General features: G+C 44.2%; 1 protein-coding gene across 1 annotated transcript; it reads left to right on the top strand.

Moving 5' to 3' along the window:
- Positions 1-48,678: 48,678 nt before the first annotated feature.
- OLFML1 (olfactomedin like 1) lies at positions 48,679-68,441 on the top strand. The gene is made up of 3 exons (XM_056528417.1): positions 48,679-49,009; positions 60,997-61,285; positions 67,186-68,441. Exons 1-3 carry the CDS (start codon positions 48,890-48,892, stop codon positions 67,968-67,970), a joined length of 1,194 nt encoding a protein of 397 aa, XP_056384392.1. The 5' UTR covers positions 48,679-48,889; the 3' UTR covers positions 67,971-68,441.
- The last annotated feature ends 3,648 nt before the right edge of the window (positions 68,442-72,089 follow it).

Here is a 72,089-nt window from a genome sequence, read left to right as displayed (position 1 = left end):
TTGAATTTATTTTTTGTCTTGTCCACAGTGCTCTCTGCTGACACCTCTGTCCGTGTCAAGAACTGTCCAAAGTAGCATAGGTTTGCTATCATGATTTTCTTCTGCTCTGGACAGTTCCTGATACGGGCATCAGGTGTCAGCAGAGAGCACTGTGGACAGGATAAAAAAAAGAAATTCAAAAAGAAAAGAATTTCCTCTGTAGCATACAGCTGCTAAAAAGTACTGGAAGGATACATATTTTTTAATAGAAGTAATTTACAAATCTGTTTGACTTTCTGGCACCAGTTGATTTAAAAAAAAAAAAAATGTTTTCCACCGGAGTACCCCTTTAAAGATATCAATGGCATCAGTTAAGGATGTTTCCGGCTGGGAAAATAAAGAAACATATCATCAGCATACAGTCCAATGCGATCTTTTCTAAGGCCAATATACAGTAAATGCTCTGGTACAGAGGATCTTGCCTATAATGTACCACTGTGAAGACAGAACTTAGAAGATATGTCGCCATTAAATATAACAGAACTAATGGGAGTTTTATAAAAGACTTATCCAAGACTTAAAGACTGGACCCAAATCTTTTTCAACAAGTTACAAAAAAACATTCTGGTGAATCAACTGCGATTGTTGTGTCTAAAAAGACTATTGCCCAATACATGGTCTCTCAATGCAGAATGATACATAATGTAGATAATAAAATTATATGTATATTTGTAATATACATTGATTAAAAAATGTGTACATATTTGGGATAACAAATGCTGTCTTGTCCATTCAGCTATTGCCTGTGTGTCTTTGTGTTGAGCCAAAATACAGGAAGTGTGGGTAGGACAAGCAGGGCTCTGTACACTGAGGACAAGCAGGGCTCTGTACACTGAGGACAAGCAGGGCTCTGTACACTGAGGACAAGCAGGGCTCTGCGCACTGAGGACAAGCAGGGCTCTGCACACTGAGGACAAGCAGGGTTCTGTACACTGAGGACAAGCAGGGCTCTGTACACTGAGGACAAGCAGGGCTCTGTACACTGAGGACAAGCAGGGCTCTGTGCACTGAGGACAAGCAGGGCTCTGTGCACTAAGGCTCTATGACATTCTCCCGGCTCACACAACAGGCTGATTGACCAGCCAGTAGCTTGCACAGGGCCCTTCCTCCAGTGAGAGGGACACTTTTTGTAGCTGCTTTCCCATCTGGCCAATCAACGGAGCTCTTATTAACTTAGAAGATGCCTAATGGGGTATTTTAGGATAGGTTTACTAAACCAGACAACCCATTTAATAACTTCTAAAACAAATCATTCTGCCCATTTTTGGCAGAGATGTTTTAAGCCCTCACTTTGAATTATTTTTACTTTCACTAATTATAGGAGTTCATTAAGATGGGATTCATTTTAGAAGAAAAGCCTTCTTTCATTTAGTATTCATGGCATTTACTGGCTATTCCAATGCAAATTTTTTGTATTCTCCAGATGAATACAGCCAAACAGAGGAGGAATAAACAGTTTTTTGTGGATTTTAGCCAGAATGTTTATGGACTTTTATAACAACTGTGGAATAAAAATTAAAATAATTATTCTGTACAATGAGAGAGGAAAAAAAAACATCTACAAAATTGTTATTAGATTACAGATTCAAAGAAAATAGCCTGGGATCAAGTATGTCTGTCAAGTCAGATTAAGGCAACAGCCAAAGTTTGCAAAAAAAAAAGATGCACGCTGCTGTGGTAAAATAATGGAGGCTCTTAGCGTAATTTTTGATCATAACGTGTCCCCTCTACACCAGGCGGAGGTGGCCTCACTTCGGATGGGACCCAAACACGCTCATTCTACTGACCTCTGTTGGGCATATAGGGCAATTAAAAAACTTCCTGTGAAGAGGGAGGGGTGCACAGCTAAAGACGGAGCCACTTGCATAGCAAAAAAAACTGTTTGGTAATTACATCACTTTTACTTACAGTGGCATTAAAGTTGGCATATGTGGTGGCTGCAAGATCAGTGCCTTTCACATAGGTTTAACCCCTTAAGGACTCAGCGTTTTTCAGTTTTTGCATTTACGTTTTTCCTCCTTACCTTTTAAAAATCATAACTCTTTAAATTTTCCACCTAAAAATCCAAATGACGGCTTATTTTTTGCACCACCAATTCTACTTTGTAATGACGTCAGTCATTTTACCCAAAAATCTACAGCGAAACAAAAAAAAATCATTGTGCGACAAAATAAAAAAATAAAAAAACGCCATTTTGTAACTTTTGGGGTCTTCCATTTCTACGCAGTGAATTTTTCGGTAAAAATGACACGTTATCATTATTCTGTAGGTCCATACGATTAAAATGATACTCTACTGATATAGGTTTGATTTTGTCGTACTTCTGGAAAAAATCATAACTACATGCAGGAAAATGTATACTTATACTTAATGTATATTTAAAAATGTCCTTTTCTGACCCCTATAACTTATTTTATTTTCGGCATACGGAGATGTTTGAGGGTTAATTTTTTGCGCTGTGATCTGTAGTTTTTATTGGTATCATTTTTGTTTTAATAAGACTTTTTGATTGCTTTTTATTCATTTTTATATGGTATAAAAAGTGGCCAAATATACGCTATTTTGGACTTTTTTTTATTTTTTTACGTGTACGCCATTGACCATGAGGTTTAATTAATTATATGTTTTTATAGTTCGGACATTTATGCATGCGGCGATACCTCATATGTTTATATTTATTTTTATTTACACTGTTTTTTTTTATGGGAAAAGGGGAGTGATTCAGACTTTTATTCGGGAAGGGGTTAAATCACATTTATTAACACTTTATTTTCATGCTTCTTTTTTTGCAATGTTTTAGCCCCCATAAGGGACTATAACATTACACACACTGAATTCCTACACTGATCACTGCCATGCAGTGATCACTGCACTGCTACCACGGTGGTCCCAATCAGCCTGACAGAGCTGCCGGGAAGGTTTCACTTTCACTTCAGACGTGGCAATCAACTTTGATCACTGCATCTGAAGGGTTAATACCGGGCATCACGGCGATCGGTGATGTCCGGTATTAACCGCAGGTTCCGGCAGCTGACGGTTGCTGGGACCGACCCCATATGACACGGGGTTACATAAATGGAGGGGCTGTAGTGTGACGTCACGAGGGGCATGGCCGTGACAACACGACCACTGCTGCCGGAATCCGGCATTTTAAGCAAACTTCAGGAGATCGTGGGGGTCAAGGTAAGGGGGTCTCCGCTCGCGTCCTAGCTGATCGGGACATCGCAATTTTATCACGATGTCCCAATCAGACCGACTGAGCTGCCGAGAGGGTTTACTTTCACTTTCAGACGCAGCAGTCAACTTTAATAGAGCGCAGCACAACGATCGGTGCCGCGCGCTGTTAGCCCAGGGTCTCGGCTATGATTAGCAGCCGGGACCGACCCGGTGTGATGCGGGGTCACAGCGTGACCCCGTTTTAAACATCGGGACCGGGCTCAGGGCGTACAGGTACGCCCTGAGTCCTTAAGAGGTTAAGGGGTTAAGTTCAGTTCCCAAGACTATCCCTTTAAGATATGAAAGTTGCGCTGTGATTGGTTGCTATGGGAAAGCCAGACAGTTTGGTTTTAGGCAGACAATTACAGCCGCTGGCTGTCCGGGCATGCTGGGAGTTGAAGTTTTGCAACATCTGGAGGGCCACAGTTTGAGACCCCTGATCTAGACCATTGTACAACTGCATGCATATGTTCTTATGCAATATACTGTATATCATCTGAAAGCAGCACAAAATTGCTATAAAAAGGTCAGATTAGAAAATAGAACAACTTGTATTTTTTCCCAGTCCATCGATAATACAACCTCCTGTATGGCCGTTTCTAGGGATGTTCACATAATCACTTTAACCTTTTTTTCTATCAGAAATTTAAATATTCATTTGCTTGGGGAAAAGAAAAGTGTGTCAGGACCAGCAGATTGCTGGTTACATAAGGGGAACATTTATAGGAAAGATGTGCAATGCATTTTTCAGAGTCTTGCATGTGTGTCCTTAATCTCACATCAGCCACCTGACTTGTGCCCCATATAACACACCCTCAGAGGATGAATAATGCATCACTGTTAGAACATGTGTAATGTTGCTCTACATTCAGTAACTATGAATCTATTTACACATACAAATATAGAAACCTTAAAGGGGTATTCCGGTGCTTAAACATCTTATCCCCTATCCAAAGCATAGGGGATAAGATGCCTGATCGCGGGAGTCCCGCAGCTGGGGACCCCCGGGATCATGCACGCGGCACCCCGTTTGTAATCAAACCCGGAGCGTGTTCGCTCTGGGTCTGATTATGGTCAATCGCAGGGCGGGCGGCGTGTGACGTCACGCCTCCGCCCCCGTGTGACGTCACGCTCTGCCCCTCAATGCAAGCCTACGGGAGGGGGCGTGATAGCTGATTACAAACGGGGTGCCGCGTGCATGATCCTATGGGGTCCCCAGCTGCGGGACTCCCGCAATCAGGCATCTTATCCCCTATGCTTTGGATAGGGGATAAGATGTTTAAGCACCGGAGTACCCCTTTAAGTGAATGCACAGTGGAAATGTATAAAGTCTAGTCTGCCAAGGAAATATAGAGCTAGGAGATAGACCGTAAAAATAGGAGATGTCGGCGCTGGATGAAGGAGCCAGGAGATATTGTAGCATAAAAGCGAGGTGGGTTTATTAGATGCAACGTGTTTCTCTGCGCATGCGCAGCTTCCTCAGGCGTTGCATCTAATAAACCCACCTCGATTTTATGCTACAACATCTCCTGGCTCCTTCATCCAGCGCCGACATCTCCTATTTCTACGGTCTATCTCCTAGCTATTTCGTTCCAAGGAGGGCTGCGGATGAGTGCACACATTTCTTCTGGCGCTTCACGTTGTTGTGTGTGTTCACACAACCAACTCTGGTAAGCGGCGTGGGATAGAACCTGCCCCCCCCCCCCCCCCCCTATGGGCCTGACCTGCTGATTCTGCACATGGAGCGCCTTCTGCTTTGCTTTTAGATTACAAGGAAATATAGAGTCTGTGTTTTTAATGTACAGTGATCCCTCAACTTACAATGGCCTCAACATACAATAGTTTTAACATACAATGGTCTTTTCTGGACCATTGTAACTTGAAACCAGACTCCACATACAATGCTACAGACAGTCCAGATCTGTGAAACATGTCAATGGCCGGAAGAACTGACCAATCAGAATGGGCAATTTACTGGTAAAACACCTGTATTACTGAAGCGTATGCACTGACTGATGTCTGGTAGCGCCCCCTTCAGTACAGGGAGGTATTAAATGTTCTGTACTCTTTCACTGTACCAGGGTTAGCTGCTCCTTTGGACACCAGGTGAGGGCGGCTCCATGTTACTTTTTTAGGACATTGCCTGTACTGTACAGGACCCCGAAGAAGCTCCTGTCCTCTCTCTCATTCAAAAGACTTGTTATTGCATGTCGTTCAAGTGTATGTAGGGCAAAACTGCAATACTAGTCACAGCCTATGGATAAGAATTGCGCTGATTCTTATTTTTTTTTTTTTTATACAACCCCTTAACCCCTTGGGGACGGTGCCCATTATGACCCTAAGGACGGGAGCATTTTTTCAAATCTGACCTCTATCACTTTAAGCATTAAGAACTCTGGGATGCTTTCACTTATACATTTGATTCCGAGTTCCGAGTTTTTCGTGACATATTCTAAATTATGTTAGTGGTAAATTTTCGTCTATACTTGCATTATTTCTTGGTGAAAAATTCCAAAATGTCAGAAAAAATTTGAAAATGTTTGCATTTTTCTAACTTTGAAGCTCTCTGCTTGTAAGGAAAAGGCACATGTCAAATAAATTATATATTGATTTACATATACAATATGTCTACTTTATGTTTCCATCATTAAATTGACTTGTTTTTACTTTTTGAAGACATCAGAGGGCTTCAAAATATAGCAGCAATTTTCCAATTTTTCATGAAAATTTCTAAATCAGAATTTTTCAGGGACCAGTTCAGTTTAGAAGTGAATTTGAGGGTCTTTATGTTGGAAATCCCCTATGATGAACCCCATTATGAAAACTGCACCCCTCAAAGTATTCAAAACTATATTCAAAAAGTTTGTTAACCCTTTAGTTGTTTCACAGGAATAGCAGCAAAATGGAGGAGAAAAATCAAAATCTCAATTTTTTACACTAACGTGTTATTGTAGCCCCATTTTTTTTCAATTTTTTAGAAGTAAAAGGTAAAAAGGCCCACATAAACTTATAATTCATTTTCTCTCGAGTAAGGAAATACCTCATATGTGGATGTGAAGTGCTCTGTGGGTGCACTAGAGGGCTCAGAAGGGAGGGAGCGACATTGGGATTTTGCTGAAATGGTTTTTCGGGGGCATATAGCATTTAGGAAGCCCCTATGGTGCCAGAACAGTGAAAAAAAAACAAATGGCACACTATTGTTAGGATTCGGCAGGCTGGAGGTGGATCCTCTGTGTCAGAGAGGGATTGGCGTGGACCGTGTCGGTGGACCGGTTCTCAGTTGCTACTGGTTTTCACCAGAGCCCGCCGCAAAGCGGGATGGACTTGTAGCGGCGGTAGCAACCAGGTCGTATCCACCGGCAACGGCTCAACCTCTTTGACTGCTGAGATAGGCGCGGTACAAGGGATTAGACAAGAGCAGGGTCGGACGTAGCAGAAGGTCAGGGCAGGCAGCAAGGATCGTAGTCAGGGGCAACGGCAAGAGGTCCGGAACATAGGCTAGGAACACACAAGGAACGCTTTCACTGGCACAATGGCAACAAGATCCGGCAAGGAAGTGCAGGGGAAGTGAGGTAATATGGACAGGGAGCAGGTGGAAGCTAATTAGGCTGATTGGGCCAGGCACCAATCATTGGTGCACTGGCCCTTTAAACCTTAGAGAGCTGGCGCGCGCGCGCCCTAAGGAGCGGAGCCGTGCGCGCCAGGACATGACAGACGGGGGCCGGGACAGGTGAGTGACTTGGGATGCGATTCGCGAGCGGGCGCGTCCCGCTATGCGAATCGCATCCCCACCGGCAGTGTCAGTGCAGCGCTCCCGGTCAGCGGGTCTGACCGGGGCGCTGCAGAGAGAGGAACGCCGCGAGCGCTCCGGGGAGGAGCAGGGACCCGGAGCGCTCGGCGTAACAACTATTTTGGAAACTACACCACTCAAGGAACGTAACAAGGGGTATAGTGAGCCTTAACACCCCACAGGTGATTGACAAACTTTCTTTAAAGTGAGACGTAAAAAAAAAAAAAAATGGTGTTACCCCAAACTTTTCATTTTCACAAGAGGTAATAGGAGAAAAAGACCCCAAAAATTTGTAACCCCATTTCTTCTGCATTTGGAAATACCTCATATGTGGATATCAAGTGCTCTGCGGATTAACTACAATATTCAGAAGAGAAGGCGCGCCATTGGGCTTTTGGAGAGCGAATTTGGTTGGAATGGAAGTCAGGGGAAGAGTGCGTTTACAAAGCCCCCTGTGGTGCCAGAACAGTGGACCCCTCTTCCGTACTCGGAAGAAATTGCGTTACAAATATTTTGGCAGTCTTTTTCTCCTTTTACCTCTTGTGAAAATGAAAAGTATGGGGCAACACCAGTCTGTTAGTGTAAAAATTTTTATTTTTTTACACTAACATTCTGGTGTAGCCCCTAACTTTTCCTTTTCATAAGCGGTAAAAGGAGAAAAATCACCCTAAAATGTGTAACACATTTCTACTGAGTACAGAAATACCCATATGTGGCCCTAAACTGTTTACTTGAAATACGACAGGGCTCTGAAGTGAGAGAGCACCATGCGCATTTGAGGCCTAGATTAGGAATTTGCAATAGGGGTGGAGCCAGATACAAGGATGGCGCTTGTCTCCACCAAAACCCTATGGCAGTGTTTCCCAATCTGGGTGTCTCTAGCTGTTGCAAAACTCCCAGCCTGCCAGGGCTGTCCGGCAATACTGGGAGTTGTTGTTTTGCAGCAGCTGGAGGCTCCATTTAGGAAACACTGCCGTGTGAGACATTTTTCATTTTTATTGGGGGCAGGGGGGGGTTTACCTGTGTAGGGGTATGTGTATATGTAGTGTTTTACTTTTTATTTTGTGTTAGTGTAGTGTATTTTTTTTTTAGGGTACATTCACACGGGCGGGGGTTCACAGTGAGTATTCCGCTGCAACCTGTACATTCACATGGGGGGGGGACGCCCCAAACCATTGCAAAACTACAACTCCCAGAATCCACTGTCAGACCTTACATGTAGGGAGTTGTAGTTTTGCAACAGCTGTAGGCACACTGGTGGGGAACCACAGAGTAGGGAAACAGACTCTAGCTCAGTGATTCCAACCCGTGAGCCTCCAGATGTTGCAAAACTACAACTCCCAGTATGCACTGACAGCCGAAAGGCATGCTAGGATTTGTAATTATGCAACAACTGTGGAAGAACAGTTTTGAAACCGCTAAGTAGTGGTCTCCAAACTGTAGCCCTCCAGATGTTGCAAAACTACAACTCCAAGCATGCCCAGACTGTCCAGTCATGCTGGGAGTTGTAGTTCTGCAACATCTGAAGGGCCAAATATTTCAGAACTACACCGTCCAGCATGCCCAGACAGTCCGTGCATGCTGAAAGTTGTAGTTTTGCAACATCTGGAGGACCACAGTTTGGAGACCACTACACAGTGGTCTCCAAACTGTGGCTCTCCAGATGTTGCAAAACTACAACTCCCAGCATACCCAGACAGCGATCTTCACTGCGATCCTCCACCATTGCACTTTCCAGCTGCACTCCTCCTTCCGCTGCCTGAGGTCTCTGTCACCGCCGATGCTCCGATACCGCCGCTCTGGTAAGCCGGTGCTCCCCCCCCTCGCCGCACTTTTTCCCCCTCGCTCTGCCCCGACTTCAATCAGTGGGCAGAGTGGGAGGAAATTAATTTTAACCCTCCCACCCCCAACTGCCATTGGGGAGGAGGTGGCACCCCTGCCACCACACTCATATCCTTTAGGATGATCAGGGCTGTCTCTGACAGCTCAGATCATTCTTATTTTCCAGGCTATTGGGTCACCAGTGACCTGATTGGCACGGAATCGCCCGTCTGAATTGACTCAGGACCCCCCTGGGCATTGCCACGGGATGCCTGCTGATAGATGTCAGCAGTCGTCCTGGTCCGATCACCTCCCGGCGAGTGGTGGTGATCAGAAATACGGAGGTCATACCAGGACGCGAGGGCGTACCTGTACGCCCTCCGTCCCCAACAGGTTAAAGGGGTACTATGGTGGAAAACATATATATATATATATATATATATATATATATATATATATATATATTTATTTATTTTTTTTTATTTATTTATTTATTTATTTTTTTTCAAATCAACTGGTGTCAGAAAGTTAAACAGATTTGTAAATTACTTCTATTAAAAAATCTTAATCCTTCCAGTACTTATCAGCTGCTCTATACTACAGAGGAAATTGGATAGTCCTTTTCTGTCTGACCACAGTGCTCTCTGCTGACACCTCTGTCCATGTCAGGAACTCCCGCTCTGGACAGTTCCTGACATGGACAGAGGTGTCAGCAGAGTGGACTGTGGTCATTACAGAAAGGAACTACACAACTCATGGGGCAATATTATGATAATGAAGGTGGTGGGTGAGCACTCTGCTCTCTGGGTGCTCACCAGCTGCCTTTATTAGCCTAATAATGAAGTGGGCGGGGGCAACGGGGATATGGAGGAGACAGGAGAGCTTTGCCAGCCTGCTCCCCGCCTCCAATGCGCGCTAGGAATAAATATTTACCAACATAACTCTGCACCTCCTGAACAGATTTAAGTCAGTGACCCATAATTTTAAAACGGTTCACCCGTACTATAACCAAGTATACTGGGTTTAGTGCAGGTGAACTAGCCTTCTAATGTAATCTACCGTACATGAAATTTATATGTCCTCCCTGTATTTAGTGGGTTGACTCTGGGTTTCTCATTTTCCTCCCACTCGCCAAACACATAAAATATCTATGATATTGATCCTCATGTGTGAACAGTGGTGACCATATAGTGCATTGCTTGAACATCTTAAGGTCTTCTAAGAAAGAAAACCTCTTATACCGTATCGTTGGTGAGTGTAATGAATTGATTCTGGCTGATGGCTTCATACAATGACTATCTCAATACTCATGCTGTGCATTGACAAGTTGTGCTAATGAAGTTGCAACATAACAAGGCAGATCCCCTGTGCAATCCAATAAACTCCTACAAATCTCTCTATCTGCTTGCTAAACAACCTGTAGCGGACCTCTCCTGACAAGCAATAACAAATTACTTATACATTTATTTTTTGTAATCGATGGTATAGAAATACTGGACCCATCTATATATAATGGCCAATAACTCTAGTGACAGATACATATTGCTCTGATGGGACTACTCCGGAAAAAGTTATAGGTGGTCAAAATAGTGATTTTAGATTACTGATTTTGTACAAAAAGTTTTATATTTTTTTTAAGCGGTACAAAAATATAAAAGTATCTAGCCATGGGTATCATTTTAATTATATTGACCCACAGAATAAAGAACACATGTTATTTTTACCATAAAGTGTATAGTGTGAAAACAAAACCCTCCAAAATGTGCAAAATTGTGGTTTTCATTTAAATTTCCTCCCTAAAAAAACTTTGAACTTTGATTTGAAAAGTCCTGTTTCCGTGCCTCTATACTGCAAGCGCACCTGTCTGCAAGAGCGAGTCATCACATATTGTAAACCCAACCTGTTTTGTAGTGTTAAGCACGAATATTCGAAATGAGAATTTTTACCTTGAATATTGTCACTTTGCGATTTCGATTTTCGATTGCGATTTCGATACATATTCATAATGACGAATATTGTTTTTTGTTTTCTTTTGCGCATATTCGCAAATATGCAAATATTCACGAATATTTGCACTTCTTGTCAGAGGACACCGATCCCTCCCTTCTTTTAGGTAAAAGATATAATCGCGCAGGCGCACTATGCAAATTTCATTCCGAATTTTAGCAGGAAAAAAAGGAATGAGCATAGCGAATATGTAAATTAGGGCAAATATTCATCCGTATATTAACAAAATATCGCAAATTTAAATATGGATTATGCCACTCATCACTACTGTTTTGTTGGGTTCTGCACCAAAAATTGTGTCTGCACCAGAATTTGCACCAAAAAAAAAGGAAAACCTGACCAACTCTCCATTTTACTCAGAAAACCTGAAAAAAGGGCGTAGTCGCTGGAAAAATGTGTCTGACATTTAAAAAAAAAAAAAAAAAGCTAATTTTTGCATTTGCTATTTTATCTTGTTCATGCAATTCACCTTGTGGATTCATCTACATTATATTTTAATCGTTCTGACATTTACACACACGGCAATACCACATATGTTTATTTTTATTTACATTTTGTATTTGATAGTTGGGGAAAGGGAGGGAATTCCAATTTTATTGGGAAAGGGGCCTATTCACATTTATAAAAAATTGTAGTCAATGGCAGCGTCTAAAAGGTTAATGCCAAACATCACTAGGGAAGAGCGAATCGAATCTGACAAATCCGAATTCGTTACAAATTTCAGGAAAAATTTGATTTGCAACGAATGAGAATACCACCAGGATTCAATTGCTTCATTAAATTCCATTTAGTGTGGTCCAGGCTCCAGGGCAGGGCATCAAAAATGGCAAATCCACGTGAGGACATCAGGCAAGGAATCCTGGGAAGGTGGGAACAAGGGTAGGCGTGATGACCCTGAATCACATGCAGCATGCAGCCTATCAGCAGCCAGTCACCTCTGTGATGTCACCGCCCTATATAACCAGCAGCCATCTTGTGGCCAGTCACTTCAGCCTTTTGTTGCAGAGGGATAGAGAGGGACAGACAGAGCTGTGTGTTGCACAGAAAAGAATATTTACAACAGCGATTCACCTCCCATTCACATCAGCGTTCTGTTACACAGAGAGAGGGACAGAGAGCAGTGTGTGTTGCACAGAAAAGCATTTTTACAGCAGCGATTCTCCTCCCAGTCACTACAGCGTTCTATTACAGAGAGGGACAGAGAGCAGTGTGTTGCACAAAACAGCAGCAATTCACCTCAAGCCCAATTTTGAAAGTAGTACACTGCGACTGTGTGCTGCCACACTGGTGTGTACTGCTGGTGTTATACACAAATACTGTTTTAAGCGTACTGGAGCGCATTGTCCTCCCCTCATAAGTGCATACCACATACGTACATCTAAGTGGTGTACTTTTTGTTCCTGTTAAATTCTTAAGGGCCTAGATACTGTGAAAGGCCAGCCAAAAGTACACACCGGCTGGTGTTGTACACAAATACAGTTTTAAACGTACTGGAGCGCATTATACTCCCCTCATATATGCACTAAGTATGTCAGGCAGAGAAGTGCAAGGATGTGCACAGAGGAGCGGAAGAGGCCTCAATTCATCAGGCAGAGGTCGCAGCAGACTAGGGGCGAGTGGAAGCAGGAGTCGCAGCGAGAGGCCTGAGCTCCTGGTATCAGCTAGCGGTCATGTCTCATCCAGCATCACATCTGCCGTCATCGATTGGTTAACAAAGTCATCCACTTCATCACAAGTGACAACTGACAGCCCAGTCAACAGTCGGTGGGTTCCTCACACACAACCTTCAGTTGGCATGGCCTGGGAGCAGTCTCTGTCCTCCCATTGCCTCTGTCCTATGCTGTTCCCTCCCCTATGGAAGTATCTTATGCTGTGTGTTCAGCTCCACTATTTAGTGAGGATGATCTAATAGAGGACATTCAGCAGCTACTGCCCAGCCAAAAAGTGGAGGAGACAAGTAGTGATGAGGAGAGTGGCGTGGGAGGTGGTGTTGCGAGTGTTGAGGCTCCTGAAGCAGACACTATTGAGGAACCTGAGGAGGACATCAGTGACGTGCAGACACAACTCGATGATGATGAAGCCGATCACACTTGGGAGCCGGGTGCAGAAGGGGCTTCATCATCATCAGGAGAAGAGGGTTGCAGGTTGCCCGTGAGTCAGCAGCTGAGCCAGCAAGGTGGTAGCATGGTTGGCAGTCAGCATGATGGCAGAAGTGGAAAGTCTGGAGCCAAATGTACCCGGGGTAAACCACCTGCTTCGCAGCAGCCTACCTTCCCGGGAGGTAGTGAAACAGGGTTTCCTGAAGTCGGCAGCAGTAGCAGTCAATCAGTGCGGACTGTTGGTGGGAAAAATCAGCTACTCAGCGGTGAGGCAGTTTTTCATCAAGCATCCGGAGGAGGTTAACATGGCCACATGCAAGATGTGTAGGCAGAAGGTGAAGCAGGGCCAGGGTCCATATGTTGGCACCACGGCCCTGTGTCAACATGTGCAGTGTCACTATAAAGCGGCCTGGGAGAACTGTGGCTCCAATGTGGTGGTCCAGCCTGCTGCATCACCAAGTGGCACGCCGCTCCCTGTTTCAGTCAGCCAAGGCTCCACCACCTCAGCTGAAGGGAGCTGTGTGTCATACCCCTCTTCTGTCACTCCAGATGCTCCTGCTCCTCCTACTTCGAGTCAGTCATTCTGCCAGCAATCCATGTCTCAGTGCCCCTCCAGCATACCATGTGTGCAGGGCACGGCAGTGTCACGCTGTTCTTCACATGGTTTGGCTTGGCGAATGGAGTCACACAGGGGAGGAACTGCTAAAAGTAATTCATGAAGAAATTGAATCATGGCTTACTCCAGAAAACTAGAAAAGGGAACCATGGTGACCGACAACGGGAAGAACATCTTGTCTGCGCTGCAACAAGGAACCCTGAGACATGCGCCCTGCATGGCACACATGTTCAATCTGGTTGTCAAGAGGTTCCTGAAGTGTTCCCCCCGTCTGCAAGACATCCTAACAATGGGAAGGAAACGTTGAATGCACTTCAGCCACACCGCAAAGCACACCCTCCTTGAGCTGCAGCGTCAGAATGGCATCCTCAAACATAGTCTGATTTGCAACGTTTCCACACGTTGGAATTCCACCCTCCATATGTTGGACCGACTATACGAACAGAGAAAAGCCATCACTGATTTCTTGATGATCCAAGCGGATAGGGTGACTCCCCTGTGTAACTTCAATGTCAACCAGTGGCAGCTCATACGTGACACCTGTCGTTTGTTCAGGCCCTTTGAGGAAGCTACATTATTAGTAAGTCACCAGGATTACGGGATGAACAACATCATTACATGGCTTCATCTACTACAACACGTGTTGTAAAAAATGGCTGGTCAGGGCACTGGAGACGTGGCGCCTACATCGCACGGCCACATGAGCCCTGTGGGGGCTGAACTGGAGGAGGATGAGGGGGAGGGCACAGTTTAGGTTTCGCAATATGGGCGTTTTTTACCTTTTGACAGGAGAGGAGGAGCAGGAGCAGCTAGAAGAGCTAGAGGGTTATGAGGAAGGCGAGACAGAGGACTCAGACACACTGTGGCAGTATGCAGTGGAGATGGAGGCTGGGAGTCCCTCCGAGTCACTTGCACAAATGGCACGATGCATGCTCACTTGCTTGTGAAGTGACCGCCGAATTGTCACCATTCGGCAGCGGGATGACTTCTGGCTTTCCACCTTATTGGACCCTCGCTACCAGCACAAAATGGGGGCCTTTTTACTCCCACTGAGAGGGAGGACAAACTGACCTACTACCGAGACATCCTACATAGACAGTTGGCCGATGCCTATCTGCACCATCGTCCATTCTCTCGGGGGTCTGACATGGGGGGCCCTCTGCACTCACCTTCCACTGCTATGGCTGCTGGGGAGGGGAGGGGTGGGGTGGCAGGAGCAGTACCAGCTCCATCAGCAGCAGAATGAGTCTACAGTCACTGATGAGTAGCTTTCTTCACCCGCATAGTGAAGCAACTCATCACCAGCAGGTGGTAGCTTACCTTGACATGATCATGGCAACACACCTTGAAGATCCGCTGGACTTCTGGGAAGCCAAACTTGATTTGTTGCCGCAACTAGCAGAGTTTACTCTGGAAAAGCTGTCCTGCCCGGCCAGTAGTGTGCCATCGGTGTGGGTGTTTAGTGCGGCGGGGGCCATAGTAACCCCAATGAGAACTTGTCTCTCCATGAAAAATGTGGAGAGACTGACCTTTGTGAAGATGAATCAGGAATGGATCAGCCAGAATTTCCACCCACCAATGCCTGATGCATCAGAGTAAATTGACCATGGTGCCACACCAACACTTCACAAATATGGACAGTGCTAAGCATATTTATGGTGCTGCTCTCCAGTTACAGACATTTCTCTGCATCAGACCACAAGTAAGTATTGAGGATATGCATTATGTAAAACTTAACTTTTAATAATATTCTTAGGATAAAATATATGTGCCCATAATTTTTTTTAAATCAAACAAAAGAAAGGTGTTCAAAAAACACCATGTGCCACCTACACCACCAAGTATTGATGTGATGCAAAGACCTCTAAAAGGTGGAAGGGAACAACGTATTGTCCATTGTAACCGGTGCGGGTAAAAACTTCCCCTGTAAGGCCCTACTCGCATTATTAATTCCCTTCTTGGCAAGTGTTACTCGCCCTAAAAAGGGCGGCCCCACACAGGAACCTCTCCCTATTTACCCCTACAAACACTGCCATTTCCCAGGGTTTTTAGGTGGAAATAGAGAGTTTCCTGTGTGGAGCCGCCCTTTTTAGGGTGAGTCTCAATTGCCAAGAAGGGAATTAATAGGGCGAGAGTAGGGCCTTACACGGGAAGTTTTTACCTCCACCTGCTACAATGGACAATATGTTGTTCCCTTCCACCTTTTCGAGGAAAGTGTTCCTGTGTGGGGCCACCCTTTTTAGGGCGAGTAAGACTTGCCAAGAAGGGAATTAATAATGCGAGAGTAGGGCCTTACAGGGGAAGTTTTTACCTCCACCGGTTACAATTGACCATACATTGTTCTTTTCTCCTTTTAGAGGTATTTGCATCACATCAATACTTGGTGGTGTAGGTAGCACATGGCGTTTTTTGTACACCTTTCCATTTGTTTGATTTAAAAAAAAATTGGGGGTCCATATATTTTATCCTAAGCATATTATTAAAAGTTAAGTTTTAAGTAATGCATATCCTTAATACTTACTTGTGCACACTAACACTTTTACAAAAGAGACCGTTTTCTTCTGCCTACCAGCCTCAGCTACTATTCCTATCCTGCCACCTGCCTGATGCCACACATCTGATTCCAAGTTCTCCTTTTCTCACCCACCTTCGTCACCAGGTACTGGTAATGCCACCCACCACACCACTCTGTCACTGGGTCTCTTTCAGGACTCCCGATGATGCTTATGCCACCTTTAGGCTGTCTCATTCTGCCACCATATCTTCTCCTCATGCTGATGCCAGCTCCAGGCTGTCTCATTCTGCCACCATATGTTCTCCTCATGCTGATGCCAGCTCCCAGCTGTCTCATACTGCCACCATATTTTCTCCTCATGCAGCTGCCACCTCCAGGCTGTGAAATTCAGTCACTATATGGTCTCCTCATGCTTCCGCCACCTCCAGGCTGTGTCATTCAGCCACTATATGGTCTCCTCATGCTGCCGCTAACTCCTCACTGTGTCATTAAGCCACTATATGTTCTCCTCATGCTACCACCAACTCCAGGCTGTGTCATTCAGCCACTAAATGTTCTCCTTATACTGCCGCCACCTCCATGCTGTCATTCAGCCACTATATGGTCTCCTCATGCTGCCGCCAACTCCAGGCTGTGTCATTCAGCCACAATATGTTCTCCTCATGCTGCCGCCACCTTCACGCTGTCATTCAGCCACTATATGGTCTCCTCATGCTGCCGCCAACTCCAGGCTGTGTCATTCAGCCACTATAAGGTCTCCTCATGCTGCCGCCAACTCCAGGCTGTGTAATTCAGCCACTGTATGTTCTCCTCATGCTTCCGCCGCCTTCATGCTCTTTCATTCAGGCATTATATGGTCTCCTCATGCTGCTGCCACCTCCACACTGTGTCAATCAGCCACTATATGGTCTCCTCATGCTTCCACCACCTCCAGGCTGTGTCATTTAACCACTATATGTTCTCCTTGTGCTGCTTCAAACTCCAGGCTGTGTCATTCAGCCACTATATGCTGCTGCCAACTCCAGGCTGAGTCATTCAGCCGCTATGTGGTCTCCTCATGCTGCCGCCAACTCCAGGCTGTGTCATTCCGCCACTATATGTTCTCCTCATGCTGCCGCCGCCTCCATGCTTGCCATGATGCCTGAAGAAGGAGGCTATATGTATGACCTCCGAAATGCTTTGCAATTAAATCTTATGAAATTAAGGGATTCCTTTTGGCTGTTCTTTACGAGTTTTCTTGGAGGGGGGTAAGTGTGTGAGGTAGGATCCTACATCCCCCCCCCCCATTGAAGTAAGTGAACCACTTCCCTGATCTATAATTTTATCTGGAATATCATTGCCAATATCTCCTTCTCTGAGCGCTGGTTCTTTTTATATTTGTTTCTATCCATATATTGCCACGGATTCCAAACTGTGATTCCGGAATACCCTGCGCCCTTCCTTAAGGGATGTCCTTGTGTCCTTTTTCTTATATACTGTATTTGCCGCCTCCATGCTGTCATTCACCCACTATATGGTAACCTCATACTGATGCCACCTCCAGGTTCTGTCATTGTGTCGCTCTGCGACAGTTATTCTAATAGCTACGCCTCTGATCTGCATGTCATACTGAATAACAGTATTATTTCACTACCTCAGCACACACCCTATGCTTGTAACAGCAAGGCAAAGTGTTCTCCACCCCTATTGAGGCTCTCTGTAGGCCAGAAATAGCCATGTTTAATTTGGACCTAAACAAAAAAAGTTCAGAGAATTCGGCGAATCGAATTGAATTTTTCAAAAAATTTGCTCATTTCTATACATCACCAATCAGTCATGGGTCCTGACTGCTGATAGCAGCAAGGATCAATCAGTTATGAAGCCCTGGAGAGTGTGCAGGGTGTACAAGTACGCCCGGCATCCTCTAGGGGTTAAAGGGGTACTCTGGCCCTAAGACATCTTATCCCCTATCCAAAGGATAGGGGATAAGATGCCTTATCACGGGGTCCCACCGCTGGGGACCCCCACAATCTTTCACGCAGCACCCCGCTATCATCCACCCTCGTGTAACATCACGCTCCACCCCCTCAATGCAAGCCTATGGGAGGAGGACGTGATGTCACGTTACTCCGGCCCCGTGATTCATCAGACCCGGAGCGATGTTCGCTCCGGAGGCTGATGATAATGGGGTGCTGCATGAAAGATTTTGGGGGTCCCCAGCAGCGGGATCCCCACGATCAGGCATCTTATCCCCTATCCTTTGGATAGGGGATAAGATGTCTTAGGGCCAGAGTATCCCTTTAAACTTTAGGCTCTAAGACTAAGGGGCTGCAAACAGAAAACAGCTGATATTGAAGTGATCCACCTGTCCGGACACACAGAGAGTTGTAGAACATCTGGGGGTCCACAGTTTGACAATCACTGCTATAAGGTATGCAGGGGTAGCAGTCACACCTTGGCTGTAGTCCCTGAGGTGGCCCAAGGGTCCCTTTGCCACATAGGCGGACACCATTGTTAGAAATAGTACATGGAAGAGGGGGTCCTATTACCAATATTCCAATGAGGCTTAGGAGCTTTAAGTTACACTCCTGGATACTAGCATAGCTGAAATACAGCACTGAAATGGTTATTTATGCACTGGCATCAATTCAGATCATGAGGAAACTTTATATTTAGATTTGTTCATATTGCAGTAGTTACACTTACAACTAATATGCTTTTTCGCTGTTATGAAAATGTGAAACTTATATAACACTTCTTATTAAGTACACAAAGTTATGTTGCTCTGAATGCATTGGCATTATTGTTCTTGTAATTTCCAAGCTCCTGTTTAATATTTTAGTTTGCCCTAGTTTTCTTTTCCTTGAACCTCTAGGGAAATGCTATATATTCCTGTGAACTTACTGCCAGCTGCTGGTGACACAATACATTACACTTACTGTAGCACTTCTCTCTCTGCAGACAGTAAATCACACAGTGGCAGTCCTGAACAGGCTAAATCATCTAGATAAAATTTGTTGTAACATGAAACATAAAAACAAATAAAGAAGCTTTAAAAATGGGGGAATTTGCTAAAACTTTCTTTGACCCTGTCATTATATTCAAGGACTCTAAAGTGACAGGGTCTGTTCCTCAGGACTGGCGCATAGCAAATGCGGTGCCAATATTTAAAAAGGGATCAAAAGGTGCCTCCGGGAATTATAGACCTGTTAGTTTAACCTCCGTTTTATGTAAATTGTTTGAGGGTTTTCTAAGAGATGCTATTTTGGATTATCTTGATAAAAATAAATGGGATTATGAGGGATCGGTCCTGTCAAACTAACCTGATCAGCTTTTATGAGGAGGTGAGCTCCAGACTGGACCAGGGACAATAGCTGGATGTCGTATATCTGGATTTTTCCGAAGCATTTGATACGGTGCCACATAAAAGGTTGGTACATAAAATGAGATGGATGGGGCTGGGGGAGAATGTGTGTAAGTGGGTAAGTAACGGGCTCAGTTGTAGGAAACAGAGGGTGGTTATTAATGGCACTTATTCTGATTGGGTGACTGTTACTAGTGGGGTACCGCAGGTGTCAGTTTTGGGTCCTATTCTATTTAATATATTCATTAACCCCTTAACGACGCAGGACGTATATTTACGTCCTGCGCCGGCGATATGAAGCGGGATCGCGCCGCGATCCCGCATCATATCGCGTCGGTCCCGGCGCTAATCAACGGCCGGGACCCGCGGCTAATACCACACATCGCCGATCGCGGCGATGTGTGGTATTAACCCTTTAGAAGCGGCGGTCAAAGCTGACCGCCGCTTCTAAAGTGAAAGTGAAAGTGACCCGGCTGCTCAGTCGGGCTGTTCGGGACCGCCGCGGTGAAATCGCGGCATCCCGAACAGCTGATCGGACACCGGGAGGGCTCTTACCTGCCTCCTCGGTGTCCGATCGACGAATGACTGCTCCGTGCCTGAGATCCAGGCAGGAGCAGTCAAGCGCCGATAATGCTGATCACAGGCGTGTTAATGCACGCCAGTGATCAGCATTAGAGATCAGTGTGTGCAGTGTTATAGGTCCCTATGGGACCTATAACACTGCAAAAAAAATGTGAAAAAAAAGTGTTAATAAAGGTCATTTAACCCCTTCCCTAATAAAAGTTTGAATCACCCCCCTTTTCCCATAAAAAAAATAAAACAGTGTAAAAAAAATAAAAAATAAACATATGTGGTATCGCCGCGTGCGTAAATGTCCGAACTATAAAAATATATCATTAATTAAGCCGTACGGTCAATGGCGTTCGCGCAAAAAAATTCCAAAGTCCAAAAAAGCGTATTTTGGTCACTTTTTATATCATTAAAAAATGAATAAAAAGTGATCAAAAAGTCCGATCAAAACAAAAATCATACCGATAAAAACTTCAGATCACGGCGCAAAAAATGAGTCCTCATACTACCCCATACGTGGAAAAATAAAAAAGTTATAGGGGTCGGAAGATGACATTTTTAAACGTATAAATTTTCCTGCATGTAGTTATGATTTTTTCCAGAAGTGCGACAAAATCAAACCTATATAAGTAGGGTATCATTTTAACCGTATGGACCTACAGAATAAAGATAAGGTGTAATTTTTACCGAAATATGCACTGCGTAGAAACGAAAGCCCCCAAAAGTTACAAAATGGCATTTTTTTCGATTTTGTCGCACAATGATTTTTTTTCCCGTTTCGCTGTGCATTTTTGGGTAAAATGACTAATGTCACTGCAAAGTAGAATTGGCGACGCAAAAAATAAGCCATAATATGGATTTTTAGGTGGAAAATTGAAAGGGTTATGATTTTTAAAAGGTAAGGAGGAAAAAACGAAAGTGCAAAAACGGAAAAACCCTGAGTCCTTAAGGGGTTAATGACCTTGTAGAGAGGTTGAATACTAAAGTAGCAATGTTTGCAGATGATACTAAACTTTGTAAAGCGCTAAACACAATAGAGGACAGTGCACTGTTACAAATTGATCTGGATAGGTTGGAGGTTTGGGCTGGAAAGTGGCAGATGAGGTACAACACTGATAAATGTAAGGTAATGCACATGGGGAGGAAAAATACAGGCTGGGATTATGTATTAAATGGGAGAACACTAGGGACGACTGACATGGAAAAGGACTTAGGAATCTTAGTAAAAGGGGTACTCCGGTGAAAACCTTTTTTCTTTTAAATCAACTGGTAGCAGAAAGTTAAACATATTTGTAAATTACTTCTATTAAAAAAAACTTAATCCTTCCTGTACTTATTAGCTGCTGAATACTACAGAGAAAATTCTTTTCTTTTTGGAATGCTCTCTGATGACATCACGACCAATGTTCTCTCTACTGACGTTATTATAATAATAATAATAACGCTTTATTTATTGTTGTCCTTACTGGGATTTGAACCCAAGGCCCCAGCACTGCAAGGCTAACCACTGCTGCCCTTAGCATGCATCTGCTATGCATGGTTGCTAAAATGGACAGAGATGTCAGCAGAGAGCACTGTGTTCGTGATGTCATCAGTGTTCCAAAAAGAAAGGAATTTCCTCTGTAGCATTCAGCAGCTAATAAGTACTGGAAGGATTAAGATTTTTTAATAGAAGTAGTTTAAAAATATGTTTAACTTTCTGCCACCAGTTGATTTAAAAGAAAAAGGTTTTCACCGGAGTACCCCTTTAACAGTAAATTTAGCTGTAGTGACCAGTGTCGGGCAGCTGCTGCCAGGGCAAATAAAATCATGGGCTGTATCAATAGTGGCATAGATGCCCACAACAAGGAAATAATTCTACCGCTGTACAAATCACTAGTCAGAACACACATAGAATACTGTGTACAGTACTGGGCACCAGTGTACAAGAAAGATATAGTGGAGCTGGAGAGGGTTCAGAGACGGGCAACCAAAGTAATACGGGGAATGGGAGGACTACAGTACCCAGAAAGATTATCAGAATTAGGGTTATTTAGTTTAGAAAAAAGAAGGCTTAGGGGAGACCTAATAAAGATGTATAAATATATCAGGGGACCATACAGAGATCTCTCCTACAACCTATTTATACCCAGGACTGTATCTATAACGAGGGAGCATCCTTTACATTCAGAGGAAAGAAGGTTTCTACACCAGCACAGACAGGGATTCTTTACTGTAAGAGCAGTGAGACCGTGGAACTCTCTCCCGGAGAAGGTGGTCATGGTGAACTCGGTAAAAGAATTCAAAAGGGGCCTGGATGCATTTTTGGACAGTAATAACATTACATGTTATGGATACAAGAATTAATCTGACTGCCATATTGGAGTCGGGAAGAAAGAATTTTTACCTCTGAGATTAGGGTTTTTTGCCTTCCTCTGGATCAACTCAGTAGGAACTGATTAGGGATATAGGTTGAACTTGATAGACTCTGGTCTTTTTTCAACCTTATGAGCTATGTTACTATGTTACCAGCATGGTTTTAGATAGGCTATCTCAGTTTGTTTGTGTACTGCAAAAACTAAAAATGCACCAGGAATGAGCCCTATCACCAGGTTATGGGTACAAATGGAAAAGTAATGCTCTAAACAAAAGATTTTGGGCTTAGACCACAATATCTTTGCAGGCATAAAGTATGCAATGATTGGTAAGCTGCCACTGATCCACCCAAACACCACACTGGGACTGTAGTTACAGAGAGATAGGAGTGGACTTTTTGGGGAAAAAAAGATACTTTTCAGGTACTTCTTCCAAAGGATATTTTAATCACATATAAAAGACACTATACAGATTGTTATATGCACTGGGTGATGCATTTCTGGCCCGTAATGGCCCTTTCTCAAGCATGTGCATGTACAATGAAAAACTATATATAGATATATCTATATATGTGGTGTTCCAGCACCAATGGCTGTACTTTGTTTGCAGCACAAGGTGTTGGGCCCATGAAAAGGACTTATTGTGTTATCAGTTATGTTTGCACTTTATTGAAAAGTAATATATTTTTCCTAATTCTATTGTTATCTGTGTATATGTTATTCATGTGTTACTGTACCCTTATGCAGAGAGCAGTGTAAACCCCATATGACCCTGCCTGCCAATGGAAACCCCTAAATTCTCACCCATATAGTGTAGTGGGGGAGGAGTTACACCAGTTTAGTTTCAGTTTCTGCTGTGGGCAGACCTAGAAAGCTAGGCTCCTGAGCAGCGCTCCCTGTAAGCTCCAGTGTGGTAAAGGTGTAAGGTGAGTTGTGTGCTCGGAGGGAAGACCCAGATCAAATCTACTTAATTTGGTCATTCTGCAAGGATCACCTGCACGGTGGAAGTTCATTGCCTGGCGGAGAAGGCTGCAATATCTTGAAAGAACCCTACCTACCAGGATTTATCTATCCATCTTACAAGCCCCAAGGGGTTACGCTGCATTCTCTCACACAAAACCATCTGTCAGTGTAATACCATCTGCACTCAGCTCAGTAAAGACAGTTATCTGTAACCTAACGTTGGTGTGTTCATTTACTCCCCGTGTCTGGCCCAGGAGAAGATGTCTCCAACCTCGGACCGTGTATAGGATAACAGTGCCCTGGCACCACGAAGTGATAAAATATTTTCCAAACCCCCCAGGGCTACCACATATATACATGCTAATATTCTTCACCGGGTCAAGAGTGGTGCACCCGCGCAGAGGGCAATGTCTTGGATAGAAACCTCCAGTAGTGAGCCTTGGCAGCTGTAGGAAGATGGCCGAACTCACAAGAGGTTGAGGCAACATATGGACTGTGGTAGCAACAGAACATTATGAATGTAAAAAAATAATTAATGTAATATCCTTGTTGACAAAAATAATGCTTATATATGTTATTCAAACGGTCACGCAGATGTTTTACATGTCTTTTTTTTGTGTCTAGCTTCTGTATTTGGCTTACAAATCCCTCCGTTCTGCTGCTCACTAATTCTAAAATGATTGTTCCACTGTTCAAGAAGAAGCGTGTCCCTGGCAAGCACTGAGCCCACCCACACTCACCATGCATTCACTTCCTCCCTTAGTCTGTTGTGCTGGTTCTCTTCATCCAATTACTTCAGGCTGCTCTGTAACCTCCTCCTCTCGGTTTTCAGACAAGAGACTGATAGATTAGACAGGAATGAGCACAGGGAAGTACTAGTCCAACCCTCACTTACTGGACTTTGTGCCTGCTTGTACTTTAGCTGGGGCAAAGATGATGCTAAAGTCAGACAGGATTATGTTCCAGGTGGTATGTGGACCCCTAGTGGTATATTTTATAAGCCATGATTTCTATAAAAAAGTAGATACATTTTTTGTATGAAGTATATTAGAAAGGTTTATGTGGTGCCAAGATGTACAGCATACAAAAGGTTTTTGATTGTGACGGTGCCCATTTAAATATATAGGTCATATAAGTGATACGTCATAATTACAACGCAGTGCTGAATGGAATAAAATTGTTACATATAAATCACACCCTATTTTATAGACCCGTGCATAAATCGTGTCAATAGGGTCCACAACAGAGAATGGATATTAAAAAAATGTATGACACATAAAATGTAGAGTAAAACCTAAAATGTAACTTAGAAGTAGTTAAAACAAGGAGTATCATAGCAATATAACAAATTCATGAATAGAATACATTGGCCCTGATTTACTAAAGAAACCTACACTCAACTCGAGTGTAGGTTTCTTTGTGGGTTTTAATTCCCTACAATTTTTTCCACAGTATTTACTAAGGTTTCCCCACCTTTTCAGTTTTGCAGTGAGCTGTATCAAAAAAAGACTACTCACAACACTTCATAGAACAAAAGCAGACAGCGGCACTTGTACAATGTATCTTCTCACAATAAACGGAACTACGGAACAGCTGGAGGAGTCTCTGTTCAGACACAACGGTGGTGCTAGGACAAAAAGTCAGGCATCAGTATACATAAAGACAACATAAAGAAACATAGTCTGCACTCACCGTACAATATGGGTCTCGCGGCCTCAGACTCTGGACCTCTTCAATGACGTGGGATCCACAACAACAGCTGACAGCTCTCAGAAAAAACAGGCAACTGCCGGCGGTTTCTCGTTATAATCAACACTTCTTCCGACCTGATGGAAACTTAATTTCACTGGGTTTTTAACAGGTAATACTGAAATCATGTGATCAGGTAACGTGTTAGTGCAGAACGGAAAAGGAAAATAACCAAATCGAATCCTTTTACTTTCACCAAATTATATAACACTACTCGCTAAAAGTGTTTAGCACTAAACTATAGGAAAGGGGACATGTCTAATCTATCATTAAGACCAAGTGGACCCTGCGCGTCAAGGCGCAGAATCCACCTGGCTTCCGCTTGTAACAAAGCTTGTCTCTTGTTCACATTACTGCGGTAAGTAGAAAGAAGCTCAATTCCTCCAAACTTTAATTCAGAACCATTACCCCCATGTATCATCCGCATATGCTCAGTAAATCTAGGAGATCCTCCTCCTTTTTTTACAGAATATATGTGTTCGCGGATTCTAATCCGCAGTTGCCTCTCCGTTTTTCCAATATAGAAGTTATGGTATCCCATCCTTTACTGGTTTTGGATGTGAGCTTCCATAATGTAGGATAGCATTTTTTGCTACTGATTTCCTGTAGCCTTGAGTGATTAACTGTCCATTTTTTACCACTAGTCTTAGATCTAAAAACTCTAGACTATCACCTCCATACACACACGTGAATAGCATGTTTATATTATTCTCTGTATTGAGAAAAGACACAAAGCTCTCAAATTGCTGCTTAGATCCCTCCCATACTACAAGGATATCATCCATATATCTCATGTATGCTTTCAGATGTTTAACATATGGATTGATGGTGCTGTACACGTATTGTTGTTCAAAGATTGCTAAAAAGAGATTCGCGTAAGAACATGAGGTCGGACTCCCCATGACAGTCCCCGCACACTGCCTAAACCATTGGGTGTTATATTTGAAGGTGTTATTTGAGAGTATAAACATTAAGGCATCACACACAAAATGAATATACTCAATTCTCTTCTCTGTTTGATTCAACACTGTGGGAACAGCCTGTACACCCGCCTCATGTGGAATGCGGTTGTACAGTGCCTCCACGTCAATGGATGCCAATGTATAAGACTCCTACCAACAGAACTCATCCACAAACCTCAACACGTCTCCCGTATCCTTTAAATAGGCTGGTATCTGAGATAATAATGGACGCAATGTCCAGCCTATATATTTAGAAAGATGCTCAGTAACTGAGCCTATTCCGGCCACAATGGGCCTCCCTGGGGGGTGGGTACAGGATTTATGTAATTTGGGAAGAAGATACCACTTAGGGTCTTTCGTACTATCCGGTATTAGTCTTTCTTCTAGTTTAGAGTCTATAGCTCCCAATTCTATATATCTCCTTAGGAGTGACCTCAGTTTCTCTTTTATCCTTGTAGTGGGGTTAGTAAGTAACTTCTCATAAGTTAAAGAATCTTGTAGTTGACGAGATGCTTCCTGATCGTATTGTTCCTGGGACCAAATCACAATACTTCCTCCTTTATCTGTTCTGGATGCTACAAATTCCTGAAAGGGTTTCAAGTACTAATGCAGATCACAATTCTCCATGTGTCATAGGTCCCCTGGGATTTTGCCCTATAACAGGTTTGAATCCCGAGGAATTTGAGTATACAAAAATTTTAGCCAGCTTAGCAGAAGGAGAACCGGATCTAGAAGAAAATGAACACATTCAGACAATGGGTTTTTCAGGGGGTACCCCTTCATCTTTTAATCCCCCTATTCTGCCAGGAAGCCCGTTAGATCTATTCTATAAGGCAGTAAGCAAGGATATTAAAGCTTTTGTTTATCCTCAAGCTATATGTAATATCTCACAGGAAGAAAGGGAAGGATTAATTTGGGTTACTAAGCGAGAAGACCTTGTAGTATCCAGAGCAGATAAAGGAGGAAGTATTGTGATTTGGTCCCAGGAACAATACGATCAGGAAGCATCTAGTCAACTACAAGATTCTTTAACTTATGAGAAGTTACTTACTAACCCCATTACAAGGATAAAAGAGAAACTGAGGTCGCTCCTAAGGAGATATGTAGAATTGGGAGCTATAGACTCTAAACTAGCAGAACGATTTATACCGGATAGTCCGAAAGACCCTAAGTGGTATCTACTTCCCAAATTACATAAATCCCGTACCCACCCCCCAGGGAGGCCCATTGTGGCCGTAATAGGCTCAGTTACTGAGCATCTTTCTAAATATATAGACTGGGCATTGCGTCCACTATTATCTCAGATGCCAGCCTATTTAAAGGATACGGGAGACGTGTTGAGGTTTGTGGATGGGTTCTGTTGGTAGGAGTCTTATACATTGGCATCCATTGACGTGGAGGCACTGTACACCCGCATTCCACATGAGGCGGGTGTACAGGTATATTAATTTTGTGTGTGATGCCTTAATGTTTATACTCTCAAATAACACCTTCAAATATAACACCCAATGGTTTAGGCAGTATGCGGGGACTGCCATGGGAAGTCCGACCTCATGTTCTTACGCGAATCTCTTTTAAGCAATCTTTGAACAACAATACGTGTACAGCACCATCAATCCATATGTTAAACATCTGAAAGCATACATGAGATATATGGATGATATCCTTGTAGTATGGGAGGGATCTAAGCAGCAATTTGAGAGCTTTGTGTCTTTTCTCAATACAGAGAATAATATGAACATGCTATTCACTAGTGTGTATGGAGGTGATAGTCTAGAGTTTTTAGATCTAAGACTAGTGGTAAAAAATGGACAGTTAATCACTCAAGGCTACAGGAAATCAGTAGGAAAAAATGCTATCCTACATTATGGAAGCTCACATCCAAAACCAGTAAAGGATGGGATACCATATAGTCAGTTCTTGAGGTTGAGAAGTAATAACATAGAAGACGACTGCTATAGAATTCAAGCTGCGGAACTTTCTGAGAGACTTAAAGCTCGAGGGTATCCTGCTAAAGTTATAAAACAGGCTTATAAAAAAGTGGAGAATAGAAGCAGGAGGGACCTTATTAAAGCTAGAAGAAGTCCTTATTTTGGAAGTGAAGATAAGAGTAATAATCAAAGATTTGTGTTTGCTTTCAAAAATAGTCCACTGAATTCTACCATTAAAGCAGCTATATCCAGTAACTGGCATTTATTACTTTCAGATTCGGACATTTGTGACACAGCAAAGAATAGACCTATTGTGACCTTTAGAAAAAATATCAGTATTCAGGCTTTTCTACAAAATAAATCTAAAGAATATAAAAAGGGTCAGAGACAAGAATCCTGGTTAACTAATTCCTTCCCAAAAGGTAACAAAAAATGTGGTTCCTGTAGCCAATGTAATATGAACATTAATACTAACAAGTATACATTGGGAGGACATACAATTAAAGTTAAAAAATTGATAACTTGTCGCAGTATGTATGTGGTTTATTTTATGCTTTGTCCATGTGGAAACTTCTATATTGGAAAAACGGAGAGGCAACTGCGGATTAGAATCCGCGAACACATATATTCTGTAAAAAAAGGAGGAGGATCTCCTAGATTTACTGAGCATATGCAGATGATAAATGGGGGTAATTGTTCTGAATTAAAGTTTGGAGGAATTGAGCTACTATCTACTTACCGCAGTAATGTGAACAAGAGACAGGCTTTGTTACAAGCTGAAGCCAGGTGGATTCTGCGCCTTGACGTGCAGGGTCCACTTGGTCTTAATGATAGATTAGACATGTCCCCTTTCTTATAGTTTAGTGCTAAACACTTTTAGCGAGTAGTGTTATATAATTTGGTGAAAGTAAAAGGATTTGATTTGGTTATTTTCCTTTTGCGTTCTGCACTAACACGTCATCTGGTCACATGATTTCAGTATTACCTGTTAAAAACCCAGCGCGATGACGTTTCCATCAGGCCGGAAGAAGCGTTGATCATAACGTGAAACCGCCGGCAGTTGCCTGTTTTTTCTGAGTGCTGTCAGCTGTTGCTGTGGATCCCACGTCATTGAAGAGGTCCGGAGTCTGAGGCCGCGAGACCCGTATTGTACGGTGAGTGCAGGCTATGTTTCTTTATGTTGTAAAAAAAAGACTACACCACATACTTGCACACCCAAATAATAACTCAAATTTAATGAAAAACATTTTTTACATGCTTTTATTGAAGTAACCATCACATACAAAACAAACATCTAAAAACAATTAAAAGTGCCCTGAACTAGGGACACCACAAGCAAACACTGGAAGAGGCCAGACACTCTCCCTCCTGGAGCACGGCATATAATACAATACACTACTGTACCTACAGTAGGGATCAAAAGTTTGGGCAGGTAAAAAATGTGTATTAATGTGCATAAAGAAGCCAAGGAAAGATGGAAAAATATTCAAAAGGCTTCAAATTACTGATTAGACATTCTTATAATATATCAACAAAAGTTAGATTTTATTTCCATCATTTACACTTTCAAAATAACAGAAAACAAAAAAAAGTAATCTGCAAAAGTTTGGGCACCCTGCAGAGTTAATATCTTGCACTGCCCCCTTTGGCAAGTATCACAGCTTGTAAACGCTTTTTGTAGCCAGCCAAGAGTCTTTCAATTCTTGTTTGAGGTATCTTTGCCCATTCTTCCTTACAAAAGTCTTCCAGTTCTTAGAGATTTCTTGGCTGTCTGTCACGCACTGCTCTTTTAAGGTCTATCCATAGATTTGCAATTATGTTGAGGTCAGGAGATTGCTAAGGCCATGACAAAACCTTCAGTTTACGCCTCTTGATGTAATACCCCGTGGATTTCGAGGTGTGTTTAGGATCATTATCCATTTGTAGAAGCCATCCTCTCTTTAACTTCAGCTTTTTCACAGATGGCATCACGTTAGCATCCAAAATTTGCTGAAATTTTATTGAATCAATTTTTCCTTCTACTCGTGAGATGTTCCCTGTTCCACTGGCGGCAATACAACCCCAAAGCATGATTGATCCACCCCCATGCTTAACAGTTGGACAGAGGTTCTTTTCATTAAATTCTGTTCCCCTTCTTTTCCAAACGTACCTTTGCTTATTCCGGCTAAAAAGTTCAATTTTAACCTCATCGGTCCACAGAACGCGTTTCCAAAATGCATCAGGCTTGTCTATATGTTCATTTGCAAAGTTCAAACGCTGATTTTTGTGGTGAGGAAGTAGAAGAGGTTTTCTTCTGATGGCTCTTCTATGAAGACCATATTTGTACAAGTATGTCTTTATAGTGGAATAGTGTACTACAACTCCAGTGTCTGCCAGATCAAACATGGGTTTTGAATAGTTTTTCTCACAATCCTGCAAGCTGGTCTGTCTGATATTTTTCTTGGTCTTCCAGATCTTGCTTTAACGTCCACTGTTCCTACTGCTATTTCTTAATTATATTCCGAACAGAGGATATTGATATCTGAAAACGTTTTGCTATCTTCTTATAGCCTTCTCCAGCTTTGTGAGCGTCAACTATTTTCAGTTACAGATTTCTAGACAACTGCTTAGAAGAACCCATGGTGCTGATTGCTGGGGCAAGATCAGATGAGTCTGGGCATTTAAAACCTTTGAGATTGACATCACCTGGTCTTCCAAGATGATGATTGAGAACAATCCATGACCCTGGCATGTCTCAGCTTTGCAAAGGGGGCAGTGCATGTTATAAATTCTGCAGGGTGCCCAAACTTTTGCAGACGCCATTTTTTTGTTTTCTGTTATTTTGAAAGTGTAAATGATGAAATAAAATCTAACTTTTGTTGACATAAGAATGTCTAATCTGTAATTTGATGCCTTTTGGAGATTTTTCCATCTTTCCATGTCTTCTTTATGCGCATTAATAAAAATTATTACCTGGGGTGCCCAAACTTTTGATCCCCCCCTGTAATATGAAGGTGGACAAATAACACTGCTGTCAGGATGGCAAAAACAGGATATATATATATATATATATATATATATATATATATAGCCCTAGCAACCCTTTGCCCATGTAAACAATAGCATAATATCCAAAAGAACAATTATAAAGAGACCGGTGCCTAGGTATATGCTAAAAGAGTACACACAGATTCCATCCTGTCAGACAAGAAAACCTGGATGAAGATCACGGTCAGTGCAATGTGGTATGTACAAAAAATGTATCAACCCGTGCTCTACATGACCCCACGCGTTCCGTTGCTCTTGGAAACTTCCTCAGGGGTGTGGTGTCCAAACAGAATAACCCACCTTTTACATGTTTGTGGATGAGTTGCAGCTGAAGTACCGATGTACAGACCATCCCCCCCTCACACACATAACACGTGCATCAATAGCTTCAGGTGCATGTGTCAAGCTCCTGTTGGGTCATATGACTTCACCTCCAGTCAATACCTCAAAGTACCCTTCACAAAGTTCATCATCCTCCTGGTATTGGTTTATACATAATGATTCAACCTTTCAACAATATGACCATTACCCATTGCTATTGCATTGCTCCATAGGACTACGCATGCGCAGAACAAGCAATTGTGCGATATATACGCGCTTGCGCCCATGGTAACACGAGGAACATGCGCTGTAGAGATATCCATATAAGACTGGCCAGATAATGACCAGCATGGAGTGATCTATTACACAATGATGGGAGGATCTACGCGCGGTCATGTGACATGGTGTGATTTACTTTATCTTTTACAATTTTCACTGATGGTAATGGTCATATTGTTGTAAGGTTAAATCATTATGTATAAACTAATACCAGGAGGATAATGAACTTTGTTAAGGGTATTTTGAGGTCCCGTGAGCAATGGAACACGTAGGGTCATGTGGAGCACGGGTTGATTAATTTTTTTTGTACTACACACCACATTGCACTGACTGTGATCTTCATCCAGGTTTTCTTGTCTGACAGAATGGAATCTGTGTGTACTCTGTTAGCATATGCCTAGGCACCGGTCACTTTATAATTGTTCTTTTGGATTTTATACTATTGTTTACATAGGCAAAGGGTTGCTAGGGTATATTGTTTACATAGGCAAAGGGTTGCTAAGGTATATATATATCTACTGTTTTTGCCATCCTGACAGCAGTGTTATTTGTTCACCTTCATATTACATAGTTACATAGTTACATAGTTAGTACGGTCGAAAAAAGACATATGTCCATCAAGTTCAACCAGGGAATTAAGGGGTAGGGGTGTGGCGCGATATTGGAGAAGGGATGAGATTTTATATTTCTTCATAAGCATTAATCTTATTTTGTTCCAGGAATGTATCTAACCCTGTTTTAAAGCTGTTAATTGTTCCTGCTGTGACCAGTTCCTGAGGGAGACCGTTCCATAAATTCACAGTCCTCACGGTAAAGAAGGCGTGTCGCCCCTTGAGACTAAACTTTTTCTTCTCCAGACGGAGGGAGTGCCCCCTCGTCCTTTGGGGGGGTTTAACCTGGAACAGTTTTTCTCCATATTTTTTGTATGGGCCATTAATATACTTATATACGTTTATCATATCCCCCCTTAAACGTCTCTTCTCAAGACTAAACAATTGTAACTCCTTTAATCGCTCCTCATAGCTAAGATGTTCCATGCCCCATATTAGTTTAGTCGCGCGTTTCTGCACCCTTTCCAACTCTGCAGTGTCCCTTTTATGGACAGGTGCCCAAAACTGAACAGCATATTCGAGGTGAGGCCGTACCAATGCTTTATAAAGGGGGAGTATTATGTCCCTGTCCCTTGAGTCCATGCCTCTTTTGATACATGACAATATCCTGCTGGCTTTGGAAGCAGCAGCCTGACATTGCATGCTATTCTGTAGTCTGTGATCTACAAGTACACCCAGATCCTTCTCTACCAGTGACTCTGCCAGTTTAATCCCCCCTAAGACATACGATGCATGCAGGTTATTAGTACCCAGATGCATAACTTTACATTTATCCACATTGAACCTCATTTGCCAAGTGGATGCCCAGACACTTAGTCTATCCAAGTCATCTTGTAACTTATGCACATCCTCTATAGACTGTACTGTGCTACAAAGCTTGGTGTCATCTGCAAAGATAGAAACAGAGCTGTTAATACCATCCTCTATATCATTGATAAATAAATTAAACAACAGCGGTCCCAGTACTGAACCTTGGGGTACACCACTAATAACCGGGGACCAATCAGAGTACGAATCGTTGACCACCACTCTCTGGGTACGATCCATGAGCCAGTGTTCAATCCAGTTACAAACTAAAATTTCCAAACCCAAAGACCTTAACTTACCTGTCAGACGTCTATGAGGGACAGTATCAAACGCTTTAGCAAAATCCAGAAACACTATATCCACAGCCATTCCTCTGTCAAGGCTTCTACTCACCTCTTCATAAAAGCAAATTAGATTGGTTTGACAACTTCTATCCTTAGTAAACCCATGCTGGCTATCACTTATAATACAATTATCCCCTATGTATTCCTGTATGTAATCCCTTATAAGTCCTTCAAACAATTTACCCACAATGCACGTTAAACTTACCGGTCTATAGTTTCCTGGGGAAGACCTAGAGCCCTTTTTGAAGATTGCCACCACATTCGCCTTGCGCCAGTCCCTTGGCACAATACCAGACACCAGAGAATCTCTAAATATCATGAACAGGGGTACAGATATTACTGAACTTACCTCTCTAAGAACTCTTGGGTGTAGTCCATCCGGTCCTGGGGATTTGCTTACATTTATATCACTTAACTTACCTTGTACCATCTCTACATTAAGCCAGTTCAGTACATTACATGATGTGTTACCAGCACTGACCTGTCCAATGTCAGCTCCTTTTTCCATAGTGTATACAGAACTAAAGAACCCATTCAGTAGCTCCGCCTTCTCTTGATCGCCTGTGACAACCTCCCCATTATCATTATTAAGGGGTCCTACATGCTCTGTCCTTGGTTTTTTTGCATTTATATATCTAAAAAAATATTTAGGATTAGTTTTGCTTTCTTTGGCCACCTGTCTCTCATTTTGAATTTTTGCTGTTTTTATTACATTTTTACAGATTTTATTAAGCTCCTTGTACTGTTTAAATGTTATAGCTGACCCATCAGATTTGTATTTTTTGAAGGCTATTTTTTTGTTGTTTATTGCTCTTTTAACATCATGTGTCAGCCATGTAGGATTTAGTTTTAATCGTTTATATTTGTTCCCCTTTGGTATATATTTAGCTGTATAGTTATTTAGAGTTGATTTAAAGATGTCCCATTTACCTTCTGTATCAGTATTTGACAACACCTCCCCCCAGTCTATGTCCTGTAGTGTAGCCCTCAGCCCAGGGAAATTTGCCTTTTTAAAGTTATATGTTTTTGCCTTCCCCGCCTGTCTTTGTTTTCTACATTTTAAGTCAAAAGTAACTATATTGTGGTCGCTATTACCAAGTGTTACGCCGAGCGCTCCGGGTCCCCGTTCCTCCCCGGAGCGCTCGCCTCATCCTCGTTGCTGCAGCGCCCCGGTCAGATCCACTGACCGGGTGCGCTGCGGTACCGCCTCCAACCGGGATGCGATTCGCGATGCGGGTGGCGCCCGCTCGCGATGCGCACCCCGGCCCCCGTACCTGACTCGCTCTCCGTCGGTCCTGTCCCGGCGCGCGCGGCCCCGCTCCCTAGGGCGCGCGCGCGCCGGGTCTCTGCGATTTAAAGGGCCACTGCGCCGCTGATTGGCGCAGTGGTTCTAATTAGTGTGTTCACCTGTGCACTCCTTATATATACCTCACTTCCCCTGCACTCCCTCGCCGGATCTTGTTGCCCTTGTGCCTAGTGAAAGCGTTCCCTTGTTTGTTCCTAGCCTGTGTTCCAGACCTCCTGCCGTTGCCCCTGACTACGATCCTTGCTGCCTGCCCCGACCTTCTGCTACGTCCGACCTTGCTTCTGTCTACTCCCTTGTACCGCGCCTATCTTCAGCAGTCAGAGAGGTTGAGCCGTTGCTAGTGGATACGACCTGGTCACTACCGCCGCAGCAAGACCATCCCGCTTTGCGGCGGGCTCTGGTGAAAACCAGTAGTGACTTAGAACCGGTCCACTAGCACGGTCCACGCCAATCCCTCTCTGGCACAGAGGATCCACCTCCTGCCAGCCGGCATCGTGACAGTAGATCCGGCCATGGATTCCGCTGAGGTGCCGCTGTCAAGTCTTGCCGACATTTCCACGATGATCACCCAACAAAATCACCAGCTGGCATACTTGTCCTCCGTGAAACAGCAACTGAAGTCACAGTTACAGCAGCTGCTGTCACTGACACAGCAGCTGCAACTGCAACAACCATCTCCTCCGCCGGCTCCTGCAACTCCTCCGCAGCGTCCGGCCATGGATTCCGCTGAGGTGCCACTGTCAAGTCTTGCCGACATTTCCACGATGATCACCCAACAAAATCACCAGCTGGCATACTTGTCCACCGTGACACAGCAACTGAAGTCACAGTTACAGCAGCTGCTGTCACTGTCACAGCAGCTGCAACTGCAACAACCATCTCCTCCGCCGGCTCCTGCAACTCCTCCGCAGCGTCCGGCCGCTCCTAACCCCTGCTTGTCCCTGCCGGACAAATTTGATGGGGACTCTAGACTCTGCCGTGGTCTCCTTTCTGGAAAGGCCTTGTCTTGGGCCACACCGCTCTGCGACCACAATGATCCTGCCACAGTCTCAGTCCAGTCCTTCTTCGTTGAGGTCCGTAGTGTCTTCGAGGAGCCTGCCCGAGCTTCTTCTGCCGAGACTGCCCTGCTGAACCTGGCCCAGGGTGTTTCTTCAGTTGGCGAGTACGCCATTCACTTCCGTGCTCTTGCTTCCGAGTTGTCCTGGAATAGTGAGGTCCTCTGCGCGACCTTTAAAAAAGGCCTATCCAGCAACATTAAAGATGTTCTGGCCGCACGAGAAACTCCTGCTAACCTACATGAACTCATTCATCTTGCCACTCGCATTGACATGCGTTCTTCCGGATGGCGTCTGGAGCTCCGCCTGGATATGGACTTTGTTCGCACAAGGCGTTTTTTCCCCCCGGCTCCTCTCTCCTCTGGTCCTCTGCAATCCGTTCCTGTGCCTCCCGCCGTGGAGGCTATGCAAGTTGACCGGTCTCGCTTGACACCTCAAGAGAGGACACGACGCCGCATGGAGAATCTTTGCCTGTACTATGCCGGTACCGAACACTTCCTGAAGGATTGTCCTATCCGTCCTCCCCGCCTGGAAAGACGTACGCTGACTCCGCACAAAGGTGACACAGTTCTTGATGTCAACTCTGCTTCTCCACGTCTTACTGTGCCTGTGCGGATATCTTCCTCTACCTTCTCCTTCTCTACTATGGCCTTCTTGGATTCCGGATCTGCAGGAAATTTTTTTTTGGCCTCTCTTATCAACAGGTTCAACGTCCCTGTGACCAGTCTCGCCAGACCCCTCTACATCAATTGTGTTAACAATGAAAGATTGGACTGTGCCGTGCGTTACCGCACGGAACCCCTCCTAATGTGCATCGGACCTCATCACGAAAAAATTGAGTTTTTTTTCCTCAGGTTCTTTGGCCCCAAGAAGAGGGGGAGACCCAAGGGGGGGGGTACTGTTACGCCGAGCGCTCCGGGTCCCCGTTCCTCCCCGGAGCGCTCGCCTCATCCTCGTTGCTGCAGCGCCCCGGTCAGATCCACTGACCGGGTGCGCTGCGGTACCGCCTCCAGCCGGGATGCGATTCGCGATGCGGGTGGCGCCCGCTCGCGATGCGCACCCCGGCCCCCGTACCTGACTCGCTCTCCGTCGGTCCTGTCCCGGCGCGCGCGGCCCCGCTCCCTAGGGCGCGCGCGCGCCGGGTCTCTGCGATTTAAAGGGCCACTGCGCCGCTGATTGGCGCAGTGGTTCTAATTAGTGTGTTCACCTGTGCACTCCTTATATATACCTCACTTCCCCTGCACTCCCTCGCCGGATCTTGTTGCCCTTGTGCCTAGTGAAAGCGTTCCCTTGTTTGTTCCTAGCCTGTGTTCCAGACCTCCTGCCATTGCCCCTGACTACGATCCTTGCTGCCTGCCCCGACCTTCTGCTACGTCCGACCTTGCTTCTGTCTACTCCCTTGTACCGCGCCTATCTTCAGCAGTCAGAGAGGTTGAGCCGTTGCTAGTGGATACGACCTGGTCACTATCGCCGCAGCAAGACCATCCCGCTTTGCGGCGGGCTCTGGTGAAAAGCAGTAGTGACTTAGAACCGGAACCGGTCCACTAGCACGGTCCACGCCAATCCCTCTCTGACACAGAGGATCCACCTCCTGCCAGCCGGCATCGTGACACCAAGGTTTTCCCGCACAGTTACATTACCAACCAGCTCTGCGTTGTTGGAAATGATCAGATCCAACAAGGCATCACTTCTTGTTGGGTCCTCCACAAACTGGCCCATAAAATTATCCTGCAATAAATTTAGGAATTGTCGCCCCTTTGTAGTTTTAGCCAACCCTGGACCCCAATCTATATCTGGATAGTTAAAATCTCCCATTATTACCACTGTACCTGCCCGGGCGGCCCTCTTTATTTGTTTATAAGGCCGAACTTCTATCTCTTCAGTGATATTAGGGGGTCTGTAGATTACACCAAATACTATTTTTTCAGTATTTCCCTCCTTTTGTAATTCTACCCACAATGATTCCACATCCTCAGAATCATCACACACTATGGCATCGTTCACACTGATATACTCATATTCATAGTATGAACTGTGGTGTTTTGTATTGTATTTTGTAATATCTGCCATGCTCCAGGAGGGAGAACGTCTGGCCTCCTCTAGCGTTTGCTTGTGGTGTCCCTAGTTCAGGGCACTTTTAATTGTTTTTAGATGTTTGTTTTGTATGTGATGGTTACTTCAGTAAAACCATGTAAAAACATTTTCATTAAATTTGTGTTATTATTTGGATGTGCAAGTACCATACAGTGTGTGGTGTAGTCTTTTTTTTATATAGTTTGGTTTACATTCTGTTTGAACCCCAATATATTTATGATTGTAGCTGAGCCCCCCTACAGACACAATCACAGTGAGATGTAACAACTAAAACCTGCTTGTCCAGCACTAACTAAACACTTTAACGCCTCACTATAAGCGCCAAACTACCCGCCACTTGACAAAACAAACTTTAAAGGAATAACCACACACACTATCAAATGTCGCAAAGTCTGCTTTTTGAGGCTATATCCTTCCAGAGTACAATTCTCATCTGCCGATCAGGTTCTTTTAAGCTTCACAAGCAGACTTGCTTTCAGCAATTTTTTTTAATACCCAGTAACCAGCTGAATTCAGCACCTATGCTGATCAGGGCTCAACAGAAAACCTGGTGTGGCCCAGAAATCGGAATGAAATACCCCACTGTCAATTCCGCCTTTCATTCCATACAAATCTTGGCCCAAATAGATAAGGTTAGCAAGATAAGTTTTGCTTGAGATATTACTCTTTCCTTGATTTGTTATATCTTGTAGAGCTGTTCCTGGAAGGGGTATATGGCCCTCCTAAAACCTGGTGGCTACATATGACATTTACCCTGGGAAAATATAGCAACCACCATCATTCTTGTCACTCTCACATTGGCCCTCATTTACTATTCTAAACCCGACCTCTTTTGTTGGTTTTTTTTGGCGCATCTTTGTCTGCGCCATGTCGCAGACATCGTGCGCCAGTCTGCGACACGATGCAACATTTTTTCCCGACGGACCCGATGTGGATTCTCCCAAACCCGAAAAAGGGGCGTAACCCGACATTTCTGAGCTTTCCCACGTATTTACAAAGGTTTCCAACCCGAATTTGTTGAATTGTTGTGGATTTTTTCCCGACAGCTCAGAGGAGTTGGAAACCAAAACCAACAAAACCCACGTGCGACAAACAGGATGCAACATAATAATAAATACCAGGGGGAAAAAGCAGTTGGGTAAGAATGCAATATAGACTTACAATCCGATTTTCTAAGTAAATGAGGGCCATTATATGTTAAAACCTCCAATGATCTGGCACCCCATAATCTAGACCTTTTTATAATCTGGAAGAAGTGCAAAGTGATCTAATGAGACTAATGGCATATTTTGGGTTAATATTTTCTTTAGTCTTTTTACCCTAAGAAGTACATTTTTCTATGATGGTCCTTTATTCTAGAACTTCTGATAACCTGCTACCCATCAAAGACACTGGACTTACTTTCCTCCCTTTCACATCAACTTTGCTTACAAAGCTTGTTTGCCTGTAATTCTAAATAGAGCAGAAAGGAAGCCATTTTCATGGAGAATGTTGTCATTGAGGGTTATTATCATCTTGACAAGTTAACCAGATGGAATAATGAAGTGGAAGTTTCCTTTCCTGCATGATGGAGCACACTTATAGTGAAGTTCTTAGACTGGCTTCCAAGAATTTATATTGTTCGAAGATGCATGTTAATGTATGTCTAACAATACTCCTGTCCCTCCACTCTATTGGCTGAATAATGTGTGCTTAAAGCGCATTTCTTTCCATTCCATTGTGAATCTTCAAACAACTTATATAACAGATTATTAGACATGGGAATACAGATTTTTATTCTATTGTTATTTTAAACAAATGTAAAGGAACAGAAAGGAAAATACAATGTGAAATTCACTTTGAACAACTGTTTTTGTTAGACTTGTCCCCCAATAATAAGCTGATCAACCATTTTCTTACTTAAAGTCCCAGCCATCAGCAGTAATCTGCAGGTAACCTAGTCGCTCAATTTCACAACAGCACCACCACAGGACAATTTAAGTGTTCTTCTAATGGTCCCAGCTTATCCTAATACAATAACGGGATACGCTCTCATATATGTGTACCTCAAACCCTTTTTTGTGCATCTATGGTTACTAATATTCTGTGATCTACATACTTGGTTACCGTATACTAACCTTGATTGTATATGAAATCTCTGGTACCCTTTTGTCACTAATCTGTGTGACCGTGACAGCTTTCCTATGACTACCTCTGACGCATTTTTCACCTGACATTCTTTTGCTGTCTCATTCTATCATTTATCATATGACGGATGTTATCTTCATTTGTTGTTTGTTTTGTCTTGTCTTAGGCCCATAGTTCCATTATCATTTTATATGTTTGTTATCTTGTACATTTGTTTTATGTACTACACTCTCCTCCAGCCCTGATGAACTCCAACTCATTAGTGGGGTGAAACGCTTTGGAAAAGGAGTAAGATCAGTCTATGTACATTGGTCTCCACATTCACATTATAGGTGGTTTCTACACATCCCCCCCTATCCACACTTAGTGGTAGTGTTAGGCTATTATTTTGCTAGGTAGGCCATTTAGAGATAGGTATTTATCTGTTATCCTCTTCCCCCATACCTCCACCATTGTGGGCCAATTGTTACGCCGAGCGCTCCGGGTCCCCGCTCCTCCCCGGAGCGCTCGCTACACTCTCGCTACTGCAGCGCTCCGGTCAGATCCACTGACCCGGTGCGCTGCGATACCGCCTCCAGCCGGGATGCGATTCGCGATGCGGGTGGCGCCCGCTCGCGATGCGCACCCCGGCTCCCGTACCTGACTCGCTCTCCGTCGGTCCTGTCCCGGCGCGCGCGGCCCCGCTCCCTAGGGCGCGCGCGCGCCAGGTCTCTGCGATTTAAAGGGCCACTGCGCCGCTGATTGGCGCAAGTGGTTCTAATTAGTGTGTTCACCTGTGCACTCCCTATGTATACCTCACTTCCCCTGCACTCCCTCGCCGGATCTTGTTGCCATTGTGCCAGTGAAAGCGTTTCCTTGTGTGTTCCTAGCCTGTGTTCCAGACCTCCTGCCGTTGCCCCTGACTACGATCCTTGCTGCCTGCCCCGACCTTCTGCTACGTCCGACCTTGCTTCTGTCTACTCCCTTGTACCGCGCCTATCTTCAGCAGTCAGAGAGGTTGAGCCGTTGCTAGTGGATACGACCTGGTCCCTACCGCCGCAGCAAGACCATCCCGCTTTGCGGCGGGCTCTGGTGAAAACCAGTAGTGACTTAGAACCGGTCCACTAGCACGGTCCACGCCAATCCCTCTCTGGCACAGAGGATCCACCTCCTGCCAGCCGGCATCGTGACAGTAGATCCGGCCATGGATCCCGCTGAAGTCCCTCTGCCAGTTGTCGCCGACCTCACCACGGTGGTCGCCCAGCAGTCACAACAGATAGCGCAACAAGGCCACCAGCTGTCTCAACTGACCGTGATGCTACAGCAGCTACTACCACAGCTTCAGCAATCATCTCCTCCGCCAGCTCCTGCACCTCCTCCGCAGCGAGTGGCCGCTTCAGGCCTACGACTATCCTTGCCGGATAAATTTGATGGGGACTCTAAATTTTGCCGTGGCTTTCTTTCTCAATGTTCCCTGCACTTGGAGATGATGTCGGACCAGTTTCCTACTGAAAGGTCTAAGGTGGCTTTCGTAGTCAGCCTTCTGTCTGGAAAAGCTCTGTCATGGGCCACACCGCTCTGGGACCGCAATGACCCCGTCACTGCCTCTGTACACTCCTTCTTCTCGGAAATTCGAAGTGTCTTTGAGGAACCTGCCCGAGCCTCTTCTGCTGAGACTGCCCTGTTGAACCTGGTCCAGGGTAATTCTTCCGTTGGCGAGTACGCCGTACAATTCCGTACTCTTGCTTCTGAACTATCCTGGAATAATGAGGCCCTCTGCGCGACCTTTAAAAAAGGCCTATCCAGCAACATTAAAGATGTTCTGGCCGCACGAGAAATCCCTGCTAACCTACATGAACTCATTCATCTAGCCACTCGCATTGACATGCGTTTTTCCGAAAGGCGTCAGGAGCTCCGCCAGGATATGGACTTTGTTCGCACGAGGCGTTTTTTCTCCCCGGCTCCTCTCTCCTCTAGTCCCCTGCAATCCGTTCCTGTGCCTCCCGCCGTGGAGGCTATGCAGGTCGACCGGTCTCGCCTGACACCTCAAGAGAGGACACGACGCCGCATGGAGAATCTCTGCCTGTACTGTGCCAGTACCGAACACTTCCTGAAGGATTGTCCTATCCGTCCTCCCCGCCTGGAAAGACGTACGCTGACTCCGCACAAAGGTGAGACAGTCCTTGATGTCAACTCTGCTTCTCCACGTCTTACGGTGCCTGTGCGGATATCTGCCTCTACCTTCTCCTTCTCTACTATGGCCTTCTTGGATTCCGGATCTGCAGGAAATTTTATTTTGGCCTCTCTCATCAACAGGTTCAACATCCCAGTGACCAGTCTCGCCAGACCCCTCTACATAAATTGTGTTAACAATGAAAGATTGGACTGTACCATACGTTTCCGCACGGAGCCCCTCCTAATGTGCATCGGACCTCATCACGAGAAAATTGAGTTTTTGGTCCTCCCCAATTGCACTTCCGAAATTTTCCTCGGACTACCCTGGCTTCAACACCATTCCCCAACCCTGGATTGGTCCACTGGGGAGATCAAGAGTTGGGGTTCCTCTTGTTTCAAGGACTGCCTTAAACCGGTTCCCAGTTCTCCTTGCCGTGACCCTGTGGTTCCCCCTGTAACCGGTCTCCCTAAGGCCTATATGGACTTTGCGGATGTTTTTTGCAAAAAACAAGCTGAGACTCTACCTCCTCACAGGCCTTATGACTGTCCTATTGACCTCCTCCCGGGCACTACTCCACCCCGGGGCAGAATTTATCCTCTCTCTGCCCCAGAGACTCTTGCTATGTCTGAGTACATCCAGGAAAATTTAAAAAAGGGCTTTATCCGCAAATCCTCCTCTCCTGCCGGAGCCGGATTTTTCTTTGTGTCCAAAAAAGATGGCTCCCTACGTCCTTGCATTGACTACCGCGGTCTTAATAAAATCACGGTAAAGAACCGCTACCCCCTACCTCTCATCTCTGAACTCTTTGATCGCCTCCAAGGTGCCCACATCTTTACCAAACTGGACTTAAGAGGTGCTTATAATCTCATCCGCATCAGAGAGGGGGATGAATGGAAAACGGCATTTAACACTAGAGATGGACACTTTGAGTATCTGGTCATGCCCTTTGGCCTGTGCAACGCCCCTGCCGTCTTCCAAGACTTTGTTAATGAAATTTTTCGTGATCTCTTATATTCCTGTGTTGTTGTGTATCTGGACGATATCCTGATTTTTTCTGCAACCTAGAAGAACACCGCCAGCATGTCCGCATGGTTTTTCAGAGACTTCGTGACAATCAACTTTATGCCAAAATGGAGAAATGTCTGTTTGAATGTCAATCTCTTCCTTTCCTAGGATACTTGGTCTCTGGCCAGGGACTACAAATGGATCCAGACAAACTCTCTGCCGTCTTAGATTGGCCACGCCCCTCCGTACTCCGTGCTATCCAACGTTTTTTGGGGTTCGCCAATTATTACAGACAATTTATTCCACATTTTTCTACCATTGTGGCTCCTATCGTGGCTTTAACCAAAAAGAATGCCAATCCTAAGTCATGGCCTCCTCAAGCGGAAGACGCCTTTAAACAGCTCAAGTCTGCCTTTTCTTCGGCTCCCGTGCTCTCCAGACCTGACCCATCTAAACCCTTCCTATTGGAGGTTGATGCCTCCTCAGTAGGAGCTGGAGCGGTCCTTCTACAAAAAAATTCTTCCGGGCATGCTGTTACTTGTGGTTTTTTTTCTAGGACCTTATCTCCGGCGGAGAGGAACTACTCCATCGGGGATCGAGAGCTACTAGCCATTAAATTAGCACTTGAGGAATGGAGGCATCTGCTGGAGGGATCAAGATTTCCAGTTATTATTTACACCGATCACAAGAACCTCTCCTATCTCCAGTCTGCCCAACGGCTGAATCCTCGCCAGGCCAGGTGGTCTCTGTTCTTTGCCCGATTTAATTTTGAAATTCACTTTCGGCCTGCCGATAAGAACATTAGGGCCGATGCTCTCTCTCGTTCCTCGGATGCCTCGGAAGTAGAGCTCTCTCCGCAACACATCATTCCTCCTGACTGCCTGATCTCCACTTCTCCAGCCTCCATCAGGCAAACTCCTCCAGGGAAGACCTTCGTCTCTCCACGCCAACGCCTCGGAATCCTCAAATGGGGTCACTCCTCCCATCTCGCAGGTCATGCGGGCATCAAGAAATCCGTGCAACTCATCTCTCGTTTCTATTGGTGGCCGACTCTGGAGACGGATGTTGTGGATTTTGTGCGAGCCTGCACTGTCTGTGCCCGGGATAAGACTCCTCGCCAGAAGCCCGCTGGTCTTCTTCATCCTCTGCCTGTCCCCGAACAGCCTTGGTCTCTGATTGGTATGGACTTTATTACAGACTTACCCCCATCCCGTGGCAACACTGTTGTTTGGGTGGTCGTTGATCGATTCTCCAAGATGGCACATTTCATCCCTCTTCCTGGTCTTCCTTCAGCGCCTCAGTTGGCAAAACAATTTTTTGTACACATTTTTCGTCTTCACGGGTTGCCCACGCAGATCGTCTCGGAGAGAGGCGTCCAATTCGTGTCAAAATTCTGGAGGGCTCTCTGTAAACAACTCAAGATTAAATTAAACTTTTCTTCTGCCTATCATCCTCAATCCAATGGGCAAGTAGAAAGAATTAACCAGGTCCTGGGTGATTATTTACGGCATTTTGTTTCCTCCCGCCAGGATGACTGGGCAGATCTTCTACCATGGGCCGAATTCTCGTATAACTTCAGAGTCTCTGAATCTTCCTCCAAATCCCCATTTTTCGTGGTGTACGGCCGTCACCCTCTTCCCCCCCTCCCTACTCCCTTGCCCTCTGGTTTGCCCGCTGTGGATGAAATATCTCGTGATCTTTCCACCATATGGAAAGAGACCCAAAATTCTCTCTTACAGGCTTCATCACGCATGAAGAAGTTTGCTGATAAGAAAAGAAGAGCTCCCCCCATTTTTTCTCCTGGAGACAAGGTGTGGCTCTCCGCTAAATATGTCTGCTTCCGTGTCCCTAGCTACAAATTGGGACCACGCTTTCTTGGTCCTTTCAAAATTTTGTGCCAGATTAATCCTGTCTCTTACAAACTTCTTCTTCCTCCTTCTCTTCGTATTCCTAATGCCTTTCACGTTTCTCTTCTTAAACCACTCATCATCAACCGTTTCTCTCCCAAACTTGTTTCTCCCACTCCTGTTTCCGGCTCCTCGGACATCTTCTCCGTAAAGGAGATACTGGCCTCCAAGAAGGTCAGAGGGAAAACTTTTTTTTTGGTCGATTGGGAGGGTTGTGGTCCTGAAGAGAGATCCTGGGAACCTGAGGACAATATCCTAGACAAAAGTCTGCTCCTCAGGTTCTCAGGCTCTAAGAAGAGGGGGAGACCCAAGGGGGGGGGGTACTGTTACGCCGAGCGCTCCGGGTCCCCGCTCCTCCCCGGAGCGCTCGCTACACTCTCGCTACTGCAGCGCTCCGGTCAGATCCACTGACCCGGTGCGCTGCGATACCGCCTCCAGCCGGGATGCGATTCGCGATGCGGGTGGCGCCCGCTCGCGATGCGCACCCCGGCTCCCGTACCTGACTCGCTCTCCGTCGGTCCTGTCCCGGCGCGCGCGGCCCCGCTCCCTAGGGCGCGCGCGCGCCGGGTCTCTGCGATTTAAAGGGCCACTGCGCCGCTGATTGGCGCAAGTGGTTCTAATTAGTGTGTTCACCTGTGCACTCCCTATGTATACCTCACTTCCCCTGCACTCCCTCGCCGGATCTTGTTGCCATTGTGCCAGTGAAAGCGTTTCCTTGTGTGTTCCTAGCCTGTGTTCCAGACCTCCTGCCGTTGCCCCTGACTACGATCCTTGCTGCCTGCCCCGACCTTCTGCTACGTCCGACCTTGCTTCTGTCTACTCCCTTGTACCGCGCCTATCTTCAGCAGTCAGAGAGGTTGAGCCGTTGCTAGTGGATACGACCTGGTCACTACCGCCGCAGCAAGACCATCCCGCTTTGCGGCGGGCTCTGGTGAAAACCAGTAGTGACTTAGAACCGGTCCACTAGCACGGTCCACGCCAATCCCTCTCTGGCACAGAGGATCCACCTCCTGCCAGCCGGCATCGTGACACCAATCACTTATGTATTTATTGTCCTAATTTTGTAATATATTTTTGTAATGATCTATGTTATCACTGATGTCAGTAAAAGTTACGTTTTACATATATATCATTTGGTCTCTTGTGTGGATGAATTCTTGGATCAATACTTACCTCAAGGTCAATCTTAGCCAGATTGGAGGACTACTCCTGTTTACATAGGACTGCACCAGAAGTAAAATAAGTTGTTTTCTATAAATCCTGGCTTTAGATGTGTTATTTCCCAGGGCCTTGTGTGTGGAAGACAGCTTATTTGAAGTCGAGGTTTTGTGGGATTGGTTGTGCATCAAAACACAGGGTTGCACCACTTCTGCCATGTGATACTACAGCCTTTATCATTCACTATCTTCTACATACAGAACGCTACTTATGGCATCACGAACTTGACATTTGTACAGCCTGAACATAAAAGCCAGTTAGATCTCCTGCCCAAACCACATCTTTACCTTCCTGGCTTATGTCCAGCCTCCATTATCACAGAGCCTAGTTTCTGTCATGCAGCATTTCCTGCTGCTAAGGTAAGCATTTGACATTGCCACCCAGCCAATCCATGGCTCCAGTGGTGTACTGCCTCAACAACTGATTGGCTGTGCGGCAATGTTTTGTGCTGACCTCAGCACGAGGAAGTATTATGTAGACAACCTCCAATATAATGTATTACATTTGGGTTGACCTTTCATGGAGTTGTTCAGTAGAATAGGGGTTTCTTAATAATATCTTCGTAGACATTCTTCTAGAAATCTGTAGTGCGAGAGAAACTTAAAGGGGTACTCCGGTGGAAAACTTTTTTTTTTAAATCAACTGATGCCAGAAGGTTAAACAGATTTGTAAATTACTTCTATTAACCACTTGGGGATGCAGGGCGTACGCATACGCCCTGCATCCCTGATCCTTAAGGACTCAGGGCATACCTGTATGCCCTGGTCCTGTTTACTGGGTTTAAACCGTTCTCAGCAGCAGAGTTGCTACCGGCAGCCAGGACCCACTGCTAATGCCGGTCACGGCCGATGCCCGGCATTAACCCTTTTGATGCCACGATCAAAGTAGATTGCGGCATCTAAAAAGAAAGTAAAAGAATCCCAGCAGCTCAGCGGAGCTGATCGGGACTATCGCAACAAAATCGCCATGTCCCAATCAGCTTACCGGATGACGGGAGGGTCCTCACCTGCCTCTCCTTCATCCGATCGGCGATCTATTGCTCCACGCCTGTGCAATAGGCAGGAGCAGCAGAGCGTCGGTTACACTGATAAGTGCGTTGCAATGGCAGAGCACTGATCAGTGTATGCAATCAGAAGATTGCATGTTTTAGCCCTATGGGGGCTAAAAAAAAGTTTAATAAAAGTTCATTGACCCCTTTAAATCAAGTTTAAATCAACCCCCTTTTCCCATTTTTTAAATAAAATAATGCAATAAAGAATAAAAATAATCATATGTGGCACCACCGTGTGTGTAAATGTCCGAACTATTAAAATATTAGGTTAGCTAAACCACAAGGTCTTAACCTTATGGACCTACAGAATAAAGATAAGGTGTCATTTTTACCAAATAATGCACTGCGTAGAAACGGTAGCCCCCAAAAGTTACAAAATGGCTTTTTTTATTTCACCCCACAAATATTTTTTGGGGTTTTTTGCTGCAGGTTATATTCTAAAATAGTGATTTCATTGCAAAGTACAATTGGTAACGCAAAAAACAAGCCCCTATATGGGTCTGTAGGAGCAAAATTGAAAGCGTTATTCCCCCTCCCATAGACTTGCAGAGCTGGGGCAGGGGGTGACGTCACACGGGGGCGGAGTCGTGATGTCACGATACACTGTCCCCGTGGTCGCCACCTGGCTGTTTGTGAGCTTGCACCGCGGCATGCAGCTCAAACAGGAGGGTGGCGAATACAAGATTGCGGGGGTCCCCAGCGGCGGGACCGCCGCGGTGAGACATCTTATCCCCTATGCTTTGGATAGGGGATAAGATGTCTCAGGACCGGAGTACTCCTTTAAGGTGAAAATAGGCCCTAGGGGGCTAAAAAATCTTAATCCTTCCAGTAATTATTAGCGGCTATATACTACAGAGGAAATTCTTTCCTTTTTGGATTTTCCATTTTGGACCATTTTGGACTTCATGACCACAGTGCTCTCTGCTGACACCTCTGTCCATGTCAGGAACTGTCCAGAGTAGGAGAAAATCCCCATAGCAAACATATGCTACTCTGGTCGTTCCTAAAATGGACAGAGGTGTCAGCAGAGAGCACTGTGGTTGTGACAGAAAAGAATAATAGGTCCTGGAAGGATTAAGAATTTTTTATAGATGTAATTTTCCAATCTGTTTAACTTTCTGGCACCAGAAGAGTACCACTTTAATGAGAGTCCACTCTCCTTAGCATATAGAATAAGGTTGTAAAGATGAAACAACCCCTTGAATACTCAGCTAACAGCCATTCAATCTATCCCAGCTTTATAGAATAACAATCTCGATAAGCCTATCCCACTGCCTGAGATTCATCCAAGTGCTACTGACTGTGTAATATAACTCCCTTTGTATAGTTCTTCCTCTACTACCAATGAAACACAGTAGAAAAATCTTGTATGTTGCAGATGTGAGAGATTTGACTCGTGTCTGAACATATGGATTTAATCACACTTGGCAACTCGTAGCAGAAAGAATTCCTATCAGACATTGTTAGTATTAGAACTGAGGCCCCAAGAAGCTTTTGTGAATCGTGAAGGCCTTCGTAAAGGGTCCATATGTGATAGAGCGTACCTCCTTACTGCACATTATATGATCTCGTGACCCCTGGGCACCAGCGTCATAAAGGACCTCAGTATGGATTATTCCTTACACATCCTATCTGTGTTCCTGCTCGTGGCTCACTCAATTCCTCAATGTTCAGCTCAAGATGAAACAATGATACGATACATTGAGAAACGTATTTTAACTCTTGAGGTAGGTAAGATAATGTTTTGTCTTTTTGTCACATCTGGCAGGGACACTTTAAAGCTACATGGATACCAACGTATTCAGATCATGTATTATGTTTAATGTTAAAGGGGGGTTTTCCCTTTGAATGGCATAGGCCTACAGTAAGCAAATGTAAAACCTGACATTGATTAAATACATTTTAGTTACATTTATGGTCTTTCCACTTAAAGAAAAATATCTCATGTTGATACCTCGGAGCTGTAAGCAAGTTGTTGTTGACTTATCTGTCACTATGGCCCAGATTTATCAAACTGCGTGAGAAAAAAAGTGGAGAGATTTTCCCACAGCAACCAATCACAGCTCAGGTTTCACTTTACCACAGCTTGTCACCTGAGCAGTGATTTGTTTCTGTGGGAAAATCACTCCACTTTTTCTCTCACACAGTTTGATAAATCTGGGCCAATGGGGGAGATTTATCAAAATCTGTCCAGAGGAAAAGTTGTCCAGTTGCCCATAGCATCCAATCAAATTGCTTCTTTCATTTTTAACAAGGCCTCTGCAAGATGAAAGAAGCAATCTGATTGGTTGCTATGGGCAATCTCCCCCATATGTGCCTCTGTTTATCCTGTATTGGCCTTAAAGGGGGTTGTCCCACAACAATTTTCTTTTCTTTTGTGATCTGTCAACAGGATAGTGTCTACAGGAAGTGTGAAGAAGTTTAAGACACACCTCCTTCCTCAGGTTACCACACTGCAGCTCTCTCTTTGCATATTGGCTGCTGTGTATAAACATAAGCTCACCATGAAGTCAGTGCAGGGGGAGAGGTTTTCCATTATAGCAAAGATAAAATGATTATAAAGTTGAGCCCACTAAATTACCAATGAAAAAAAAGAAGAAAATTGGTAATCGACTAACTGCTTCGGGTACAATTCTCCCCGATCTCCCTGCAGAACCCGCATTATGGGACTCCCCGTGATCTCTCTGCAGCACCCGCATGAGTCCGTTACACCCCTCCCATAGACATGAAAGGAGGGGGCGTGACATGATGTCACAAGGGGGGCGTGGCGTTATGTCACGTCTCAAGTCCCAAAAACTTCCGGTTTCCGAGCCTGGAGATGCAGCTCCGCACATAACGCGGGTGCTGCAGGGAGATCACGGGGGGTCCCAGTGGCAGGCCCCCTGCTATCAGACATCTTATCCTTTGGGTAGGAGATAAAATGTCTAAAACCAGAATACCCCTTTAACCCCTTCTCATTCTAGCAAATTTTGTCATTTTTTTTTGTTAGTGTTTTGTTTTGTTTTTTACACCTTACCTACTAAGAGCTATAATGTTTTATTTATCTTTTGACAGAGCAATATGAGGGATTGTAATTTCCAGAAAAAATTAATGCCAATGTAATATACATTTTTTATAGTTTTGCTATATATTATGTGATACCGTATAATGAAGAGTGTCATTATACGGTATCACATAATATATGGCAAAACGAAAAAATATTTTATAGGACTAAATTGAAGATAAAAAAAACACCTAGTTTACCTAGGCTTATGTGCCCAGATTTTATAATAAAACAAATAAAATAAAAGTTTTTATTCTCCTCCCTTGTAGCCTCAAGTATCAGTGCCTAGTCGTCCCCTTTGGCACATTGATGTGAACTGCTTTTAAACTTTGAAAATGAAGCTGAGGCTTTTATCTACTTGCTGGATCACTGCCCGATCCCTAAGGAATTTGGCTATGCAATCGCTGAATTGCTTGTGCAGAACACTGCAATACAGTTGGTTGTAGTGTGCTGTCATATTTCCAGTCTCCTATTACATTTTGCTTAAAGCAGGGTGTAAGAGACATACAATCATGGCATCCAAAGAGGCCTTCACAAGGCCTCCAGCTGCTATGACAACCAATTGGCACCCTTTGCATTGCAGAAGCAACAATCGAGAAGCAGGATGAAACGGCATGCGGCTTCTAGGAACCTAGATGCTGCAGTTACTACTTACCATGGCATCTAGGTCGCTTAAAGGGGTTCTCCTGTGCTTACACATCTTTTCCCCTATCCAAAGGATAGGGAATAAGATGCCTGATCGCGGCAGTCCTGCCACTGGGGACCCCCGGGATCATGCACGCGGCACCCCGTTTGTAATCAGTCCCCGGAGCGTGTTCGCTCCGGGTCTGATTACAGGTGACCACCGGGCTGGCGGCGTGTGACGTCACGCCTCCGCCCCTGTGTGACGTCACGCTCTGCCCCTCAATGCAAGCCTACGGGAGGGGCGTGATAGCTGTCACGCCCCCTCCCGTAGGCTTGCATTGAGGGGCGGAGCGTGACGTCACACAGGGGCGGAGGCGTGACGTCACACGCCGCCGGCCCGGTGGTCGCCTGTAATCAGACCCGGAGCGAACACGCTCCGGGGACTGATTACAAACGGGGTGCCGCGTGCATGATCCCGGGGGTCCCCAGCTGCGGGACTCCCTCGATCAGGCATCTTATCCCCTATCCTTTGGATTGGGGAAAAGATGTGTAAGCATCGGGGAACCCCTTTAATGGGAACCAATCATTAGATTTTACACTATATAACGCTTGGCAAAGCATTATATAGGGTAAAATCTTTATCCTCACCATCCCCGGGGGACGTTCCTGCCTCCGGGGATGGTGAGGATATGAACTTATATACTGCTCCCACTGACGCCCCTTTTGCTTGATTGACGGGCCGCGTCATCTTTCTGCTTACTGAAGAGAATGAGCAGAGCGAAGAATCGGCACGTCAATCAAGCTGAGGGGGTGTCGCTGCTGGCTGAAGACACAGGACTAGGTGAGAGGAGCTCCCCACCCAGGGAACTACTTACACGGTCAGCGGGAGCACTTAATAAGTTCACATCCTCACCATCCTGGCGGAAGGATCGTCCCCCCGCTAACCTCCCTCCCCCCCCCCCTGGACAGTGCACAGTAAACAGTAAAATCGGACAAGGCAACATCTTTATATAGTTTGTACAGTGGGTTTCCTTCTTCACTATATATTAGATTGAAAGCTTCCCTGGTACCGATATACAGTATGTTAGTGCTTAATAAGCAATGGTAAACAAAGTAAACAATATTTTGCATACAAACATTACAAATATTTTTTCATAATTTTTATTTCTTTTGTAGATCCATTTAAATGATGGTTTATCTATTGTTCATGTTGTTTTTCATGCTTAGTTGGTGTTGAGAATCTGCTGAAGACAGCTAGAGGCTGCTGAAATACCCCTGAGATTAATTAGACTCGCTTTTAGCTCTTTTTCACAGTTTCCATCAAATATTATATTGTATCTGCTAAAGTAAAAGAAACACGGAGAGTCTGCAAAGCATTTATTTTAAACATCAATAGTTATTGTTTTATTTCATTTTATTCTTTTTATTCAGTATTTTTTAACTCTGTGTCCAGATGAAATCTGAGATACAGAATATTATTGTATTGTAGATACAGTGCCTAGGGAAAGTATTCACCCACTTTGCAGTGTTGTTGCATTATAACATAGCATTAAATGCCACAGAATGTAAAAAGAACCCAAAATGATTGGTCACTTTATTGTGTCTGCTCTGGCCTACAGCTCCAGGTTACATGTCGTGTGTATTATAATTTATTTTGTGATTATTACTGTTTAATGCACTTATATTTTCCATTGTCATAAAAGTGTTAACTGTAACTGTGTGGGAGTATGTATAGTGAATCACATAAGCACTTTTGCCAATCAGGGCCTCCTGCCCTGCTACCCCAGGTCTGTCTAGATGGGGAGGAGTTAGGAGTGTAAGTCTGAAGAGGGAAGAGTGGATGTCCAGTCCAGACCTCTCCTGTGTGACCTGTTCCTTAGCACATGAGGACACGCCTAAAAGACCCAGTTGCTACAAAAGATTACAGTTCCTAAGCGACATCATCCTTCACCAGGAACCCGCCAACCAGTTTGTCCTGTTAAAGGGGTTATCCAGGAATATATATATATCAACTGGCTCCAGAAAGTTAAACAGATTTGCAAATTACTTCTATAAAAAAATCTTAATCCTTTCAGTACTTATGAGCTTCTGAAGTTAAGGTTGTTCTTCTCTGTCTAAGTGCTCTCTGATGACACGTGTCTCGGGAACCGCCCAGTTTAGAAGAGGTTTGCTATGGGGATTTGCTTCTAAACTGGGCGTTTCCTGAGGCACATGTAATCAGAGAGCACTTAGACAGAAAAGAACAACCTTAACTTCAGAAGCTCATAAGAACTGAAAGGATTAAGATTTTTTAATAGAAGTCATTTACAAATCTGTTTAACTTTCTGGAGTCAGCAACTCTGGTCCATACAAGTCCACCCTGGTGGTAAGCCCTTACACTGGATTCTACAAATGAAGTTGCAAGAGTCAGTGAAAGTCAACTCCCAAGTCAAGTCAGGCCAAATTGCAGGGAAGTCTTAGTCAGTGAGTCTAATCACGTCAAGGCTAGCTCCGTCAAGTCTGTCCACGTCAAGTTCAGACCAGTCAAGTCACATCTTAGTTGGAAAGGACTACAAGTCTCTAAGTGCCAATACAGCAACTATGGTTTCCTGTAGCATCCTTCAGCGAAATTGCACTGAAATTGAACTCTTCTGTTTGTATTTCACTGCTGCTTTGTATTCCTGAAGAAAATTTCACACGTAGTTTCCTTAACCTTGCAATTGTGCTATTCCTTACCCGGCAATTGGCACCAGCTACCGCTTCATCCTTGGAGTGTGGTGGGTTAACACTCCTGGCATCACAAACATTTATCTTGGTCACTATAACCATAGTCTACATACACAACATTAGCCCGACACCAGACACCTACGGTATATACAGTAAATTCTTACAACTGAAAGTGTTGGTCACCTCAATAATAATCTGGGTGCCATGGTGGAGGAGGTTGAGGAAAAGATCAATTGACTACATACCTTTTCCTTTAAATGTCACCTGTTAACCCCTTCCTGATACATGACATATTTCATACAGGGCAGCTATCTACATCTGACACCTGTCAGTAATGACCAACATCATAGATCTCTCTGATGTTGGTAATTTAACTGTTTAGAGGCTGTGATCAATAGTGATCATGGCATCTAAACCGTTTTTAGATGTGTTTTTGGTGGTGCTGAGACCCCATTGGGCCTATGGCAGGCTGTGCCAATAGAGCGTTGATCGAACGATTACATCTAATCGAGGAGGTCAGTTCTAGATTGTAAAGCTGTAGATGTTGTGTATCTGGACTTTTCTAAAACATTTACCACTGTGCTACATGTAAGGTTGGTACATGAAAATGAGGAAGCTTGAACTAGTGGAGAAAATATGCACATGGGTTAGCAACTGGCTAAGTGATAAGAAGCAGATGGTAGTTATTGATGGAGCGTACTATGATTGGGTGAGAATTAAAAGATGGGGTAACATAGGGGTCAGTATTGGGTCCTCATCTTTTCAATATGTTTATACACTGCTGAAAAATAAAGGGAACACTTAAACAACACAATGTAACTCCAAGTCAATCACACTGGCCCTCATTTACTAAGAAAATCGGGTTGTAAGTCTATCTTGCTTTCTCACCCGACTGCTTTTTTCCCCTGGTATTTATTATTATGTTGCATCCTGTTTGTCGCAGGTGGGTTTTGTAGGTTTTGGTTTCCAACTCTTCTGAGTTGTCGGGAAAAAATCCGCAACAATACAACAAATTCGGGTTGGAAACCTTTATAAATATGTGGGAAAGCTCAGAAATGTCGGGTAACGCCCCTTTTTCGGGTTTGGGAGAATCCACATTGGGTCCGTCGGGAAAAAATGTTGCATCGTGTCGCAGACTGGCGCACAATGTCTCCGAAATGGCGCAGACAAAGATGCGACAAAAAAACCAGACAAAAGAGGTCGGGTTTAGAATAGTAAATGAGGGCCACTGTTGTGAAATCACACTGTCCACTCAGGAAGCAACACTGATTGACAATCAATTTCACATGCTGTTGTGCAAATAGAACAGACAACAGGTGAAAATTATGGGCAATTAGCAAGACACCCCCAATAAAGAAGTGGTTCTGCAGGTGGTGACCACAGACCACTTCTCAGTTCCTAAGCTTTCTGGCTGATGTTTTGGTCACTTTTGAATGCTGGCGGTGCTTTCACTCTAGTTATAGCATGAGACGGAGTCTACAACCCACACAAGTGGCTCAGGTAGTGCAGCTCATCCAGGATGGCACATCAATGCGAGCTGTGGCAAGAAGGTTTGCTGTGTCTGTCAGCGTAGTGTCCAGAGCATGGAGGCACTACCAGGAGACAGGCCAGTACATCAGGAGACGTGGAGGAGGCTGTAGGAGGGCAACAACTCAGCAGCAGGACCGCTACTTTCCCCTTTGTGCAAGGAGGAGCAGGAGGAGCACTTCCAGAGGCCTGCAAAATGACCTCCAGCAGGCCACAAATGTGCAGGTGTCCACTCAAATGGTCAGAAACAGACTCATGAGGGTGGTATGAGGGCCCGACATCCACAGGTGCGGGTTGCTTACAGCCCAACACCGTGCAGAACACCAAGATTGGCAAAGTTGCCACGGGAGCCCTGTGCTCTTCACAGATGAATGCAGGTTTACACTGAGCACATGTGACAGACATGACAGAGTCTGGAGACACCGTGGAGAAAATTCTGCTGCCTGCAACATCCTCCAGCATGACCGGTTTGGCGGTGGGTCAGTAATGGTGTGGGGTGGCATTTCCTTGGGAGGCCGCACAGCACTCCATGTGCTTGCCAGAGGTAGCCTGACTGCCATTAGATTTCAAGATGAGATCCTCAGACCCCTTGTGAGACCATATGCTGGTGCGGTTGTCCCTGGGTTCCTCCAAATGCAAGACAATGCTAGACCTCATGTGGCTGGAGTGTGTCAGCAGTTCCTGCAAGAGGAAGGCATTGATGCTCTGGACTGGCCCGCCCGTTCCTCAGACCTGAATTCGATTGAGCACATCCGGGACATCAGATCTCGCTCGATCCACCAACGCCACGTTGCACCAAAGACTATCCAGGAATTGGTGGATGCTTTAGCCCAGGTATGGGAGGACATCCCTCAGGAGACCATCCGCCACCTCATCAGGAGCATGCCCAGGTGTTGTAGGGAGGTCATACAGGCACGTGGAGGCCATGCACACTACTGAGCCTCATTCGACTTGTTTTAAGGACATTACATCAAAGTTGGATCAGCCTGTAGTGTGGTTTTCCACTTCGATTTTGAGTGTGACTCCATATCCAGACCTCCATGGGTTGATAAATTTGATATCCATTAATAATTTTTGTGTGATTTTGTTGTCAGCACATTCAACTATGTAAAGACGAAAAATATTTAAAGGAGTACTATGGTGCATTTTATTATTAATTCTCTGTGCCTGGGCTGCAAAATGAAACTAAACAAACATTAACTCACCTTCCTATGTTCCCTAGTTTTGTCGATATCAGTGTCCCATTCTCCGGTCCCTGTCTTCTTCCGCTTTCTGCAGGTCGGTGAGTCATGCTGCTCTCAGCGTATTACCGGCTGCAGTGGGACATTTCTGCAGCCAGTGATACACTGAAAGCAGCGTCACTAACCGACCCACAGGAAGCGGAAGAAGACAGGTACCGGAGAACGGGACACTGATATTGATGCAACGGGGGAACATAGGAAGGTGAGTTAAAGTTTGTTTTGTTTCATTTTGCAGCCTGGGCACATAGGATTAATAATAAAATGCGATTCATTCAGATCTAGGATGTGTTATCTTAGTGTTTCCTTTATTATTTGGAGCAGTGTAAATGACCTTGTAGTGGGCTCTGTAAGGTAATTGACACAGAGCACAGAGAAGGATAATATTACACTATAGAAGGATCTGGGAAAGCTGAAGGCTTGGGCAGAGAAATGGCAAATTAAGTTTAATGCTGATAATTGTAAGGTTATGCTATTGGGCCAAGGCAACAAGATGTATCACTTTAGGTTGGCTCATAAAACACTGATGTTGGTAAAAGTACCACAAAAAGGTACTTGGGGTATTGGTGGACAGTAAACTCAGTTTTAGTGACCAGTGCCAGGCAGCTGCTGCCAAAGCAAGAAAAGGCATGGGATACATCAAAAGAGACATAGATGCTCATGACAAGAACATAGTTTTGCCTCTATACAAATAATTAGTAAGTCCACATTAACAAAACTGTGCTCAATTTTGGGCACCAGTATATAAGAAGAACATGGAACGGGTACAGAAAGGGAGCGACCAAAGTAACTAGGGAATGGGTGTTTTCTTTAGTTTAGGGGAGAAAGTTGTCTTAGGGTGATCTGATCAAAATGTACAAATATATGAATGGATAGTAGAGACATCTTTGTCTGGATCTTTTTATACCTAGGTCTGTAACCATTACAAGAATTCAACACAGATGGGGATTCTTTGCTGCAAGAGCAGTGAGACTATGGAGCTATCTGTCACATGATGTTGATTCATTGAACAAGTTCAAGGGGGGTCTGGATGCTTTTTTGAAAATATAATATTACAAGCTATGGTTATGAAATGTTGATCCGGGGATTTATTCTCATATTCTCCAGATTTGGAATCAAGAAGAAATTCTCCCCCCCCCCCCCCCCCCCCCCCTAGTATGGGGCAATCGGCATCAGTGTCCATAAGGAGTTTTTTTTTTTTTTCTGCCTTTACCTGCATCGGCACAGTGGAGTTATAGGTTAAACTTGATAGACTTCGGGAGAAGCTACCTAATGAGGCCATCTACCTACTAAGGGTCTTTCATCTACCGGAAACATCTAATGGGGGGACAATTACCTACCCAATTACCTACCCAATTACAATTTCCTATGTGGAGCCCACCATCATCCAATCCCCATAACTTACCTACCCACTCTTACTATGCAGGGCACCAAGGGAGGTATTATTTGGGGCCTCCGTTGGTCCCTTGGAATGTGCTAGAAAAGTGCAGAGCCTAAGATTTTTGTCTGGCAGTTTCTATGGAGGCGAGTCTTGATTGGAAAAAAAAAGTATTCAAGGTGGTCTGAGCCAGACAAGGAAATAAAGGGAACAACAACTCCAAGAACACACCACCTTTGAGTCACTGGATGTAACTGCATAGTCTGCAGAGCCTCTGTAGTGTTCTGGGTCACCACTGTATGGTCACTGTATGGGAGATATTGGTCTATTGGTGTACATATTTATGTATAGTGTTTATTTTATTTAGTATCAGTATGGTGCTGTTGTCCAGTCACTATATATTGGTAATAGTAGTAGTCATGGTGTGGCACAATTATTTGTCCATTGTATAGTGTGTTATTGGGATCTGTATACCATATATATGTGGTTATATACAGGACCATAGACAGGTAGATACCAGCTACACAGGATCTGTATACTATATAAGTGATTACTCATAGGTGACATCTTCTCTGATCATAGTCATCCTCTGTCCTTTCTGCTCTGTCCAGCTCAAACCATTATGACAATTTCTTTCAGCCAAAACTCTTCTCTTCAGCATCTGCAGGACAAAAATATTAGACTCCACATTTTTCCAGTGCCCTCCCCACCTTTACATATTCTCCCCATTGTGACAGTGTGGCAAGGAAAGGTTGTATTTCCCTAGCTAATCCTGGTGAAACCTCCACCTGTGGCCTAATTAATGAGGTAACAGAAAGGGGAAGTGTGTTTAAAAGGAAATCAAACAGACTAATCTGGGCTCTTCCCAGAAGACAGAAGGGGTGGCTGTGGGGGGAGGCAGGGGTCCTGGTGAGGAACACACAGCCCGAGCTGTGAGTGGCCCCAAGTGTTGACGAGACACACAGCAAGAGGTAATGCTGTGTGTGAACAGTGAGTAGAAGGTTGCAGGAAGCATAAGTTTAACTGGCCAGGAAAAGCCCACCAGTTTATAGTCAGGGCACGCTAGATTGCTAGATTATTTAGTTAGTGACTAGACGGTCTAGGGTTTTGTTTTTCCTGTCTTATGTTTTTATTTATCCTGCAACCTGTCTAAAAAAGCTGGCGAGGGGCCAGACTTGCATAAAGAACTGTTGTTTGAACTGTTGTTCCACTGTTAAAGTGGAAATGTGTCCTGTGGCGGTGTCAAGGACAATCCCAGAGCTATCCCCAGGGAGAAATCTTTACACCATATATAGGCCCCCAAACTAAAATAATAACCTACCCCTACCCCTTAATTCCCTGGTTGAACTTGATGGACATATGTCTTTTTTCGACCGTACTAACTATGTAACTATGTAACTATGTAACTATGTAACCTGCTTTGTGTCCTGCATAGTAAAAGTAGGTAGGATAATAGATCCACCATAAAGAAGGTATTTCCCCCACAGTAGGCAGGTAGTTCTCCCATTAGGTAGGTATGTCCCACAGTAGTTAGTTCCCTTATTAGGTAGTCCTCCACATAGGCTGATAAGTCCTTAGGAAGATAGTCCTCCCCCTCAATAGGTAAAAATCTTGGTAGTTAAGTATTCAGGTAGGTAAGTAGGTAACCAGGTAGGTAGGTTGCTAGCTAACTAGGTAGGTAGCCAGATAGATAGGTAAAAATGTAGGTAGGTAGCTAGCTAGGTTGTTAGCTAAGTAAGTAGTAGCCAGTTAGGTAAGTAGCGAGGTAGATAGCCAGGTACTTAGCTAGTTATTTAGCTAGCTAGCTAACTAGGTAAGTAGTAGGGGTGTGAATTGGCAAGAATCTGGCGATACGATATGTATCACGATGCACGTATGACGATACAATATATCCTGATATATCACGATTCTGTTTCAAAGAAGATATATTGCAATTTTTTGGCATGAGGCTGTATGAGGGCTAATTTTTGAGCCATAATCTGTATTTTGTATCGGTACCATTTTGGTATTGATCTGACTTTTTAATCTCTTTTAACTTTTTTTCTGGGATATTATAAAAATTGCAATTCTGTGTTTTTTTTTTTTTTTGTTTTTTTTTTACATTTACATCATTTACCGTACAGGATACATAATGTTATATTTTAATAGGTCGTACAATTACGCATGCAGTGATACCAAATATGTATATTTTTACTATATTTACATGTTTTTATATAGGAAAAGGGGGTGATTTGAACTTTTTGTATGGAAGGGGTTAATGTGTGTCTTTTAAACTTTTATTAAAACATATTTTTTTTTTTTTACACTTTAATAGTCCCTTAGGGGACTTTTAGGAGGAATCATTAGATTCCTCATACAGATGAATAGAGTTCTATTGAACTCTATTGATCTGTGTGCTCTGCGATCCATTGATAGAGCCTAGTCTAGCCAGGCTCTATCAATGACAGAGCCACGGACACCAGGGAAGCAGAGGTAAGCCCTCTGGCTACCTCTATAGTGGATTGAAAATTGCTGGCCCCTGTCAAGGTGCCACCTGGGTCCAATGGACCTAGTTGGACCCATGTTAGGGCCAGCCCTAGTCACATGCTCCTCCATAGGTTGACATGTTTTTGGACCGGAGAGATGATATGGCTAGGAAGGGGTGCAGAAAAGTGGTTATCCATCAGTCCCATATTACAATGCTTAGGATGTTTTTCATTAAAAATGACAGAAGGTGGCCAACTCTCTGAAGGAAGTGGAGAAAGGGTTTCATCTACAGCAGCAGTAAGTCCACAATACAGGCAGTGCACAAGAGCCTACTCTAAGGGCACGGGCAGCGCTGAACACATGCTCCTTGCCTCCAGACACTAAAATATTAACCCCACCCCACCTGTTACAGTCAACACACAAACACAACCCCTATTACAATTAAGTCTCCACCACACTAACAGATTACCTGAATTGTGTGTCATCCCCCACCTTGCCAAGCTTTCTAAGGGTTACAAGAACTCATTTTTTTTAAGTGACCCTTTAAGGAAATATTTTCTCTTCCTATGGTGCCCAATGAGCTGTAAACATTGCAGTAGCGCTCAGATCTGTGCATAGTCCTCCCCACCCCTAGGTAGGAGAGCAACAACATGTTCATAACAGCTGGACTTCAGATACATTTAAATTTAGACCTTTATTTCAATCGATAAACCATTACCTTCATTGTTTTAGGACAGACTCTACAAATGTGAACAAGATATTCAGCAATATGCGCACGAATTCAAAGAATTGTCTCATAAGCTGATGTCACGCCTGGATAACCTCAGAAACTATAAACATGAAGTGAAGAATGAAATGGAGAGTCTGTGGGCAAGAATGGAGAGAGCTGAGTGGGACATTGACTACCTGGAGAGCACAACTTCCTCCCACACTCATATAGAGGTGGATGAACACTTAGTAGAGAAGCAGCTGATAGAAAAAGCAGAGGAAAAGAAGAAATTGCGACTCAAATCAAGTACAAGTAAGTAGTAGTCGCTGTACAAAAGTTTTGCTGTCATTTTTTTCTTTAGATATTGATTATCCTTTATGGAAGATGATAACACAAGAAAACTTTTTTTTTTCCATTTGTTCTGGAATGTGATGTTATAAAAAAAAACGCAATTCTGGAATTTGCCTCTTTTTTGTTTACACCATTCATGACGTTGGATCAAAATAGTTGTATTTTAATAGTTTAAATAATTCCGCACACAGTGATACCAAATATGTTTTTTGGAATTTTTATGTTTTTAGTCCCCCCTATGAGATTTGTATAAGCAATTATTCAATTGCTCATACAATTCAATGCTGCTATCAGTTTGGAAAACAATATTTAAATGGTTAATAGCCGCCAGCAGAAATCACTCCATGCTGGCTATTAGTGCAAAAAAATTAGTCAGGTGCTGTAGCTTTTGGGGCAGGGAGCAGGCTCAAGTAATTAAATACCAAGGGTTGTTAAAGGCTTAAAGATGCACTTCGGGTTTTTTTTATTTATTTTTTTGGGGGGGGGGGGGGTTAGGTGGCTGCACACTCACTAGTACTATAGTGCCATTTGTTTTATTCCGACACAGCGGCATCTTATTAATTTCATCATTTGATCACGAGTCTGACTCTACAAATCTTCCCATGCCTAATGGTTACAAAAGGTGCTACACTGACTTCCTGTGGACTATAGGATGTCATCATCACCTACCAGATCCCTCCCACTAACTCCCAGACCCCTCTCCTCTCCTTTGGCTGTGTTTATATATTAAATTTGATATGCAAAATTTTGGTAAAAACTTGCAATTGTAAACTGAAAACAGTTAAAATGCAGTCAAAATATGTGAAAATTTGGGCACTGGGTCTTATTTTTCCCTGTGCTCAAAATATGTAATGCAGTAATGTAATGCAAAACGTCTAAATACTTCAATTTATCATAAAAAAAAACTTCAATTGTGATTACAGGCCAAATCACTTTCTCCTCCTGGCAATATTCTTCTTAAAATCTTACTCAGAGTAAGAAAATGCATCAAAACTGCACATTGTGAACTGACACCAACCCACTTAACTCCTTGGGGACGGAGCCCATAATAACCATAAGCATTTTTTGCAATTCTGACCACTGTCACTTTAAGCATTAATAACTCTGGGATGCTTTTACTTTTCATTCTGATTCCGAGATTATTTTTTCATGACATATTCTACTTCATGTTAGTGGTAAATTTTTGTCGATACTTGCATAATTTCTTGGTGAAAAATTCCAAAATTTGATGAAAAAATTGAAAATTTAGCATTTTACTAACTTTGAAGCTCTCTGCTTGTAAGGAAAACAGACATTCCAAATAAATTATATATTGATTCACAAATACAATATGTCTACTTTATGTTTGCATCATAAAGTTGACATGTTTTTACTTTAGGAAAACATCAGAGGGCTTCAAAGTTCAGCAGCAATTTTCCAATTTTTCACAAAATTTTCAAAATCTGAATTTTTCAGGGGCCAGTTTAGTTTTGAAGTGGATTTGAAGGGCCTTCATATTAGAAATACCCCAAAAATTACCCCATTATAAAAACTGCACCCCTCAAAGTATTCAAAATGACATTCAGTAAGTTTGTTAACCCTTTAGGTGTTTCACAGGAATAGCAGCAAAGTGAAGGAGAAAATTCTAAATCTTAATTTTTTACACTCGCATGTTCTTATAGACCCAATTTTGAAATTTTACAAGGGGTAATAGGAGAAAAAGCCCCCCAAAATTTGTAACCCAATTTCTCTTGGGTATGGAAATACCTCATATGTGTATGTCAAGTGTTCGGTGGGCGCAGTAGAGGGCTCAGAAGGGAAGGTGCGACAATGGGATTTTGGAGAGTGAATTTTGCTGAAATGGTTTTTGGGGGGCATGTCACATTTAGGAAGCCCCTATGGTGCCAGAACAGCAAAAAAAAAAAAAAAACACATGGCATACTATTTTGGAAACTACACCCCTCAAGGCACCTAACAAGGGGTCGGATGAGCCTTAACACCTCACAGGTGTTTGACGACTTTTCATTAAATTCGGATGCGTAAATGAAAAAAAAAATTTTCACTAAAGTGCAGTTTTTTCCCCAAATTTACCATTTCTACAAAGGGTAATGGTAGAAAAATCCCCCCAAAATTTGTAACGCAATTTCTCCCGAGTACGGAGATACCCCATATGTGGCCCTAAACTGTTGCTTTGAAATACGACAGGGCTCTGTAGTGAGAGAGCTCCATGCGCATTTGAGGCCTGAATAAGGAATTTGCAATAGGGGTGGACCCGGTTACAAGGATGGGGCTTGTCTCCACCAAAGCCCTACAGCAGTGTTTCCCAAACAGGGTGCCTCCAGCTGTTGCAAGACTCCCAGCCTGCCAGGACAGTCTATGGCTGACCGGCAACACTGGGAGTTGTGGTTTTGCAACAGCTGGAGGCAGGGGGGGGTCTACGTGTAAGGGGGTATATGTGTAGTGTTTTACTTTTTATTATTTGTTAGTGTAGTGTAGTGTTTTTAGGGTACATTCACACAGGCAGGGGTTCACAGTAAGTTTCCTTGAAGGAAACCCACTGTAAACCCGCCCGTGTGAATATACCCTGTACATTCACATGGGGGGGGGGGGCGCCCCAAACCTTCAGCTGTGGCAAAATGACAACTCCCAGAATGCACTGACAGACCGTACATGCTGGGAGTTGTAGTTTTACAACAGCTGTAGGCACACTGGTGGGGAACCACTGAGTTAGAAAACAGACTCTAGCTCAGTGATTCCAACCCATATGCCTCCAGCTGTTGCAAGACTACAACTCCCAGCATGTACGGTCTGTCAGTGCACTCTGGGAGTTGTAGTTTTGAACAGCTGGAGGCACACGGGTTTTAATCACTGAGTTAGGAAACAGACTCTAGCTCAGTGTTTCCCAACCAGTGTGCCTACAGCTGTTGCAAAACTACAATTCCCAGCACGGCCAGACAGTCAGGGATGCTGGGTGTGTAGTTCTGCAATATCTGGCCCTTCAGATGTTGCAGAACTACAACTCCCAGCATGCCTGGACAGTCTGGGCATGCTAGGAGTTGTAGTTATGCAACAACTGGGGAAGAACAGTTTGGAGACTGCTAAGTAGTGGCCTCCAAATTGTAGCCATCCAGATGTTGCAAAACTACAACTCCCAGCAAGCCCAGACAGTCAGTGCATGCTGAAAGTTGTAGTTTTGCAACATCTGGAGGACCACAGTTTAGAAACCACTACAAAGTGGTCTCCAAACTGTGACCCTCCAGATGTTGCAAAACTACAACTCCCAGCATGCCCAGACAGCCTTTGGCTGTCTGGGCATGCTGGGAGTTGTAGTTTTGCAGCTTTTAGAAGGCCACAGTGAAGATCACTTATCGCGATCTTCACTGCAGCCTTCTCCGCCGCACTTTCCGGCCGCCGCTGATCCGTGGATGCCGCCGATGCCGCCTCCGAAGGTCAGGGTAAGCCGGACCATGCTCCCCCCTCTCTGCCCGTGTTCCCCCACTCTGTACCGACTTCCGATCGGTGGCCAGAGCGGGGGGAAATGAACTCTAACCCCCCCGCCCCCCTCCTGCCATTGGTGGTCAGCCTGACCAACCAATGGCAGGGGATAGGAGGGGGTGGCAACACTGCCACCTCGCATCTATCCTTTAGGCTGGTCGGAGCTGGCTCTGACAGCTCCGATCAGTCTTATTTTCCGGTGACCAGTGACCCGATTTGCCCGGATCGCGGCAAATCGCAGGTCTGAATTGACCTGCGATTTGCTTCGATTGCCGACATGGGGGGGTCTCAGGACCCCCCTAGGCATTGCCAGGGGATGCCTGCTGATAGATATGCCCGGCGAGCGGCAGTGATCGGAAATGCCGAGGGCGTATGGATATGCCCTCCGTCCTTAAGTGACAGGACGCGAGGGCGTATCCATGCGCCCTTCGTCCCCAAAGAGTTAAAGGGGTACTCCAGTGGAAAGCTAAAAAAAAAAATGAACTGGTGCCAGAAAGTTAAACAGATTTGTAAATGACTTCTATTTAAAAATCTCAATCCTTTCAGTACTTCTTAGCAGCTGTATGCTACAGAGGAAATTATATTCTTTTTTAATTTCTCTTTTGTCTTGTCCACAGTGCTCTCTGCTGACACCTCTGTCCAGTGCAGTATAGGTTTGCTATGGGGATTTTCTCCTGCTCTGGACAGTTCCTGATATGGGCATCAGGTGTCAGCAGAGAGCACTGTGGACAAGACAAAAAAGAAATTAAAAAAGAAAAAAAATAATAATTTTCCCTCTAGCATACAGCTGCTAATAATTACTGGAAGTGTAAAGATTTTTAACAGAAGTAATTTACAAATCTGTTTAACTTTCTGGCACCAGTTGATTTAAAAAAAATATATGTTTTCCACCGGAGTACCCCTTTAAGAGTCTAACATGGGCGTAAATGTAAGGGATGCTGAGGTAGCAGTCCCAACTGGCCCTGGTGTGTGACAGGGCCCCAAGCCTCCTCTGCCTCAAAAGAAGATGCCAGTATTATCAATGGCACATGATAGACATTGGGCCCTGTTATACACTTTGGGGCCCACAAACCACAACTTATGCCTCTGGAGTCTAATAAGTCCACCATGATCTCCAGCACAAACAGCCTGGTGAGTAGTGTTGAGCGGCATAGGCCATATTCGAATTCGCAAATATTCGCGAATATATGGACGAATATTCGTCATATTCGCGAATATTCGCATATTCGTAATGTTCTCTTTTTATTTTCGCATATGCGAATATTCGCGTGTGCGAAAATTTGCATATACAAAAATCAGCATAAGCTAAAATTCGCATATGCGAATATTATCATATGCACATTTTCGCATATGCGAAAATTCGCACGCCAGTCTCACACAGTAGTATTAGAGCCTTCTTACACCACATAAGCTGGAAGCAAAGAGGGATGATCACTGTGATGTGTACTGTGAAAAAAAAAAACGAATATTCGTAATTACGAATATATAGCGCTATATTCGCGAATATTCGCGAATTCGCGAATATGCGATATTCGCGATTAAAATTCGAATTGCGAATATTCGCGAGCAACACTACTGGTGAGATGACCAGCCGCAATAATCAAATGCCCCAGCCAAAGCCAGAGAATTTTTGGGAAATGTTGGCTGCAATACAGAACCCACATCATTGTGCATTTGTAAGCCAAAAGGAAGCCTATACCATGTATGCCACATCTGCAAAAATAGTTAAATAAAAGACATACACAAGAAGCTCTACATTACTCTGTAATAAAAGCCTATGCTGCCCTATATAAGCAAAATGTTTTAAAAAATTCCGGAACGCTGCATTCACACCTCGTTTTTAAGTTACGGGTGCCGGATCCGGCTGGGGGAGGGGAAAACCGGGCTTTCCCGTACCCCAGCGGGACCAGTGCTGAAATCCATTTACTTTAATGAGCCGATTAAAGTCAAACGATGACTCCGGTCGGCTCATTTTTGAGCCATATCCGGTTTTATGACCGGACCTAAAACCTCATGGCATCATTACTGTCAATAGGATTCCAATGCACAGACCACATTACGTAATTTCAGCTGCTGAAAGTCCACAGCCAAAAAAAAGTGTCTCGGTCAGCTGCACCAGACACCCTCGGAGTCTCTGGCCAAACCTAGCCTTAGTGTTTCATTTCCCTGCAGCACCATCACAGGGAAAATTACACATTACATGGTATTCATTGGTAAAAAAAAAAAAAGTGTCCCTCACTCTGAAGGGCCTACTATTAATTCTACTCTTCACTCTGGGCAGGAGATGAGGATCCTGAACTGGGGTTTCCCCTATTCTAATTGAGAATTTTCCCAAAAAAATGTTACCAGACAACCACTTTAAGAAATATTATGTTCCCTCATTTCAGGTTGTACAACAATGTTGGATCAAATCAAATCTCAGAAGACAGTGAAGAAAGCTGGAGGTGCTATTGGTGCCTGGATGAAGAATACTGGTGATAATGTGGACAATATCTATTTCTTTACTGATTCCAGAAACAATGTGCTTCTAGAATTTGCAAACACAGAGGAATTTACAAGTCGCAGCTACCTACAGAAAGCTAAAAGTATAATATTACCTTTCTTCTGGCAAGGAACAGGTCTCCAGGTCTACAATGACTATGTCTTTTTCCATAGAAATGGTACAGTCAATGACATTGTAAAATACAACATCCTAACCAATGTTACACAGTCCATGACCATAGAAGGGGCTGGGATTGTCCCACCATATGAGCTTGCACCATACACAAAAATCGATCTTGCCATGGATGAACAAGGTCTCTGGGCCATTCATGTAAATTCGGCCAACGGAGGAAACATTGTGCTCACCAAGATAGACCACAATAAAATGGAGGCTGAAAATATGTGGAACACAACCTGCAACAGTAATAATGCAGAAGCTGCATTTGTTATCTGTGGTACACTGTATGTCATGTACAATAGTCCAAATGGGGGTAGGTCTCACATTGACTGTATTTATGACACCTCAGATCTCATTGATAGTCAGGAAATCCCAACACTATACTTCCCAAAGAGGTTCAGCAGCCACTCCTCCATGCATTACAACCCCAGAGACCAAAACCTCTATGCTTGGGATGACGGATATCAAATGGTCTATAAATTTGAATCTAGGAAGAAATTGGATCATATGTAAAACATGCTGCAGTACAATTTACAACAGTTTTTAATATATATATCCCCATCAGATAGGATTACTTCAGATCAGTGCACCGCCTGACATTATCTAAATGAGATAGAAAAGTAGCACTGCTAGGAATCTATTATCATAGATAATAGCTGAGCTTCCATAGTCAAGGCCTTTCAGTGCTATTAAATATGTACGATCATTATGAAATACCAGCAGCACCTTTCCCATAACTCTGCATTGTGCCGATCCTCTGTTATTCCTCCTAGAAATGTATAAATAAAATGCCATCTGACTGTTACAATTCCTTCCTCACAGTCTGATAGTGACCACACTGATTAGACAGGGACAAAAAGTGGAGGGACTTTTGGCCTTTTCTTACATTGTCCCTCTATTTCCTCAAAAGCAGGGCCCAAGTCCTGCAAGAACTCATGGGAATGGAGATCATGCACTTTTTCCACAGCAGGAACTATGTTCCCATTAGTAGGAGTCCAGCAGGACCAGCCCTTGAGTGGACATCTTGGGTGAGATCCCACACTTTTTTTGCCCAAGATTTGACCGTGGCTTAAAAGTAAATGAAAAATGTACAATATTTATAACTATAGGAAATATTTTTAATACCTGGATGCAAGTAATTTGCAGTCAATGCCTGTCTGGATTTTAGAACTAATTGACATCACCAAATGAAGAATCTCCTCCCTTGAGATGCTTTGCCAGGTCTTCACTTTGGTTCCTTTTTTCAAGTTATACTTACCTGCACTGATCCCCCAATACATCTATCTCAATAGTGTCTGGTCCCCACTGAGCAGTGATTTCTGCTTTTGGTTAAAAAAAGCAGTGCAGAAAACACTCATTCAGCCAATCAGTGGTTGAGACAGATCATACTACATCCAGTGATTGGCTAAGCAGGCATTCCTTCATGTCAAAAACAAATAGCTTTGCTAAGTCGAGAATGAGCTCCTTTGGAATGGATGCAGCAGGGGATCAGGACAGGTGAGTATAACTTTTGTTCTTGTGTGATATTTTAGTTTTTTCTAAATTTTTACAGCATTTGAGTTAATCTAGGCAGAAATTATCGCTCTATATACATCCTCTAAGGCCCAGGGGTAAAGCTTTAGGGGGGGTTACAGAATACTACCAAGCGGCATGTGCTCTCACAGTGCGAGCAAGAGAACACCAGTGCAGGTTGACACTTAGTAGTTGAAGGGGGCACAGAGATGCATTAAAACCAATTTGGAGGGGTCTGGGCACAGGAAGGCAATATTACCTATTGTGGGGGGAACTGTGTATAAGGAGGCACTATAACCTTTTGGGGGCAGTCTGGGAACAGTGAGGCACTCTTGTCTATTTTTGATGGGAGTCTGGGTGAAGAAGAAGAACTACTACCTAGTGGGGGTCTGGGTGCAGAAAGGCAGTATTACCTAGTCACGGAAGAGAGGCCCCAATTTCCTTATGGGGGACACAGTGGATGTAGTATTAGCTTTTGGGGGTACTATTACCTAGTGGGATCCACTTTTTAAAGCCACTATTGCATCCAAGGGGGCACAGAAGAGCCACTATTACTGTACCTAGTGGAGAAGATAGAAAATAGAAAAGAAAAAGAGAGACCGACAAGGACGCCTTGTGCGTTACCACTAAACGGGGATGGCAAATTAGAACAAAGTACCAGTGAACGGGCAGGACTTGCCCCTAGGAAATGGCCGCTCACCTTGTGCGAATAAAATATTCGCAAATAACCCACACCGTGGGTGACAGAAAGGCAGGAACAGCTGCTGATCCTGGGTCCCAGGGAAGGGAATGATCTAATCATGATAGAAGTGAAGGCAAAGAAGGAAAATATGACCCTTACAAAGGCGCTGCTAGTTCCAGAGTAACATGGATGCCAACCAGAGGTATTGGTAAAAACACCGGAGTGGTTTATTAGAACATAAGAAAACAATGAAGTACAGAGATGACGCATTTTGGGGGAGTGTACAAACTAATCTGAGGAAGGGGGTGGCTCCCCCTGAAACGTGTCATCTCTGTACTTCATTGTTTTCTTATGTTCTAATAAACCACTCCGGTGTTTTTACCAATACCTCTGGTTGGCATCCACGTTACTCTGGAACTAGCAGCGCCTTTGTAAGGGTCATATTTTCCTTCTTTTCCTTCATTCCTAGTGGAGAAGGGCACTGAGGAGGCACTATTACCTTGTGAGGGACACAGAGGGGATATTATTACCTTATGGGGGACACAGAGGATGCACTATTACCTATTAAGGGACACAGAGCAATATATAACTAGCAACAGCAGCAACAGCGATCGACACTTCCCTTTAAGGCTGGTAATGAGGTATATATAACCCACTAATGCGAACAGGAGAAATGTCCCAGTTCGTGCGGTGCACCGTCCACCTTCTATTGGTGCTACCACCCCTTGTGCGAATATAAGCAAATTCAGACAATGCTAGTGGAATAGAAATTTGCGGGGGAGCACTCACGAAGTCCACTCACGGTTACGGTGCCAAGGATATCTTTATTCAGGTGCAAGTTAAAACATCAAACGGACGCCAGGTTCCCGTGACAGGGGTAAGCAGCTTTCACGCCCGCTCAAAGGGCGCTTCTTCAGACCACTATAACCTTGTGTGGGACACAGGGGGCTTATTGGGTCACAAAGAGGGTTATTACTATAGAGGCACAAAGTCAGACAAATAAAGGGCACTATTGCCTTGTGGGGTCAGCAACTCTTTGTAAGGATACAGAGGTGGATATACACCCTGGAGGTTACAGTGGCTGATATAGATCCAACAATTTAGCTAAAGTTTATGAACAGGTTGTCAGGGGGCTCAAGGTGAATATTTGCACCAGGACCCAGGAGCCTTTACCCGTGGCCAATTGTACTACTGTCCAAATACTTTTGCACCCAACTTTATATGATATCAGCCATAGGAAATAGACTTCTATAGATCAGAGATGATTGTGCTATGTTTTGTCAAAATATAAAAGAATAGATCTGTTAATTAATCTTATTATCATTGGATTCAATTGTCCATTGCATAGTCTGTCCAGTGCAGAATAAAAATGATCAAAGGCATTAGAGCATAGAGGACTTGTCCTGGTATCAGGGTCTACTACAAGGTGCGAACACTGACTCTCCTAAGACAGCCCCACTTACCATTAGAAGGGGGTGGCAGGGGCTCCACCATGGCATTGGCTTACTAATAGGGAACCCACTTTCCCCAGATCCACCAGAGACTAGCAGGTGCCGCTTTTATCTGTATGGGCACACACACATATATGTTAGGCTAGGTCCCCACTGAGTTTTAGCAATATCTCAGGTATATACCACCAAAAATGGGATGCCGACAGGGGTCAAGTCCTGGAAAAAAAAGTGTGGGAACTCTTCCCCATAAGGGCTGGTCCTGCAGTGTTCCTGCTGTGGAAAAAGTGCAGGAACTCAGTTCCCACACGTTCCTGCAGGACTTGAGCACTGGATGCAGATGAATATCCAAATGACCACACTAAGTAATGGAGTCTCCCGGGTTCTAGGGAACTACTGCCCCACTATGTAATGGTGCCTATCAGGTCCCAACTGAATACCCCTCAATAAATAATGTTGCTTTTTTTTGCACCTAGGTGACCCACACACTAAGTAATGGAGACTCAGCACCAAAGTGACCCCCCCTAACACACACACTTACCCATTTACTAAGTACAGGTGCTTGTCTGGTCCCAGATGACTACCCCCTAATAAGTAATGGTGCCCAAATGACTCCCCACACACTAAAAAATAGTGCCTTTCTGGTCCCAGGGGGTATCTCCCCTCCCCCCCCCCCCACCCCCCCACATACACTAAGTAATGGCACCTCTTTGCACCCAGGTGAAACCCCTTCCCCACACACACCAGCACACAAACACATTTTAAGTAATGGTGCAGTCTGGTCCCCTGTTGCTACTTTGAACACTGTTCAGGTGGCTGTAGTCACATATGGATTGCTGCTCTGTTTAAAGTCTGTCTCTAAAAGACATAAGTACTGCATGCATGCACTGAGCCTTGTATAGAGTTTAAGGGGTTAACAATTTCTACCCAAAGTCTATTGCACTGTAAGAGCATTGGTAATCTGTCCATGTCAACCCATTAACCAATTAG

Source organism: Hyla sarda, chromosome 6 (assembly GCF_029499605.1).
Source record: "Hyla sarda isolate aHylSar1 chromosome 6, aHylSar1.hap1, whole genome shotgun sequence".
NCBI lineage: Eukaryota > Metazoa > Chordata > Amphibia > Anura > Hylidae > Hyla > Hyla sarda.
This window is presented reverse-complemented; position numbering and strand designations above follow the sequence as displayed.

Excerpts from the sequence above, each read along its gene's own strand:
- OLFML1 (XM_056528417.1), top strand. The coding sequence starts at position 48,890 with ATGGATTATTCCTTACACATCCTATCTGTGTTCCTGCTCGTGGCTCAC. Across the intron at positions 49,010-60,996 it reads AACGTATTTTAACTCTTGAG|GACAGACTCTACAAATGTGA; the intron begins GTAGGTAAGATA and ends TCATTGTTTTAG. Across the intron at positions 61,286-67,185 it reads GCGACTCAAATCAAGTACAA|GTTGTACAACAATGTTGGAT; the intron begins GTAAGTAGTAGT and ends CCCTCATTTCAG.